The sequence below is a fragment of the Erythrolamprus reginae genome, chromosome 9 (genome assembly GCF_031021105.1).
Source record: "Erythrolamprus reginae isolate rEryReg1 chromosome 9, rEryReg1.hap1, whole genome shotgun sequence".
NCBI lineage: Eukaryota > Metazoa > Chordata > Lepidosauria > Squamata > Dipsadidae > Erythrolamprus > Erythrolamprus reginae.
This window is the reverse complement of record NC_091958.1, coordinates 53,023,529-53,094,477: the sequence shown is the minus strand read 5'-3', so window position 1 is coordinate 53,094,477 and position 70,949 is coordinate 53,023,529. Positions and strand designations below refer to the sequence as shown.

At 44.6% G+C, this 70,949-nt stretch overlaps 2 protein-coding genes across 5 annotated transcripts; both read right to left on the bottom strand.

The window, feature by feature from the left end:
• Positions 1-26,969: 26,969 nt before the first annotated feature.
• Positions 26,970-55,443, bottom strand: FBXL18 (F-box and leucine rich repeat protein 18). Of its 4 annotated transcripts, none has more exons than XM_070761276.1 (5): positions 55,272-55,443; positions 53,435-53,635; positions 50,662-52,217; positions 48,101-48,319; positions 26,970-28,932 (listed from the first exon to the last, which is right to left on the bottom strand). In XM_070761276.1, the coding sequence occupies exons 1-5, from the start codon at positions 55,440-55,442 to the stop codon at positions 28,776-28,778; spliced, it is 2,304 nt and encodes a 767-aa protein (XP_070617377.1). In that variant the 5' UTR covers position 55,443; the 3' UTR covers positions 26,970-28,775. The 4 variants fall into 4 exon arrangements, with proteins under 4 accessions (XP_070617377.1, XP_070617380.1, XP_070617378.1 ...); XM_070761279.1 differs by having other exon boundaries at positions 55,277-55,417; XM_070761277.1 differs by lacking the exon at positions 48,101-48,319 and having other exon boundaries at positions 55,272-55,391.
• Positions 55,444-57,520: 2,077 nt separating this feature from the next.
• On the bottom strand, positions 57,521-66,319 carry ACTB (actin beta). Its single transcript, XM_070761275.1, has 6 exons — positions 65,946-66,319; positions 63,886-64,015; positions 61,123-61,362; positions 60,070-60,508; positions 59,614-59,795; positions 57,521-58,621 (listed from the first exon to the last, which is right to left on the bottom strand). Exons 2-6 carry the CDS (start codon positions 64,006-64,008, stop codon positions 58,478-58,480), a joined length of 1,128 nt encoding a protein of 375 aa, XP_070617376.1. The 5' UTR covers positions 64,009-64,015; positions 65,946-66,319; the 3' UTR covers positions 57,521-58,477.
• Between the last annotated feature and the right edge of the window lie 4,630 nt (positions 66,320-70,949).

Below are 70,949 nucleotides of genomic sequence, written 5' to 3'. Positions count from 1 at the left end.
GGAATCTCCTGGAAGGAAACAGGACTGGAAAAGTCAGGGAGAAGCCTCTGTGGAGCCTCTAGGACAGTGATTTTCAACCTTTTTTGAGCCGCGGCACATTTTTTACATTTACAAAACCATGGGGCACATTGAGGGGGGGGTCGGCTAAAAAAGTTTGGACAAAAGAATTCTGTCTTGCTCCCTTTTCCTCTATTTCTCTTTCCCTCTTTCTCTCCCTCTTTTTTCTCTCTCTATACATCCCTCTTTCTTTCTCTCTTCCTTCTTTCCTCTTTTCTGCTCTTTCTCTCTCCCTCCCTACTTCCCTCTATGTCTTTCTCTCTCTCTCTTGCTTTCTTTCTCTCTCTTTCTCTCTCTTGCTTTCTTTCTCTCTTGTTCTCTTTCTCTCTCTCTTGCTTTCTTGCTTTCTCTCTCTTGCTTTCTTGCTTTCTCTCTCTTGCTTTCTTTCTCTCTTGTTTTCTTTCTCTCTCTCTTTCTCTTTCTTTCTCTTTCTTTCTCTTGTTTTCTTTCTCTCTCTGAGCTTCGCGGCACACCTGACCATGTCTCGTGGCACACTAGGGTGCCACGGCACACTGGTTGAAAAACACTGCTCTAGGAATCTCCTGGAAGGAAACAAAGCAGGAAAATGTGGGAAGAAGCCTCCGTGGGACCTCTCTTGGAATCTCCTGGGAGGAAACAGGGCTGGAAAAGGCAGGGAGAAGCCTCCATGGAGTCTCTAGGAATCTCGTGGAAGGAAACAGAGCCAGAAAAGGCAGGGAGAAGCCTCCTTGGAGCCTCTCTAGGAATCTCCTGGGAGGAAATGGGGCCAGAAAAGGCAGGGAGAAGCCTCCGTGGAGCCTTTCTAGGAATCTCCTGGGAAGAAACAGGGCCTCCACCCTCCCTATGGTTTCCCCAATCGCACGCATTATTTCATTTTACATTCATTCCTATGGGAAAAATTGTTCCTTCTTACAAACTTTTCTACTTAAGAACCTGGTCACGGAACAAATTAGCTTGGCTTCCCCAGATCCAGTTGTAATGGAAACAAACCACAGAGATTAAAAACCAAAGAGGAAAGTTACTTTGTTCAATTGCACCAAAGTAAAGTTTTGGGTGGGCTTACGCGGGACTTTCAGTGGGAAGACGGATGTTCCTCCTCTATTTCAGGGCGCTAATTTCCTACTGAAATAGAAGCAGGTTAGAGAGCCCGCACTAATCCCGGGCGGATGGGGAGGGGGGCGAAATGCAATGCGCACCATATGGCCAGAAATGATCCTTTCAAAAATCCACCAAGATTGTGGCTTTGCTCGTCTCCAGCTGGGATTAAGACATGATTCCTGTTGATCCGGGGAACATTGCAAAATATCCCTCAATGTTGCACTAGCCTGTCGCCTTCCGTCTCTCTTTCTTTTTCCTTTTCCTTTCCTTTTTTTAAAATAACTTTTATTCATTTATAACAGGGGTCCCCAAACTTTTTACACAGGGGGCCAGTTCACTGTCTCTCAGACTGTTGGAGGGCAGAGTATAAAAAAAACCCCTATGAACAAATCCCTATGCACACTGCACATACCTTATTTAAAGTAAAAAAACAAAATGGGAACCAATGCAATATTTAAAATAAAGAAGAAGTAATAAGTAATTAATAATTAAATAATAAAGTAATTTATACTTCTTTATTAACAAGTAAATGTAAACTTAAATCAACAAACTCCATTTCTCCTTCCTTCCTTCCCTCCTTCCTCTCCACTTCTCTCTTCCCTCTTCCTTTTCTCTCATTTGTTTCATTTTTCTCTCCCTCGTTCTTTCCCTCCATCATTTTATCATTTCTCTCTTTCTCTCTCTCTCTTTCCATCTCTCCCTCTTCCTTTCTCTCTCCCTCTCTATCTCTCTCTCTTTCTCTCTCTGTCCCTCTCTATTTCTCTTTCTTTCTCTCTCTCTTCTCTCTTTCTCTCACTCACTCTCTTTCTAACTCTCCCTCTTTGAATCTCTCACACTTTCTCTCTCTGCCCCTCTCTCTATTTCTCCCTTTCTCTCTCTCCCTTTCTATCTCTCCTCTTCATTTCTCTCTCCCTCTCTATTTCTCCCTCTTTCTCTCTCTTATTATATCGATCGGTAAAATCTCGTGTGCTGCCGTGGGCTGGTTAAAAGACCTCAGCGGGCCACATCCGGCCCGTGGACCGTAGTTTGGGGACCGCTGATTTATAATCTTTAGAAAATACAATCCCCCCAAAAAAAAGACATTATACAAACCAAAACCAAAATTGAAACATATATACATACATTTATACCTTTGAGTTTACTGCATTGTATGGTACATATATCGGCTAATATTTTATGCTTATTTACTATTTTTAACTATATCTTCTATCGTTATAATCAATATGCCTCTAAGGATCTTAATTATGACACCGTTACTTAATATATACATTTTTAAGAATGAATATAATGAAGCATTATATTCATTTATCCTTACAATCTTAATAACAATATCCTAATGATTAATATATTAGTTTATTTCCTTCCTGCTCCCTTTCATAGAAACATAGAAGATTGACAGCATAAAAAGACCTCCTGGTCCATCTAGTCTGCCCTTATACTATTTCCTGTATTTTATCTTAGGATGAATCTATATTTATCCCAGGCAGGTTTAAATTCAGTTCCTGTGGATTTACCAACCACGTCTTCTGGAAATTTGTTCCAAGCATCTACTACTCTTTCAGTCAAATAATATTTTCTCACATGGCTTCTGATCTTTCCCCCAACTAACCTCATGTGTACATACGTATTTATTGATTTATTGATTTATGTGTTTTCTCACATCCGTATTGGTGGTATACAAAGATATAATATTTATATACGTGATACTAGTAAAAGAGAAACATTAGGAGAGGGGACAGAAGGAACGCTGGTGCACTTATGCACGCCCCTTACTGACCTCTTAGGAATCTGGCGAAGTCAACAGTGGATAGTCTTAAAGGTAAAGTTTTGGGAGTTAGGTGACGATGCTACAGAGTCAGGTAGTGAGTTCCATACATCAGCTCCTCGGTTACTAAAGTCGTATTTCCTGCAGTCGAGTTTAGAGCGGTTTACTTTGAGTTTGTATCTATTGTGTGCTCGTGTGTTGTTCTGGTTGAATCTGAAATAGTCATTGACAGGAAGGACGTTGTAGCAGATGATTTTACGGGCTATGCTTAGGTGGTGTTTAAGGCGACGTAGTTCTAAGCTTTCTAAACCTAGGATTGTAAGTCCAGTTGCGTAGGGTATTCTGTTACGAGTGGAAGAGTGGAGGGCTCTTCTAGTAAAGTACCTCTGGACATTTTCTAGGGTGTTTATTTATTTTATTTTATTTATCTATTAAATTTGTATGCCGCCCCTCTCTGCAGACTTGGGGCGGCTCACAGCAACAACAGAAAACAATATATAATACAAATTCAAATAATTAGAAAGCTAAAAACCCAAATTTAAAAAACATGCACACAACATACCTTACATAAACAGTATAGGTCTGGGGAAGATATTTCAGTTCCCCCATGCCTGACGGCAGAGGTGGGTTTTAAGGAGTTTGCGGAAGGCAAGGAGGGTGGGGGCAGTTCTAATCTCAGTTGGGAGCTGGTTCCAGAGGGTCGGGGCCGCCCCAGAGAAGGCTCTTCCTTTGGGACCTGCCAAACGACAATGTTTAGTCGACGGGACCCGGAGAAGGCCAACTCTGTGGGACCAAATCGGTCGCTGGGATTCATGCGAAATGTCGTGCGGGTTCCAGACAGATGAGCTCTATTCAAGGATTACACACAGGCATACAAAAATATACATTATCTACTACCAAACTGTATGTGTATGTATACACACACACAGCTCTTCCAAAATTATACACCTTCAACTTTATTTACTGCAACAGGAAAAACATTCCCAGAGCCCCGAAGGAGAAAAAAAGAGAAAAAATTCAAATTTTTTTCTACCGGTTCTTGCGTAGCTGACCAAAATTTTTCTACTGGTTCTGCGCACCTGACCGTACCCGTAGGAGCCCATTACTAGAAACTACCTCTAGTCAGAATGCTTCAGAGGCAGGAATGGCCATAAAAATGCTCCCAGACGAAAGAGAAATATTACGTAAGATTTTAGATTGTGCTGAAACGAATAGACTTACTTTAAAACTTAAAGATAAAGAGGAGTGTGATTACTACAAGATTTGGGGAAAGTTTTATGAATGGTTGGAAACTAAAAATAATTGAGAAGTATTTTCTTTTAATTACTTTTGAAGAAATACAGTGTTCCCTCGATTTTCGCGGGTTCGAACTTCGCGAAAAGTCTATACCACGGTTTTTCAAAAATATTAATTATAAAATACTTTGTGGGTCTTTTCCCTATACCACGGTTTTTCCCACCTGATGACGTCACATGTCATCGCCAAACTTTCGTCTGCTTTTAATAAATATTTTTTTAAATAAACTTTAATAAATAAAAATGGTGAGTAATAATCTAAATGGTTGCTAAGGGAATGGAAAATTGCAATTTAGGGGTTTAAAGTGTTAAGGGAAGGCTTGGGATACTGTTCATAGCCAAAAATAGTGTATTTACTTCCGCATCTCTACTTCGCGGAAATTCGACTTTCGCGGGGAGTCTCAGAACGCACCCCCTGCAAAAATCGAGGGAACACTGTACATGATGATTTAATTTTAATCTATTAAAGACCCAGATGATGAAATAAGGGCTGGTGGCAGCATTGGATAAGGAGTTAACACAGAGATGAGAGGATTAAATTAGTTATTGAGTTAAGATGTTAAGATGTTAATGTTTTATTATAAATAGAAAAAGGGAATATAAGGGACTAGATTTCATAATATTGTTATTTGTAGATGAAATATATCTCGTGTGGTTAATTTTAATTAACTTAGCAAAGAAGAGGATAAAGAGTATATATTGAAAGTATTATTAGGGGGGTTTTCTCTATGAATGTTTAACGTATCTAAGAAATGTTATTAATTATTATTTTAAGCATTGATTCTGTGTTGTTTTATTGTACGTTGAAAGAAAAATAAAGAAAAATTTTATACCCCCCCCCAAAAAAATGCTCCCATCCCAGTGCAAGAATTCTCTTCCTTTCCACTCTCTCTCTCTCTCTCTCTATCTATCTCCTTCCCTCTCTCTCTGTTTTTAATGCCGTCTATTCAAATTAATCCCACTAATGGAGCCACTGGTCGCGTGCTGAGCATTTCAATTAAAGGCCTTGTAATATTTTATCAGCCAACTGCAAAAAAACCCACGGGGACCGAATGACAGGGAGAGAAAAATTGGAAAGGAAGTCTTGAATTTGGGGTAGGATGGAGGAAAGTTAACGGTAACAATGAGGAAAAAAGAATCTTACTTTAAAAAAAAAAGAAATTAGGAGAGGAGAGGCGGGGGGGAGAGAATTGGTGCCCCCTACGAAATTAATAATGCAGAGGTATGCAAGGGTTTTAATTTCTGTGTAAGGGGAAAGAGGCAATTAAGCAAAAAATAGCACTAGTTAGGAAAAGTCACTGCATATTTTAAAGGAAGGATTCTACACTATTAATATCCTTCTTCCCCACCCTCTATTATTGCATGTGTTTAAAACTGTATTATGGAGCCCAACAGCAACTTAGGATATATATATATATATATACAGCTCCCAAATGCCTCGGTCGTTTTTTTAATTCTTGCTCGGCTGCCCCAGACGCTGGTGGTCTTATTATCGGAGAGAATTAATTTAGCTCTCTGATGGATCGCTCGCGCTTATTTCCCTGGGAGCAGTTCTTACTGAAGTGATGTCTCTTTCTAGAGAACGAGGAAGGGGTGTGTGAGAGAGAGAGAGATAGAAAAAGGAGCGGTAGAGAAAAAAGGATGAAGAGAAAGAGGGGGAGAAAACGGTAGGGAAAAAGAGAGCAAAGGGATGGAGAAAAAGGAATGCGAAGGGAAGAGAAAGAGGGCAGGAAAGCGAGCGAGGAAAGGAAAAGAAAGAAATGGAGGGAAAGAATAACAAGATAAATGGAATAAATTCTGACTGGTAGATGGTGAATAGAGAGTAGAGATAGTGAGAAAGAGAGAGAGAGGCAGGTAGATTTATTCATTGGATTTCTAGGCTGCTAGATAGATAGATAGATGGGTGGATGGATGGACGGACAGACAGATAGAATTCTTTATTGGCCAAGTGTGATTGGACACACAAGGAATTTGTCTGGTGCATAGATAGATAGATAGATAGATAGATAGATAGATAGGTAGGTAGGTAGGTAGGTAGGTAGGTAGGTAGGTATTTCCAGTCAACAAAGCAGTGGAAGTGATGTGCCGGTGCCTGGAGGCTGTTGGGGTTTGGATGGGTGTCAACAGACTCAAACTCAACCTGGATAAGACGGAGTGGCTGTGGGTCCTGCCTCCCAAGGACAATTCAATCTGTCTGTCCATAACCCTGGGGGGGAATTATTGACCCCCTCAGAGAGGGTCCGCAACTTGGGTGTCCTCCTCGATCCACAGCTCACATTAGAGAAACATCTTTCAGCTGTGGCGAGGGGGACGTTTGCCCAGGTTCGCCTGGTGCACCAGTTGCGGCCCTATCTGGACCGGGACTCACTGCTCACAATCACTCATGCCCTCATCACCTCGAGGTTCGACTACTGTAATGCTCTCTACATGAGGCTACCTTTGAAAAGTGTTCGGAAACTTCAGATCGAGCAGAATGCAGCTGCGAGAGCAATCATGGGCTTTCCAAGGTATGCCCATGTTACACCAACACTCTGCAGTCTGCATTGGTTGCCGATCAATTTCCGGTCAAAATTCAAAGTGTTGATTATGACCTATAAAGCCCTTCATGGCACCGGACCAGAATATCTCTGGGACTTCTGCCGCACGAATCCCAGCGACCAGTTTGGTCCCACAGAGTTGGCCTTCTCCGGGTCCCGTTGACTAAACAATGTCGTCTGGCGGGCCCCAGGGGAAGAGCCTTCTCTGTGGCGGCCCCGACCCTCTGGAACCAGCTCCCCCCGGAGATCAGAACTGCCCCCACCCTCCTTGCCTTTCATAAAGTTCTTAAGACCCATCTGCCATCAGGCATGGGGGAACTAAGACATCTCCCCCGGGCCTATACAGTTTATACATGGTATGTTTGTGTGTATGCTTGCTTTTAATAATGGGGTTTTTAGCGTTTTTTAAATTATTAGATTTGTTCTTATATTGTCTTTGTTATTGTTGTGAGCCGCCCTGAGTCTATGGAGAGGGGCGGCATACAAATCTAATAAATAATAATAAATAATAATAGATGATAGATAGATAGATAGACAGACAGACAGATGATAGATAGACAGACATAAATGGATACATATAGACAGACAGTTAGACATGACAGACAGACAGATAGATAATCGGAAGTCTTTTATGTTCTCTGAGCTTTATTGTTTGCTTGCAGACATTTCATTACCTGACTAGCTAACACCATCCGTGCTTGTGTGTCCGTGGAGGGCATTTGCTCCTGGTTTATATATAGTACCTTGCCCTGCCATGGTTGGTTTGGGTCTGGTTTTCTCTTTGCTAGCTAGGTCTAGCATGTGCGTCCATGCGCATATGCACGCAGAGGAATGAATGAATGAGTGAATGAATGAATGAATGGTTTTTACATAACAATGGCAGTAAAAGTTGCCCATATTTCATTCACTCCTCCACGCTATTCTGCATCTGTAAGCAACTCATTTATAAGTCACAAGCGACAGTGGGGCCTTCAATCCACTGGGTAATTGGGGTCATAAATCTTTTCCCAATGTGGAAGGACCAGTTCCTGGTCATGAATAAAGGCGTGGGGGGGGGTTCCCCTGTCCAAGGGTCTCTGAGGATTTCTCTTCTGTAATACAGGAAGTCTCTGCGGCTGGTCAATTTCTTCTGTTTCCTCATATATGTATATGTATATACACTGCTCAAAAAAAAATAAAGGGAACACTAAACCAACCTTTTGTGAAATCAAACTGTCTATTTTGGAAGCAACACTGATTGATCATCAATTTTCACCTGCTGTTGTGCACATTCAACTTTGTACAGAACAAAGTATTCAAGGAGAATATTTCATTCATTCAGATCTAGGACGTGTTCCCTCTAATTTTTTTTGGGGGTGGGCGGAAAAGTATAGTGTCTGAGCGGCAGTCCCTTCGGGACTGGGCGGCACAGAAATAATTAATAAATAAACAAACAAACAAACAAACAAACAAATAAAAAACCCACCCTGTTTTGCCTCAGAGAATATCAAAATAAAATACTGTACTGTGTGTCTATAACAGTGAGCTCATAATAGGGCAACTCTATCAATATCAAAATGCCACTTAAATAGTTGAGCTAGTTTCAAACTAGATTTTGATTTTCTTTCTCTCTTCCTTACTCCCATTCTTTTTCTTTCCCTTTTCCTTCCTCTCTTTTTTCTATCTGTTTCTCTCTCTTCCTCTCTCTCTCCTTCCCTCTCACTCTTTCCCTCTCGGCTTCTGGGCAGGTTTGGAAAACTCTGAGTTGATGATGATTTTTAAGTGAGCGATTGCTCACTGCTCAGCTTAGAGGGAACTATGGATCTAGGACGTGTTATCTGAGTAATCCCTTTATTTTATAAGTGTGTGTGTGTGTGTGTGTGTGTCACATGTGTTTGCTAAATTAGAAAATTAAGGGAGACTAGGATCTATTTTGGCCTTATTCTGGCCTCATCAGCTAGCCTTACCCTCGCTGGGATTTGAACTTGCAGCTTTTGCCTTGTAAGGCAGAGAATTAACCTCTAGGCTACAGTATCCAATCCCTTCAGCTCTGTACCAGGGAAGGGTGCTCCCTAAGTGGACAGTTTGATTTCACAGAAGTTTGATTTACTTGGAGTTATATTCTGTTTTTTAAGTGTTCCCTTTATTTATTTGAGCAGAGTGTATGTATGTATGTATGTGTGTATGTATGTATGTATACATACACAAACACACACACTTTGTTAAAAATGTTTTTTTTTAAGAATAAATTTTATTGATTGATTGATTGATTGATTGATTGATTGATTGATTGATTGGATTTGTATGCTGCCCCTCTCCACAGACTCGGGGCGGCTAACAACAGCAATAAAACAGCATATAATAATAATACAATGCTAAAACAGTTAAAAACCCTTATTATAAAACCAAACATACGTACAGACATACCATGCATAAAATTATAAAGGCCTATGGGGAATGAGTATTTCAATTCCCCCATGCCTGGTGGCAGAGGTGGGTTTTAAGCAGCTTACGAAAGGCAAGGAGGGTGGGGGCAATTCTAATCTCTGGGGGGAGTTGGTTCCAGAGGGCCGGGCCGCCACAGAGAAGGCTCTTCCCCTGGGTCCCGCCAAGCGACATTGTTTAGTTGACGGGACCCGGAGAAGACCCACTCTGTGGGACCTAACTGGTCGCTGGGATTCATGCAGCAGATACTGTTGTTATAAAATGCTGTTGTTATAAAAAGTGCTACTTCATATTAAGTACGTACAAGTAAAAAAAAGAAGTTATAATGTGATAATGATTGATAATAATGATGATGATAATAATAATGATCATAAAAGTTATAATGTGAAATGGGGTTTTATTTCAAGAGCTGGAGTGGATCAAAGGTGCACACCTTGGCTTTAATGGAAGGACAGCTGACTCAGTTGGTCCTTTCGCCCACCTGATAAACATCAGGAACAGGCTACATCAGCAGTCCAGGTGTTATCACTGGAGGCGGAGGTGACTTACCAAAGGCCAATCTTCTCTTATGTCTGAAAAGCAATTATCCTTCTAATCCTTTTTTTTGTTTTGAAGGCGTTTACGGCAATCCAGCTTAATGTTTTTGAACCGAAATGGCAAATATGTACTAGGACAAGTCTAAAAATAGCTGTTATCCTTTAACTGATCAGGGTACAGTGGGCGAACTGCTCAGGTGAACTGCTCGACCGGCTGTTTAGTTGCTCACAACAGGTAAGTACCATATTTTTCGGAGTATAAGACACAACGGAGTATAAGAGACAGGTTACAAGCGGTGTACCACAAGGGTCTGTTCTGGGTCCTATTCTTTTTAATATGTTTGTGAGTGACATAGGGGAAGGTTTGGTAGGGAAGGTTTGCCTATTTGCCGATGACTCTAAAGTGTGCAATAGGGTTGATATTCCTGGAGGGGTCTGTAATATGGTAAATGATTTAGCTTTACTAGATAAATGGTCAAAGCAATGGAAACTGCAGTTTAATGTTTCCAAATGTAAAATAATGCACTTGGGGAAAAGGAATCCTCAATCTGAGTATTGCATTGGCAGTTCAGTGTTAGCAAAAACTTCAGAAGAGAAGGATTTAGAGGTAGTGATTTCTGACAGTCTCAAAATGGGTGAGCAGTGTGGTCGGGCAGTAGGAAAAGCAAGTAGGATGCTTGGCTGCATAGCTAGAGGTATAACAAGCAGGAAGAGGGAGATTGTGATCCCCTTATATAGAGCGCTGGTGAGACCACATTTGGAATACTGTGTTCAGTTCTGGAGACCTCACCTACAAAAAGAGATTGACAAAATTGAACGGGTCCAAAGACAGGCGACAAGAATGGTGGAAGGTCTTAAGCATAAAACGTATCAGGAAAGACTTAATGAACTCAATCTGTATAGTCTGGAGGACAGAAGGAAAGGGGGGACATGATCGAAACATTTAAATATGTTAAAGGGTTAAATAAGGTTCAGGAGGAAAGTGTTTTTAATAGGAAAGTGAACACAAGAACAAGGGGACACAATCTGAAGTTAGTTGGGGGAAAGATTAAAAGCAACGTGAGAAAATATTATTTTACTGAAAGAGTAGTAGATCCTTGGAACAAACTTCCAGCAGACGTGGTTGGTAAATCCACAGTAACTGAATTTAAACACGCCTGGGATAAACATATATCCATTGTAAGATGAAATACAGGAAATAGTATAAGGGCCGACTAGATGGACCATGAGGTCTTTTCCTGCTGTCAGTCTTCTATGTTTCTATGTTTCTAAGACGCACCTTTTGGGGGAGGAAAATAAAGAATCTACTTACCAGGTGTTGTGGTTGGCTCTGGCCCAGCTCCTGCCCCAGGGAATGGGGAGGTGGACGCAGGGGAAAATTCAACATGTCACAGGCCTGTGTTATTGCCGACAGAATCAGTTCAGAGTTTAGTTTCCTCGGACAAAGAAGAAGGTGGGAGTGACTCGGCAGAGGAGGGCTTGGCACACAGCCCAGGCAGTCAATCTCCCTTATCTTCCTTTGATTCGGATGAAGACGTTTTGGACCCACGCAAGCACAGAATTATGTGTAGAAGAGACCAAGTAAGAACATATTACAGGGAATAAGGGAGGCTACCTGTGTTTGGGTGGGGCTCCAGTGATTAGGGCTGCTGCTATAAATAGCAGCATGTGGGTTTGGCTGTTGTGGAAGAATATCGGATCGGAGTTCGTCAGGAATCCTGTGTTTTCTGGACTTTGTTGTTTTTTCATGCCTTGGAAAACAAAGCAGAGCAACGTGTGTGTGTGTGTGTGTGTCTCACTTCATTGGAAGAAGAAGGGGTGTGAAGTTTCTCCACAGCTGCTAGCTAAGTACTTAATGACTGCTTAAGGGAAATTGTACAGACTACCCGGTTGTTTTGGGAAGAGTGCTCTTTGCAATACAAAAAGAGTGCTTAGTTTATTTTGAATTTTGGGATAAAGAACATTGTTTTGAATTTTCAAACGTGTGTGTGTCTGAAATTTGTACCCTTGAACAGAACATCAGGTATTCATCTGGCTCGCGTCCTTAATCTGCTCAGCTTCAGTATTTAATCCCCTGGTTAGGGCTTTAAAAAAAACTTATTCAGAGAGAGTAACAATGAAAGAGCTTGCAAGCCAGTAAGAGCTGGGAACATCATTAGCACCTGGAAAGAAACCTATTCGGAGCAATTAGAGCAATGGGAAAAAAACCTGCTAAGACTTAGGGATTGGAAAACATTCTTTGGAGAGAGTAACAATGAAAGAGCCTGCATGGTAAGAGCTGGGAAGATCTTTAGAAGTTAGTTAGGGCTGGGGGGGGGGAAAGCTACATTCAGAGTATAAGACGCACCCGAATTTTAAGTCTCTTTTAGGAAGGAAAAAAGGTGCATCTTAGAAAAATATGGTAACTTCAGAGTACCTTCTATTTTATCTTTAAATTCGACTTGAATTAGACACACCCTAGAGATACCGTGAAATAGAAGAGGATGCTTTGTAAAGTAGGATCCATGAAGACAATCTCTATAAAAATAATGGCCCGTAAGTGTTGTGGTTAGCTCTGGCCCAGTTCCTGCCCCAAGGAATGTGCAGGTGGACGTGGGGGAAACATACATGCCGCAGGCCTGTTTTGCTCCCGATGGAATCTGCCGACGAAGCCTCTTCTGACCAAGGAAGCGTGAGTGACAGGGAAGAGGGGAGTTTGGCAGACAGCCCAGGAGGAGATCAATCATCTGTATCATCCCTGGATTCTGAACAAGAATTAATGACACATCCACGCATGCGTAGAATGATGCATAGGAGACAACAACTGAAGGATTATTACAAGAGAAAATGAGGCCACCTGTGGTTCGTTGGGGCTGCTGTAATTAGTGCTACAGATAAAAGTGCAGCCTGGTGTTTTAGCCTCATGGCAGTTTATCTGATTCATTGTTTCATCAACATCGTGGTTTTTGTGCTGTTCAAGATTGTGTGTGGACTCTCTGGACTTTAGAATTGGACTCAATTTCCCAGTTATTGGGTGAGCAATTGGACTGCATTTAACCTGTGCCTTGTGTGTACCAGAAAATCCCTTTGACATTTAAAAGGGGAGCTGTTTCTGTTTTTCTGTTTATAAAAACTTTTGGGTTTTCCTTTTATCGTCTGGTGTGTGTCTTCCTGGACTAATTACCCTGTAATTACGGGCAGTTGAAACACGCCGGCAGAACAGTAAGGAGCCAAGACTAGGTAAAGTTTTGGGGGTTAGGTGATAATACTACAGAGTCCAGTAGTGAGTTCCAGGCATCAACTACTTGGTGACTAAAGTCGTATTTCCTGCAGTCAAGTTTGGAGCGGTTTACTTTGAGTTTGTATCTATTGTGTGCTCGTGTGTTGTTGTGGTTGAAGCTGAAGCAGTCATTGACAGGAAGGACGTTGTGGCAGATTATTTTAAGGTCGTGTTTAAGGCGATGTAGTTCTCAGCTTTCTAAACCTAGGATTGTAAGTCTAGTTGCGTAGGGTAAAAAAAAACTTGTCCTCCTTCAATTTTTGTGAGCAAGAGGATGGGTAAGGATACCATTTGGTATCGCTCCAGGGAATCCCAAAAATAAAAAAAATTAAATCTTGAGATGGATCTGACTCAAGTGGCATTTCTCTACATCAGTGATTTTCAACCTTTTTTGAGCCACGACACATTTTTTACATTTACAAAACATTGAGTGGGGGGGGAGTGGCTCAAAAAATTTTGGACAATTTTTTTCTCTCTCTCTCTTCTTCCCTTTTGCTCTATTTCTCTTTCCCTCCCTCTTTCTCTCCCTTCTTCTTTTTTCTCTCTCTCCATCCCTCTTTCTTTCTCTATTTCTTCCTTCCTCTCTTTTTTGCTCTCTTTCTCCTTACCTCCCTCTATGTCTTTCTCTCTCCCACCTTCCCTCCTTCTCTTTCTCTCTCTTTCTTTCTCTCTCTCTCTCTTGCTTTCTTTCTCTCTCTCTCTCTTGCTTTCTCTCTCTGTCTCTCTCTCTCTTTCTTTCTTTCTCTCTCTCTTTCTCTCTCTCTCTCTCTTTCTTTCTCTCTTTACTTCTTTGTTTCTCTCTCTCTTGTTTTCTTTCTCTCTCTGAGCTTCGCGGCACACCTGACCATGTCTCACGGCACACTAGTGTGCCAAGGCACACTGGTTGAAAAACACTGCTCTACATAATTCATGGCTCTTAAAAGACAGGCGATCCATCAGCGATGCCGTCCATCCCTCCTCCAGAGGAGTAGGAAGGGTGGAGGAGGTCAGGAATCCAACCCACCACATTTTTGGCATAGTTGTGTTTGTGCAGAAGAGGCAAGTTACTCAAGATACTAAGCTTGGACGGCCCCGGACCTGTTGAGAATGTGGACTAGTCCGAGCAAGTTTTACAAGTCTTTTGTAGGCTTGGAGTTGTATGAGTTTATTTCCCGTAGGAGAGAAAGGGACATCATCAGAGGAATTTTTTTTTAGCTCGGAGCAAAAGCTGTCAAGACAGGAGACGTGACTGAGGTTGATGAAATCAGGTGCGAGGTGGAAAAAATGTGGACCAAGAGAAGGATGTTCACCTCTAGGGTTGAGGTTAGGATCCAGGGATGCGGTCAGGTGCAAATAACTAGGAGCATTCTTGAGTTCAAAGCACAGAGGAGAATATCGCTACCTCTCTACACAAGGGTCTAGATTGGTCAAGACTAAATTGGCGCTAGATTATTGTCTAGATAATAATCTAGAAAATAAATAATCTGTAGAAGGGTTTGGATGGGTGTCAACAGACTCAAACTCAACCTGGATAAGACAGAGTGGCTGTGGGTTTTGCCTCCCAGGGACAATTCCATCTGTCCGTCCATAACCCTGGGGGGCCAGTTATTGACCCCCTCAGAGAGGGTCTGCAACTTGGGCGTCCTCCTCGATCCATAGCTCACATTAGAGAACCATCTTTCAGCTGTGGCGAGGGGGGTGTTTGCCCAGGTTCGCCTGGTGCACCAGTTGCGGCCCTATCTGGACCGGGACTCACTGCTCACAGTCACTCATGCCCTCATCACCTCGAAGTTCGACTACTGTAACGCTCTCTACATGGGGCTACCTTTGAAAAGTGTTCGGAAACTTCAGATCGTGCAGAATGCAGCTGCGAGAGCAGTCATGGGCTTCCCTAGGTATGCCCATGTTACACCAATACTCCGCAGTCTGCATTGGTTGCCGATCAGTTTCCGATCACAATTCAAAGTGTTGGTTATGACCTATAAAGCCCTTTATGGCATCAGGCCAGAATATCTCTGGGACCGCCTTCTGCCGCACGAATCCCAGCGACCGATTAGGTCCCACAGAGTCGGCCTTCTCCGGGTCCCGTCAACTACACAATGTCGGTTGGCGGGCCCCAGGGGAAGAGCCTTCTCTGTGGCGGCCTCGACTCTCTGGAACCAGCTCCCCCCAGAGATTAGAACTACCCCTACCCTCCTTGCCTTTCGTAAACTCCTCAAAACCCACCTTTGTCATCAGGCATAGGGGAACTGAGATATTTCCCCCGGCCTATATAATTTATGTATGGTATGTTTGTATGTATGTCTGCTTAATAATGGGTTTTTTTAAATACTTTAAATTGTAAATTATTAGATTTGTCATGAACTGTTTTATTGTGGTGTGAGCTGCCCCGAGTCTACGGAGAGGGGCGGCATACAAATCTAATAAATAAGTAAGTAAGTAAGTAAGTAAGTAAGTAAGTAAGTAAGTAAGTAAGTAAGTAAGTAAGTAAGTAAGCAAGCAAGCAAGCAAGCAAGCAAGCAAATAAATAAATAAATAAATAAATAAACAAACAACAAACAAACAAGCAGGTCGTGAAGAGAACGGGTAGTGTAGAGGGATGGAAGGATAAATGAATGGATGGAGGGAATGAACTCTGTGGAACCTCCGAATAAATACAGATAGAATCTTCACCGGCCCGCAGAAAAACAAGGAGGGTTTTTATCACCTGCAGCTTTCCATGGGGTGGGACACAAAACACAGTGAGCAATTCTCCCAGGGCAGAGCAATTTGTCATCAGCCTTTGGAGAGAGGGGGGTTGAGGTGTCCCCAAATGAAAAACACCCCCCCCCCATCATTACCTTAATTGATCTCCAAGAGATGAAATGAATATTCCCAGTCACAGAGCTATTAGAGATATATTTACCTGGTTTGATAAATACACACAGAGAGAAAGGTATCCTGGGAGGGAAGAAGGGAGGAGAAAGGAAGCGGGGAAAGAAGGAAGGAAGGAGGGAGGGAGAAAGGAAGGAGAGAGGGAGGGAGGGAAGGAAGGAGGGAGGGAGAAAGGAAGGAGGGAGGGAGAAAGGAAGGAGAGAGGGGGGGAAGGAAGGAGAGAGGGAGGGAAGGAAGGAGAGAGGGAGGGAAGGAGGGAGGGAGGCAGGGATGGAGGGGGAGGGAGGAAAGGAAGGAGGGGAGGAAGGGAGAGAGGGAGGGAGAAAGGGAGAGAAGGAAGGAGGAGGAGGGAGGGAGGGAAGAAGGAGGAAGGAAGGAAGGAAGGAGGAGGGAGGGAGGGAGGAAGGAAGGAAGGAAGGTGCACCCCCGCAGCTCCAAGGAGAAGAAACCTGGATGAAACCTGGATTATCTCTCGCCCAACTCCAGCCCTGGGGCAAATTCTGAGGACATCTGTGGGGGGCTGTGAGATCCATTACCTGTAACTCTATGCCGAAAGCTAGCAAAGCATTTCTGCTCACACCTCCTAGCTGCCCCCCTGGGACTGGGTAGTGTTACGGTTTTCCAGTGATCCAGCACAGACCCCCAGAAGGATCTTGTCAGCCAGCCAAAGCTGATTTTTGGACTGGGATCAGCCAGCCCCCCCCCCAAATAAAATGCAATAAAATAGCAGCTGTCATTAATCACGGAACAGCAGCAGGAGGGGAAAAGCCAAGAAGGGAGGAGGAGGGGGGATAATGAGAAGGAGGAGAAGAGGAAGATGAGGAGGAGGAGAAAGAAGAGGAGGAGGAGGAGGAGTAGAGGAAGAGGAAGAGGAAGAGGAAGAAGAAGAAGAAGAAGAAGAAAGGAGGAGGAGGAGAAGAGGAAGAAGAAGGAGAAGAAGGAGGAGAAGAAGAAGAAGAAGAAGAAGAAAGGAGGAGGAGGGGGGATACTGAGAAGGAGGAGGAGGAAGAAGAAGAGGAGGAGGAGGAGGAGAGGAAGAGGAAGAAGAAGAAGAAAAAAGAAGAAGAAGAAGAAGAAAAAGAAGAAAGGAGGAGGAGGGGGATAATGAGAAGGAGGAGGAGGAGGAGAAGAGGAGGAGGAAGAAGAAGAGGAGGAGGAGGAGAAGTAGAGGAAGAGGAAGAAGAAGAAGAAGAAGAAGAAAAAGAAGAAAGGAGGAGGAGGGGGGATAATGAGAAGGAGGAGGAGGAGAAGAGGAGGAGGAAGAAGAAGAGGAGGAGGAGGAGAAGTAGAGGAAGAGGAAGAAGAAGAAGAAGAAGAAGAAAGGAGGAGGGGGGATAATGAGAAGGAGGAGGAGGAGAAGAGGAGGAGGAAGAAGAAGAGGAGGAGGAGAAGTAGAGGAAGAGGAAGAAGAAGAAGAAGGAGAAGAAAGGAGGAGGAGGGGGATAATGAGAAGGAGGAGGAGGAGGAGAAGAGGAGGAAGAAGAAGAAGAGGAGGAGGAGGAGAAGTAGAGGAAGAGGAAGAAGAAGAAGAAGAAGAAGAAAAAGAAGAAAGGAGGAGGAGGAGAGGAAGAAGAAGAAGGAGAAGAAGAAGAAACGATTGTGAGAGATGGTTCACATTTATGACTGTCGCAACCTCCCAGGTATCAGCGGAGAAGCCAGATTCACTTAACAACCGGCTCACTAACTTGACCAGCACAGTGACACAATTAACAACAGCGGCAAGACACATCATAAAATGTGGCAAAACCCGCTTAAGAACTCTCTGGTTTAGGAACGGATATTTTGGGCTCTGCTGGGGCCGTAAGCCAAGGACTGTCCATGCTGTATTAAACGATAGTCATTTTGAGGGGGTGGGGGATCCATTCTTTAAGAAAACAGTCCAGCCGTTTGGGAAATGGCCTTCTGCCGGAATTTATCTCCGAGAACATCCCAAGGTTTTGATAAGGATTTACAGCTTCCCACGCTTCTGTCTCGCGCCAACGTTCAGCCTCTACTGACCTCTACCGGCTTTGGCTTGGTCTGTAGTTTTGGCCCCAAAGCCCCAGAAAGAAAATCACTAAGCTTTTTTTTTCTTTAAGAATTTTGTAGCTTTTAAATCTCCTCTTTATTTATTTATTTAATTTATTTTTATAAAATAACTCAAGTGGGCCAGCACACCTAACTCGGAGAGGGGCGGCATACAATTGTAATAAATAATAATAATAATAATAATAATAATAATAATAATAATAATAATAATAATTATTATTATTATTATTATTATTATTATTAATAATAATAATAATAATAATAATAATATAATTTCCCCCCAAAGCACCAGAAGGCAGGACAAGAAACCATGCATGGAAATTAAATCAAGGAGAAACCCAAACCTGGAATGAAGGAGAAAGTTCCTAACAGGGAAGACAATTAACCAGTGGAACGGCTTGCCACCAGAAGTTGTTATCTTCCAGCTGCATTCCGATTGATAAGAGAGAGGACTCCAATGGCCCATTTCTGAAGCAAAGCAGAGGCAGGTTTACAAATCAGCAAGTTGGTCTTCAAACCCAGCTTGGAAGAGTTTTCCTTCCTCCACCCAGCTTCACCCGACTGTGAGGTTTTGTGGGCACGCACACACACAAACACACACACAAACAGCATGGTTCTCTCCGTCTGCGGGGGAAATTATTTACATGAATTTTTGGCTCTGCCTCTCAGAGCGTGACTCATAAAACTCTGGGCAAACCCCAGCGGAGAAAAATAAACAGTGTCTTTTGCAATCCAAACAGATCTGACCTCGGCGGATGGGGCCTTCCACCTACAGTGGTACCTCTACCCACAAATGCCTCTACTTATGAACTTTTCTAGATAAGAACCGGGTGTTCAAGAGGTTTTTTGCCTCTTCTTGAGAACCATTTTCCACTTACAAACCCGAGCCTCTGAAACTGTAACCTGAAAAGGCAGGGAGAAGCCTCCGTGGGGCCTCTCTAGGAATCTCCTGGGAGGAAACGGGGCCAGAAAAGACAGGGAGAAGCCTTTGTGGGGCCTCTCTAGGAATCTCCTGGGAGGAAAAAGGGCCGGAAAAGGCAGGGAGGAGCCCCTGTGGGGCCTCTCTAGGAATCTCCTGGGAGGAAACGGGGCTGGAAAAGGCGGGGAGAAGCCTCTGTGGGGCCTCTCTAGGAATCTCCTGGGAGGAAACGGGGCTGGAAAAGGCGGGGAGAAGCCTCTGTGGGGCCTCTCTAGGAATCTCCTGGGAGGAAATAGGGCAGGAAAAGGCAGGGAGGAGCCTACGTGGGGCCTCTCTAGGAATCTTCTGGGAGGAAACGGGGCCGTAAAAGACAGGGAGAAGCCTCTGTGGGGCCTCTCTAGGAATCTCCTGGGAGGAAAAAGGGCCGGAAAAGGCGGGGAGAAGCCTCCTGGGGCCTCTCTAGGAATCTCCTGGGAGGAAACAGGGCCGGCGGGGAGAAGCCTCCGTGGGGCCTCTCTAAGAGCGTTCTAATTCCGCCTTCCATATTGGCATCCATACTCATCCACCCCATGATTGCAGCAGGCAAGCTGATGGTTATCCTTCGCTCTTCTGGGCCAAGCAGAGGAGGGGGCAAAGCGCCGCAGCATGCAATACAAGGGAAAGCCGCCCTTTCCCCCCTCCCCTGTCCACCCGACACACACATTTATGATCTCTCTCCAGAGTCCCCTTTGAAAGCTACGATGGATCGTAAGTCAAACTGAAATGTGCCAGGCCAAGCAACCTTTACAGCTAGTAAGAAGGTGGAAGGAGGGGTGGGGAGAGATCTTTATTTTGCCTCCGAGAGTCATTTAACTCCTGGCATTAGCATTCTGCAAGGGTGTGTGCGTTTGATGTGCAATAAATAAATAAACAAACAAAATACATGACATCCATTGCCTGGTCACCCACTGATCCAATATTGGAAATCTTCAGTGTGTAGGGAGGGGGGAGGGATGAGAATCGATCGTGGGCTCCTAAATGGGAATAATAATCCCCATTTTAGATTGGGTCCCACTCTTTGGAGGCTCGCATCAGTCTTCGCGTCAAACGTGACCAAAAGTCCAGTTCCATGGAATCTTGACCAAAGCTCTATGGAGTCTTGGCTATAAGACCAACTCTATGGAATCTTGGCCGAAAGACCAACTCTATGAAATCTTGACCAAAAGATCAACTCTATGGAATCTTGACCATAAGACCAACTCTATGAAATTTTGACCATAAGTCCAATTCTATGGAATTTTGACCAACAATCAACTCTGGAATCTTGACCATAAGACCAACTCTTTGGAATCTTGACCAAAAGTCCAATTCTATGGAATTTTGACCAAACAATCGAATTGGACCAAAAGTCTAATTCTGTGGAATCTTGACCATAAGACCAACTCTTTGGAATCTTGACCAAAAGTCCAATTCTATGGAATCTTGACCAAAAGATTAACTCTATGGAATCTTGACCATAAGACCAACTCTATGGAAACCTGACCAAAAATCCAATTCTATGGAACCTGGGCCATAAAATCAACTCTACGGCATCTTGACCAAAACTCTACGAAATCTTGACCAAAAGATCAACTTTATGGAATCATAAATCATACGTAGGACACAAATACATGTGCTCCTATACACAGAGAAGGAATTGACAAGCAAGCAATTTTATACTCAGATAGAAACATAGATGTCTGACGGCAGAAAAAGACCTCATGGTCCATCTAGTCTGCCCTTATACTATTTTCTTAGGATGGATATATGTTTATCCCAGGCATGTTTAAATTCAGTTACTGTGGATTTATCTATCACGTGTGCTGGAAGTTTGTTCCGAGGATCTACTACTCTTTCAGTAAAATAATATTTTCTCATGTTGCTTTTGATCTTTCCCCCAACTAACTTCAGATTGTGTCCCCTTGTCCTTGTGTTCACTTTCCTATTAAAAACACTTCCCTCCTGGACCTTATTTAACCCTTTAATATATTTAAATGTTTCGATCATGTCCCCCCTTTCCCTTCTGCCCTCCAGACTATGGAGTTCATTAAGTCTTTCCTGATACGTTTTATGCTTAAGACCTCCCACCATTCTTGTAGCCCGTCTTTGGACCCGTTCAATTTTGTCAATATCTTTTTGTAGGCGAGGTCTCCAGAACTGGACACAGTATTATTCCAAATGGGGTCTCACCAGCGCTCTATATGAGGGGATCACAATCTCCCTCTTCCTGCTTGTTATACCTCTAGCTATGCAGCCAAGCATCCTACTTGCTTTCCCTAACGCCTGACTGCACTGTTCACCCATTTTGAGACTGCCAGAAATCACCACCCCTAAATCCTTTTCTTCTGAAGTTTTTGCTAACACAGAACTGCCAATGCAATACTCAGATTGTGGATTCCTGTTTTCTTGATATACCTTTTTACACATCTCAACAATTCAAGCCCTATTTTGTAGTTTGAACCCAATTTCTTACCGTTAAATCAGGCAGAACGAAGACAGCCCAGGTCTGCAGCTGCCATGAAACAACTACGCTGAGTGGACTCAGGTAGGAGTGACTGCCTAAAGGTGCCCTGTTCAAGGAAGGTCAATGTAGATGTTGCACCAGGAGAAACAGTGGAGTCTTTTCTGTTCTTACAAGAGAACCAGATTAAACATCTTGTGACACCTGCCTCCCTCAGGTGCTCTGCATTTGTCACAGCTGCTTTCAATGTTTAATACCCAAGTTAAAATTAAACTTAGTGGTTTCAAGATTGGAAAAGAAGGAAAAATATGGAGGGTGGGTAGATTTTTACCCTGGGAAATGTTCTGTGTGTGTTTGTGTGTGTTAGGACACACTCACTCCTTATTGACTGCAGTCTCTTCCCTTTGTGAACAGGGTGAGCCTGCAGAAATTACAGACGGGTTAATTTGTTTATCCATACAAGGCCGGCTGGGGAATTCTGGGCAGTTGGAAGAAACACAAAATTAACTCACGCACTCCTGACCATTCAAATAATGGTCAGACAGACAGACAGACAGACAGACAGATGGAGATAGAGAGAGAGGGATAGATAGATAGAGAGAGAGGGAGGGGATAGAGAGAGAGAGGGATAGAGAGATAGATAGAGAAGGGGTAGATAGAGAGAGGGGGAAATAGAGAGGGGGATAGAGAGATAGATAGAGAGATAGATAGATAGATAGATAGATAGATGGAGATAGAGAGAGAGGGATAGATAGATAGATAGATAGATAGATAGATAGATAGATAGATAGATAGATAGATAGATAGATAGGGAGGGAGGGGATAGAGAGAGAGAGGGATAGAGAGATAGATAGAGAAGGGGTAGATAGATAGAGAGAGGGGGGAATAGAGAGAGGGGGATAGAGAGAGGGAGGGAGAGAGAGGGGGGGATAGATAGATAGATAGATAGATAGATAGATAGATAGATAGATAGATAGATAGACAGACAGACAGATGGAGATAGAAAGAGAGAGGGATAGAGAGGGATAAAGAGAGTGGTACAGATAGATAGAAAGAGAGAGAGAGAGAGAGAGAGAGAGAGAGAGAGAGAGAGAGAGAGAGAGAGAGAGAAGGGCTACCAAAATTTTTACTACCACACTGTGGAGGTGGCTTATGCAGAGCGCCCTGCATTTCCTTTCAACATCTTTCAATGTAAATTGGGTGCTCTGGGGTGTAACTCCATTTTTGCTACCCCACTGTGTTCTCCCCCTCCAGTAGTAGCCCACCCCTGGATTTAGAGATAGATAAGATAGATAGGATAGATAAGATAGATAGATAGATAGATAGATAGATAGATAGATAGATAGATAGATAGATAGATAGATAGATAGATAGATAGATCGATTGATAGACAGAGAGAGAGAGAGAGAGAGAGAGAGAGAGAGAGAGATATTCAAAAATAATAATAAATAGGGTGGCATTACACCCGGGCAGGTAGGTGGGTGCAGTTGCTGTTACCGGTTCACCCAAACTGGCTAAATGCCACCTCTGGTCCTGCCTGTAGTTTCCAACCCCACATAAAATGGTAGAACTTAAAAGAAAAAAACCCTGCCACTGCATTCCAACATCTTTTACAAATGAACCCCAACGCTCTCCTCCTTTCAAGCATTTAGAAGAAGTAAAAATAGAAGGAGATAAAGCGCACCCAGCCTAGCTCTTTTATGCTTTTTTAATAAAAAATTCTCCCTCCATCAAATATCACGTTTTTGAAAGTTCGGCGCTCCAAAATAGAGCAGTATTTCTTTTTTTTCTTTTTTTGTTTCCTTTAATGTTTTCAGACAGCCGTTTTTCAAAGTTTTCGCAAGAGAGAAGAAAAAAAATCTTTATCTTGCATCTTTGGGGGGAAGCGTTGACTTCAAAGCATTACGGTAGGAGGAGAATTCGCAAATACATACAGAAAGCTCAAATCCGAAAGGCCCCAGTAGCTTCGCGCCCGTATTATTTAATTATCAAACAGCTAATTAGCAATGCTTAATTTAACATTCTCTGTATGTTCAGGAAGAAACTATCCTTATGGAAGGGAGCTATTTTAAGGCAAAAAGGAGACCAGCTGAAAATAAATAACTTAAAAAGGTGGCGGCTGAGCAGCTTGCCTCCATAGTTAACAGAGGGAAAAAATTGCTTTTGTGTGGTTTTTTTAATTGTACATTTAAAACGAAATTTCTTTGTCTAATGTCAGATCTATCGGTAATTCTCAATTATTTCCACTGAGCTTCAGCTAATCTTTGAAGGGTTGGGAAATGGTTTCTGTTTTGGTCTTTTTATTTTTTTGGCCTGGAAGAAGGATGGCAAATATTCTTTTCCAAAGCTGGGGATTCTGCCTTTACTTGGAGTTATATTGTGTTGTTTAAGTGTTCCCTTTCTTTTTTTTGAACAGTATACTGTATATTCTATACGTATTCCAATCTATATGTATTCTATTCTATTCCATTCTATTCTACTCTCTCGATATATTCTGTTCTCTATGTATTCTATTCTATTCTACTCTATTCTATATTCTATTCTATATATATATATTCTATATACAGTGTTCCCTCAATTTTCGCGGGTTCGAACTTCGCGAAAAATCTATACCACGGTTTTTCAAAAATATTAATTAAAAAATACTTTGCGGGTTTTCCCCCTATACCACAGTTTTTCCTGCCCGATGACGTCATATATCATCACCAAATTTTCATCCACCTTTAATAAATATTTTTTTAAATAAGCTTTAATAAAGAAACATGGTGAGTAATAATCTAAATGGTTGCTAAGGAAATGGGAAATTGCAATTTAGGGGTTTAAAGTGTTAAGGGAAGGCTTGTGATACTGTTCATAGCCAAAAATAGTGTATTTACTTCCGCATCTCTACTTTGCGGAAATTCAACTTTCACGGGCGGTCTCGGAACGCATCCCCTGCGAAAATCGAGGGAACACTGTACACTTAAACCACACAACCTAACTCCAAGTAAATCAAACTTCTGTGAAATCCAACTGTCCACTTAGGAAGCAACACTGATGGACAATCAATTTCATATAATGTCGGACACGTTCAACTTTGTACAGAACAAAGTATTCAATGAGAGTATTTCATACATTCAGATCTAGGATGTATTTCAGTGTTCTCTTTATTTTTTTGAGCAGTATATATTCTATCTATCTATATTCTATTCTATATGTACTATTCTACTCTGCTCTACTCTCTCTCTATTCTATTCTATATACTATTCTATTCTACTCTACTCCCTCTATATTCTATTCTATAGTATATATTCTCAGTGTTCTGGAGGGAAAATAGTCCAAAGGCTATTTGGAAGGGCTTGAGGGTCTTCCAATCCTTTGGGTGGGTTTAGGGGACGGGGGCAAAAAAAGCCATTGCAAATCTCATCACCACCACCCCCTCCAATCCTGTTAGCGACCCAGGGGCTGTGAAGATAATGCGGCCCTGGTGGCTCCAGAGCCAAATTAAGCCAGGAAGCAACGATGGAGAAAAGGAGCAAGGAAAAGTTGGCATCGTCTCCAACCTAGCCTGGTATCCTGGCATTCTCTTCTCGGCGTAGGGAACATATGGCCCCATGCTTTACAATCCTCACCCCATCGATCGGGAGGCCATTTGGGGCAGGGGGTCGGCGGGTCTCCCTGTTCCCTTCTCCCAGAGCCTATTTATTTATTTATTTATTTACTTACTTACTTACTTATTTACTTATTTATTTATTTAGTCCAATACACAATGAGGGTTTTAGTGGGTATATATCTATATACACATAGTAAAATACATGATGAAGGTTATAGAGGAGATACTCATAGTAAAATATATCTAAGAAAGAATAGAAAAGAAGATATAGTAATAGAACATATCAATGAAAGAGTAGAAGAAGAGATATAGGAATAGAAGAAAGGTATAGGAGATATAGGAGAGCAATAGGACAGGGGACGGAAGGCACTCTGGTGCACTTGTACTCGCCCCTTACTGACCTCTTAGGAATCTGGGTAGGTCAACCGTAGATAATCTAAAGGTAAAGTGTTGGGGGTTTGGGGATGACACTATGGAGTCCGGTAATGAGTTCCATGCTTCGACAACTCGGTTACTGGTCATATTTTTTACAGTCAAGTTTGGAGCGGTTAATATTAAGTTTAAATCTGTTGTGTGCTCTTGTGTTGTTGTGGCTGAAGCTGAAGTAGTTGCCGACAGGCAGGACGTTGCAGCATATGATCTTGTGGGCAATGCTTAGATCTTGTTTAAGGCGTCTTAGTTCTAAACTTTCTAGCCCGAATATAAATTGTAATTAACACCGATGCCAAAAATGCCACATAGGAGAAAATAAGAGGGGGATTAACATCTGCTGATGCCTGCCTGGAGAGACCCCCCCCAAGCCCCCTCCCCGGGTCTCCCAAACGCTCTTCTTGCATGCCGATGGCTTGTGATGGAGGGGCTCGAAGGCAGCAAAAGACTGGGCAGTGTGCCCACCCCAGTGGCGTTGTATACGGGCACAGGCAGTCCTCAACTTATGACGGTTCATTTAGCAACTGTTCGGAGTTACAACGGCGTTGTTGGGGCAGTGAAGGGCTACCAAATGTTTTACTACCACACTGTGTCCGTGGCTTAGGAAGGACGCCCTGCGTTTTCTTTCAACATCTTTCAGTGCAAATTGGGTGCTCCATTTTTGCTAACCCACTGTGTTCCACCCCATCTGGGCAGTAGCCCACCCCTGCGATGGGGAGGAAAAAGGGGGAACATTTTGACCATTTTTCACACAATTTACATCCCCTAGGACAGTGACAGCGAACCATTTTTCCCTCGGGTGCCGGATTTGTTACGATTTGTTGTATTTTGTTGTGAGCCGCCCCAAGTCCGCGGAGAGGGGCGGCATACAAATCTAAATAATAAATAAATGAATAAATAAATAAATAAATAAGAGTGTAGGCGCGCGCTATCGGGCATGCGCGAGTGCCCACAGTCATTACTGGACTCCATAGTGTCATCCCCAAACCCCCAACACTTTACCCTTAGATTATCTACGGTTGACCTATCCAGATTCCTAAGAGGTCAGTAAGGGGGCGAGTACAAGTGCACTAGAGTCCCTTCCGTCCCCTGTCCTATTGCTCTCCTATATCTCCTATACCTTTCCTCTATTCCTATATCTCTTCTTCTATTCTTTCATTGATATGTTCTATTACTATACCTTCTTTTCTATTATTTCTTAGATATATTTTACTATGAGTATCTCCTCTATAACCTTCACCATGTATTTTACTATGTGTATATAGATATATACCCACTAAAACCCTCATTGTGTATTGGACAAAATAAATAAATAAAATAAATAATTCAAGGCCAGGGGAGGGCAAAAACCGGAATCAGCTCCCCCCAGGGATTCGTACTGCCCCCACCCTCCTTACCTTTCGTAAGAACCTGAAATCCTATTTATGCCGTCAGGCTTGAGCGCATCAGATCCCAGCCTCTGGCCATTGAAGCTTTAGTATGTTTACAGTTGTAATTGTATGAATGATTTTAATATTTAGCTTTTTTTTAGAATGTTTTACATTATCTGTTTATATTAAATTGGATCTAGCTGTATTATTGTATGCTGTTTGGTCACTGATAGGTTGCGAGCCGCCCCGAGTCCACGGAGAGGGGTGGCCTACGACGAGTCAAATAAATAAAATAAATAAAATAAATAAAAACAGTTTCAATAAAACAATAAAAACACGCAAACACACATTTTTCTCCCAGAGAGGTTGTTTTTATTTTTTTATTTTTTTAAAAAGGAAGAATAGGACTGCCCCCAAAAATGTGTAAATAAATGTTTATATGCCATCTGGATAGGCAAACCCATGGTTAAAACCACTTAACACTGAGATGGGCATAACACCTGAAGGGGCACGCGGGTATATACATACACACACACACTATTACGGATACTCAAGCTGGCTGGTGATTTTGGGCACGGAGCAGCCCGAGTTGAGTCGTGAAGGATTGGGAGGCGGAGGGGGGGCGGGGAGGAAGAAAAAAATCTACAAAAAGCAAGGGGGGTGCCATAACATTCCTGGCCTCCACGGCGTCAGACCATTCTTTGGAAAAGCCACTTCCTTCCCAAAATGTCTTCTGCAGCCTGCCTGAGTGACACACACACAAACACACACCAGGACAAAGTTACTGGTGGAGCAGTTACAGGTGGAACACAGTCCCCCCCCTAAGGCAGGGGGAGGCAAAGTTGGCTCTTCTAGGACACGTGGACTCCAACTCCCAGAATTCCCGAGCCAATCATGCTAGCTGAGGAATGCTGGGAGTCGAAGTCCACAAGTCATAGAAGAGCCATCTTTGCCCACCCCTGCCCCTAAGGCAAGATCCTCTAAAACATGTGGGCTCCAATACCCAGAATTCCACCTGGCTGGGGAATTCTGGGAGTGGAAGTCCATAGGTCTTAAAGGGGCCACGTCTGAACGCCTCTTACTTTAAAACCTAGAAAAGCGGGACCTGAAGAACTTCCATCTCTGCTCTAGGCATGAGACAAGAGGGCTTCCACTCTCCACGATTATATTCTTGATTTTTAGAACTGCAAATGCTCCTGCATGGTGGGATTTAGTCCAGAGAAGCTTGGTTGCTCCTGCTAAAATAAACTTTTTTTAAAAAAGCGGAGGAGAAACAGGCGGAGTGATTAAGAGCCATCTGAACCATCTATTCTGCGCATTTAGCGTTGATGGGAACATTTATTGCCTCTCACTATTTAAACACCGCTTTTAAATCTCTTTTTGACTTTTTTTTCCCCCCAGGAAAGGGACATCCAAGAAAACAGAAGGAAGGACACACTTGTCAGATAAAGCAGATATGCAACCGGCATTAAAGCAATGGCTAAAAAATTCCAAATTCATCTGGATTCTCACAAGTTTGTCTTGTTTTGCAATCGTTTTTGGGGAGCGCCTTAAAGAGCGACGGGAAAGCAGGAATCCTGGAGCAGAGGTGCGACGTTTTCTCAACTCTGAGCAAGTGTGAGAGTTACGTGGACTTCGTCTCCACGCTGGCTGGGAGAAAATTCTGGGAATTGAAGTCCACAACAGCTTCAAGGGCCTCGGGCTGCGAGAAAAACCCACGCGAGGGACGAAGACGGGGAAAATCGGGTCGCCAGGGATGGATGCGACGGGGTAGCGGAAGAGTACATTCTGTCCAAGCTGAAATTTCTGCTTACCTTGAATCCCACCTCAAGTTAAAACGAGAATTTCAGACATTAAATAGCAAGGAAGAAAACAAACGGGAAAGGTCCCTTTTCTAGCCGCCGCCCATTCCCACGTTCTGCAGAAAACAAGGGCTAGAATTTCTTTTTTTAAACAGTGATAATAATAATAATAATAAGGGTGATGGTGGTTACAACTTTTCTCCAAGGGCAAATTCTGCCCAAGCGGGATTCTCGGAGCGGCATCGAGCGTTTCAAAGACAGCTGCGAGGCTCCAAAAGCAGCGACTCTCAACCACGGAGGAGAAGGGAAAGTGGCCGGCTTCCGGGTCCTGTTCTGGATGGGCCTCGCGCCCATCACCACCACAAATTCGGCGGCTCCTCGGCCACTCGGCTTTTGAACAAGGTGATCTCGTCCAGGTGCATCATGGGGACGTCGCGGATGACCTCAGTTAGGTCTTCGTGCAGGAGAGGGAAGACGACCACGTTCAGCGCTGGGCGCTCGGCCTGGAAACTAACCCAGAGACAAGAGGTGTTAAGATCGGATGGGGGTGGGGATGTCGGAATGGGGCGGTGGTTATGGTGACAAATTCAAACAGCTCCGATCGATTCCCAGCACAGGGAATCCTCGACTTAACATAGAAACATAGAAGATTGACGGCAGAAAAAGACCTCCTGGTCCATCTAGTCTGCCCTTATACTATTTCCTGTATTTTATCTTAGGATGGATATGTGTTTATCCCAGGCATGTTTAAATTCAGTTCCTGTGGATTTACCAACCACGTCTGCTGGAAGTTTGTTCCAAGGATCTACTACTCTTTCAGTAAAATAATATGTTCTCATGTTGCTTTTGATCTTTCCCCCAACTAACTTCAGATTGTGTCCCCTTGTTCTTGGGTTCACTTTCCTATTAAAAACACTTCCCTCCTGAAACTTATTTAACCCTTTGACATATTTAAATGTTTAGATCATGTCCCCCCTTTTCCTTCTGTCCTCCAGACTATACAGATTGAGTTCATGAAGTCTTTCCTGATACATTTTATGCTTAAGACCTTCCACCATTCTTGTAGCCCGTCTTTGGACCCGTTCAATTTTGTCAATATCTTTTTGTAGGTGAGGTCTCCAGAACAGGACACAGTATTATTCCAAATGTGGTCTCACCAGCCCTCTACATAAGGGTATCACAATCTCCCTCTTCCTGCTTGTTATACCTCTAGCTATGCAGCTAGAGGTATAACTTAACATAGAAACATAGAAGACTTAACATAGAAACATAGAAGATTGACAGCAGAAAAAGACCTCCTGGTCCATCTAGTCTGCCCTTATATTATTTCCTGTATTTTATCTTAGGATGGATCTATGTTTATCCCAGGCATGTTTAAATTCAGTTTCTGTGGAAGCTTGTTCCAAGCATCTACTACTCGTTCAGTCAAATATTTTCTCACATTGCTTCTGATCTTTCCCCCAACTAACCTCAGATTGTGCCCCTTTGTTCTTGTGTTCACTTTCCTATTAAAAACACTTCCCTCCTGGACCTTATTTAACCCTTCAACATATTTAAATGTTTCGATCAGGTCCCCCCTTTCCCTTCTGTCCTCCAGACTAGACAGATTGAGTTCATGAAGTCTTTCCTGATACGTTTTATGCTCAAGACCTTCCACCATTCTTGTAGAAGGGGTGACATATAAATCCAATAAATCTAATCTAATCTAATCTAGTCCGTCTTTGGAGGAAAAAAAATGTGGTGCATTACTTTCTGGACGACCCTCGTATTTATCCTTGGTAATTCCCCAAAAGGGGATAGATAGCCTGTATTTATTCTCCTTTTTCTAGCTCTTTTAGGCATTGTTAAATCTGCCTTCTTCCCATAACTCGAGAACCCGCTGTCTTAAATTTTCTGCCTCTGCCGTTAATTTTCCCTTATTAAAAAGAAAGAAAGTGACCGCCGTAAATTTCTCTCTCGTATCCACGCACACCCAGAGCTGCAGGCATGTTAATTAATGCAACAGGAAAAGGCACTGCAGCAAAAGTGTGCTTGTACACACTGCCGCAGCAAGGAGAGAGAGAGAGAGAGAGGCTGCGGCAACTTAAAATCCATCCAGAGTTTTTTTTTTCTCAAGGAAAATGTCCGTGAAGGTGCAGGAGGGGGAACATTTATATACTGTATTCCAAAAGCCGGGGCGAGCAGCCGTCTCACAGGATAACGACAGTTAAATAGGACAGGGCGTGAAAGGTGAAGGGGAGGTGAGCCAAGAAGGAAGCAGATGTTGGATATATTATACCCTGCAAATGCACGGGCGGAGTAAATCGCAATGTTTGGCCTTGGATGCCAGTGGAGTAAATGCAGGTTACATCTCTTTTTTGGGGAGGAGGGGAGAAAGGAGGCCGTTTGTCACACACACACACACTGGACACAATCCTGGGCCTAGAAAGCTTAGAACTAAGACGCCTTAAACAAGATGTAAGTATTGCCCACAAGATCATATGCTGCAACGTCCTGCCTGTCAGCGACTACTTCAGCTTCAACCACAACAACACAAGAGCACACAACAGATTTAAACTTAATATTAACCGCTCCAAACTTGACTGTAAAAAATATGACTTCAGTAACCGAGTGGTCGAAGCGTGGAACTCATTACCGGACTCCGTAGTGTCATCCCCAAACCCTCAACACTTTACCCTTAGATTATACATGGTTGACCTATCCAGATTCCTAAGAGGTCAGTAAGGGGCGAGTACAAGTGCACTAGAGTGCCTTCCGTCCCCTGTCCTATTGCTCTCCTATATCTCCTATACCTTTCCTCTATTCCTATATCTCTTCTTTTATTCTTTCATTGATATGTTCTATTACTATATCTTCTTTTCTATTCTTTCATAGATATATTTTACTATGAGTATCTCCTCTATAACCTTCATCATGTATTTTACTATGTGTATATAGATATATACCTACTAAAACCCTCATTGTGTATTGGACAAAATAAAAAAATAAATAACTGCAGTGTTGCTTTCTGTCTCTGTTGCCTCTTGCTCAAACGTTATGCCATCCCTGTGGCAGAGAGTAGGATGCAATCTTCTCCCCCACCCCACACTGTGAAATGGACACTAAAATCCGTGCAATTACACAGTGTAAATTTATTTCTTTCTTTCTTTCTTTCTTTTTCTCTCTTTCTCTCTCTTTCTTTCTTACCTCCGGAACCGCCTGTTGCCGCACAAATCCCAGTGACCGATTAGGTCCCACAGAGTTGGCTTTCTCCGGGTCCCATCGACTAAACAATGTCGTTTGGCGGGCCCCAGGGGAAGAGCCTTCTCTGTGGCGGTCCCAGCCCTCTGGAATCAACTCCCCCCGGAGATTAGAACAGCCCCCACCCTCCTTGTCTTTCGCAAATTACTTAAGACCCACCTTTATCGCCAGGCAATTGGGCCAAAAACACCCAGATGGCTTTTGTTCTTAAGACAGAACTAGAACTCACAGTTCTCCTAGTGATTGGTCCAAAGTCACCCATCTGGCTTTCATGCCTAAGGCGGGACTAGAACTTTCAGTCTCCTAGTGATTCAAAGTCACTCAAACAACTTTCGTACATAAGACAGAACTAGAACTCGCATTGCTCCCAGCGATTAATCCAGTCACTCAGATAGCTTTAATGCCTAAGGCAGGACTAGAACTTTCAGTCTCCTAGTGATTGGTCCAAAGTCACCCAGACTGCTTTTGTGCCTAAGATGGAACTAGAACTCTGAGTGTCCTGGCAATTGGGCCAAAGTCATCCAGATGGCTATCGTGCCTAAGGCGGGACTAGAACTTTCAGTCTCCTAGTGATTGGTCCAAAGTCACTCAGACAACTTTCATGTCTAAGACAACACTAGAACTCACAGTTCTCCTAGTGTTTGGCCCAAAGTCACCCAGATGGCTTTCGGGCCTAAGACGGGACTAGAACTCCCATCTCCTGCTTAACTTCCAGCTGTGTGGACCAACTCCCATCCTTTCAGCAATGGCCATGCAACCTGGGGAAGTCTGGGAATTACTGTCCCGACTGCATTTGGAAGCTGCTGGGAATTGCAGGCTTGTATTGTTTTCATACCAACCAGCTGCAGCTTTTGAGAAAAGGTTGGGGGGGGGGGGGGGAGAGAACTGGCCCAGCTTTACTCCCAGCTCCACATTAATTGAAATTAAAGGTAGCTGTTGGAATCTATTTCCATAAATCAGCAAAAAGTGCACGGAAACAATTGCCCGGTTTATCTCATCAGGTTAAACAGCGCCAAAGCAAAAAAAAACAACCCCAACAACCTCGTTCCAGTGATGCCTTCTTTCCAACTGCTTAATCAATGAAATTGAAATAAAATAAAATACATATGAATCCCTGCCAATCTTAAGGGATGAACGTCCAGGAGCTGATTGCTCAAACATGCAAATTCCACCTCTGTGGTCATTGCTGGCTTGTTGCTTCAGCCGCTGAACTTCTCAAGGAAAAAACAACAACAGGGAAGTGGGAATTGGGATGCAGATGCCAAGTCCTGATGCCAGGAAGATGCCACCTGGAAGAAGACCTGTAAAGCCCTACATGGCATTGGGACCAGACTACTTATGGGACCGTCTTCTGTCTCATGTATCCCAGTGGCCGGTCAGGTCCCAGAGATTTGGCCTTCTCCGGGTTCCATCAGCTAGACAAGGTCACCTGGCGGGACCTAGGGGAAGAGCCTTCTCTGTGGTGGCCCCGGCCCTTTGGAATCAGCTCCCCCCCCCCCCGGAGATCCGTACTGCCCCCACCCTCCCTGCCTTCCGCAAAGCTCTAAAGACACTTCCCTGCCGACAGGCCTGAGGCCATTTAACATCTAGCCCCAGTTGAAGAATGAGCTATATGTTTGTTGGTTTGAATGAGTGAGTGTGAGCAACTGATTTTAGAAATTAGGGTTTTAGAATGTTTTCGGACTTAGAATTCTACATGCTTTGTATGTACCTATTTCTATGGTGAGCCGCCCTGAGTGTGAGGAAAAGGGCAGCATAGAAATCAATCAAATTAATTGATTGATCAATTAAATAAATAAATAAATAGAGTGAGTAAATAAATAAATAAATAAGTGAGTGAGTGAGTGAGTAAATATATAAATGAGCAAGTAAGTAAATAAATAAATGAGTGAGTGAGTAAATAAATAAATAAGCAAGCAAGCAGGTGGATTAGTGAGTGAGTAAATAAATAAATAAGTGAGTGGGTAAATAAATAAATAAATGAGTGAGTGAGTAAATAAATAAATAAGCAAGCAAGCAGGTGGATTAGTGAGTGAGTAAATAAATAAATAAGTGAGTGGGTAAATAAATAAATAAATGAGTGAGTGAGTAAGTAAATAAATAAATAAATAAATGAGTGAGTGAGTAAATAAGTAAGTAAGCAAGCAAGCAAGCAAGCAAGCAAGCAAGCAAGCAAGCAAGCAAGCAAGCAAGCAAGCAAATAAATAAATAAGCAGATGGGCGAGTGAGTGAATGAATAAATAAATAAATAAATGAGTGAGTGAGTAAATAAGTAAGTAAGTAAGTAAGTAAGTAAGCAAGCAAGCAAGCAAGCAAGCAAGCAAGCAAGCAAGCAAATAAATAAATAAGCAGATGGGCGAGTGAGTGAATGAATAAATAAATAAATAAATGAGTGAGTGAGTAAATAAGTAAGTAAGTAAGTAAGTAAGTAAGTAAGTAAGTAAGTAAGTAAGCAAGCAAGCAAGCAAGCAAGCAAATAAATAAATAAGCAGATGGGCGAGTGAGTGAATGAATAAATAAATAAATAAATGAGTGAGCGAGCGAGCGAGCGAGTAAATAAGTAAGTAAATTAATAAGTGGGTGGGTGGGTGAGTAAAAGAAATAAATGAATGAATTAGTGAGTGAGTGAGTGAGTAAATGAGTGAGTGAGTGAGCCAGTAAGCAAGTAATAGGTAGGTAGGTAGATAGGTAGGTAGGTAGGTAGGTAGGTAGATGATAGAGATAGATAGTGATGGATAGATTAGAGAGAGAGAGAGAGAGAGAGAGAGAGAGAGAGAGAGAGAGATCAGTATTTCTCTTCCCTTTGGCTTGGCTACCCTGCCGTGACCTGCAGTAAATTCATACCGAGCGCTTTGAAGCCCCAGAATATATGGCAGCTGGCTAAGCGCCAACCATCCCGTGGAGTTGAAGGGGAAGAGTTGGCACCAGAGGGCAAGGATGGGAAGAGGCAGGACGGCCCCTCGGAGGCTGGAGGCTCAGGGATCCCTATGGCAGGCAGGGGAAAAAATGCCCTGAGAAGCTGCTTTTCCCCTACAACATCTCTGCAAATTAAGAAGTTATTTCAATAATTGGCCAATTAAGCCTAATTTAGACATGGGAAACACGTTAATGGTTTAAGCCTCTTGTTCTGCCCCCCCCCCCACCTCTTCCTCTTGCCACCCATCCGTGCATCAAGTGGTACATGTTGGCACAAACAAAGCGTGACAACTAGGCTTTCGATGGGGAGAAAACATTTGGGAAGAGAGGAGAAAGGAAGGAAGGAGGAAGGAAGGAAGGAAGGAAGGAGAAAGGAAGGAAGGAAGGAAGGAGAAAGGAAGGAAGGAAGGAAGGAGAAAGGAAGGAAGGAAGGAGAAAGGAAGGAAGGAGAGTGAGAGAGAAGATGGATGGATGGATAGATATAAGATGGATGGATGGATAGATCGATATAAGATTTTTATATCTCTCTCCTTCCCTCTTTCTCTCTCATCTCTCTTCCCTTTTCTCTGCCTTTCTCCTCTCTCTTCCTTTTTCTCCCTCCCTTTCTCCCCCTCCCTCTCTTAATCTCCCTCCCTCCCTCCCTCTCTCTTTCTCTCCCTCCGTCTTTCTCTCCTTCCCTTTCTCCCTCCCTTTCTCTAACCTTCTTTCTCTCTCAATCTCTCTCCCTCTCTCCTCTCCTCCTTGTCCTCCCTCACTTTCTCACTTTCTCTCTTAACCTCCCTCCCTCTCTTTCTTTCTCTCTCTCTGTCTCTCCCTCCCTCCCTCTTTCTCTCCCTTCCTCTCTTTCTCTAACCTTCTTTCTCTCTCAATCTCTCTCCCTCTCCTCTCCTCCTGTTTCTGTCCTCCCTCACTTTCTCCCCCTCTCTCCCTCCCCCCTCCTCTCCCCAGAGCAGAATCCAAAGCCAACAAGTGCTTCCTCCACCCTCCAGGAACGCAGCACACCAAGAAAGCAGCCTGGCCATTTATTATTCATTCCAGCTGACAGGCGGAGGATTCGAGGGTTCCAAGCGAGCAGGAAGCCAAACAGACAATGAACGCTGGAACGAGATCTTAAATGATTCACTGCATTAAGCCCTCCGCCAGCAATTGGAGGTGGGGAGCCGGCCCAGCAAACGTGCTTAGGCAAGCAAAGAGGGCTTGGCAGCCCATGTACCAACAACGGGCTCGTCACCAGCCATCGCTGGAGAGTGGCAGAGCCTTTTCAAGGTCAGCAGGAGGGGCAGAGGAGGAGAAAAGGAGGAGGAGGAGGAATAAGAAGGAGTAGGAAAGGAAAGGAGACCAGAGGAGGCAAAATAGAAGGAAGGAGAGAGGAGGAGGAGGAATAAGAAAGGGGGTGAAAGGAAAGAAGAGAAGAAAAAAGGAGAAGGGGGCAAAATAGAAGGAAGGAGAGAGGAGGAGGAGGAATAGGAAAGGGAGGGAAGAGAGGAAAAAAGGAGAAGGAGGCAAAATAGAAGGAAGGAGAGAGGAGGAGGAGGAATAGGAAAGGGGGGAAAGGAAAGAAGAGAGGAAAAAAGGAGAAGGAGGCAAAATAGAAGGAAGAAGAGAGGAGGAGGAGGAGGAATAGGAAAGGGGAGGAAAAGAAAGGAGAAAAGAAAGGAGGAGAAGGAGGCAAAATAGAAGAAAGAGAAGGAGGGGTAGAAAAGAGGAAAGGAGCTAAAAGGAGGAGAAGGCAAAATAGAAAGAGAGGAAAAGAGAAGGAATAGGAAACAGGAGGAGAGAAAAGGGGAAGTAAAAATAAAAGAAAGAAGAAAGAGAAGAATGGGAAACAGGAGGAGGAGGAGGGCTGAAGAAGAGTAAAATTTGCAAAATTTGCAGCCTTTACCTGTAGCCCTGAGTAAAAATTCCTTACGGCACCTGTGGACGTTGCAGGTTTCTGCAAATTCAGAATCTGCTCAGTTCTAACATTTACTTCATTCATCTAGCTAACTACGGCCACTGGCAGAAGGTCCTCTACTCTTTGGGCTTGGGAAGAATGCTAAGGGTCCCGGATGTTATTTTATTGCTTGTATGCACCTGAACGATCATTAAGTGTTGTACCTCATGATTCTTGACAAATGTCTCTTTTCTTTTGTGTACACTGAGAGCATCTGCACCAAAGACAAATCCCTTGTGTGTCCAATCACACTTGGCCAATAAAGAATTCTATTCTATTCTATTCTATTCTATTCTATTCTACTCTGATTCTTGACAAATGCATTTTAGAAACATAGAAACATAGAAGACTGATGGCAGAAAAAGACCTCATGGTCCATCTAGTCTGCCCTTTTACTATTTCCTGTATTTTATCTTAGGATGGATATATGTTTATCCCAGGCATGTTTAAATTCAGTTACTGTGGATTTCCCAACCACGTCTGCTGGAAGTTTGTTCCAAGGATCTACTACTCTTTCAGTAAAATAATATTTTCTCATGTTGCCTTTGATCTTTCCCCCAACTAACTTCAGATTTTTATGTACACTGAGAGCATCTGCACCAAAGACAAATTTCTTGTGTGTCCAATCACACTTGGCCAATAAAGAATTCTATTCTATTCTATTCCATTCCATTCCATTCTAAATTCTACTCTATTACACACACACACACAGACACACACAGAGTCAAAAAAAAGAACAATGGAGATTCTCAGACAGCTTCTTGGATGAGAAGCGAAAGGGGGAAAAGGGGAAGGGGGGAAAAACCCTCCAAGAAGGTCCAGTCCTCTTTTGGAAAACAACACCTTTGGGACCAAGCAGCTGATGGTAAAGGCTGCTGAGGAAACTGGTCTTCCCGCCTCCCAGGGACCCATTAAAAGTCACCCACCCCCTCTCTTCTTAAAGGCCTGCAAAACATCTAGTTCTTGCTGTCCAGTGATTTTTTTTTTAATGGTTTATATAGAATGTAGTAGAACCGAATAGAACGGAGTAGAGAGGAGAGGAATGGAATAGAATAATGGAATAAAGAATAGAGTAGAGATGGGTAGGGTATAGTAGAGTATACTGTACTAGAATAGAGTAGAATAATAGAATGAAGAGTATAGAGTAGAGTAGAGTAGATTAGATTAGATTAGATTTATTGGATTTATATGCCGCCCCTCTCCGCAGACTCGGGGCGGCTCACAACAATGGTAAAAACAGTACATAGTGACACATCCAATACCCACCAATCCAATTACAAATTTAAGTTAAGAAATTCATAAAACAACCCCAATATATATATAAAAACAAGCACACAATCAATCAAACACCAAAACAACATGGGCAAGGGGGAGATGTTTCAGTTCCCCCATGCCTGACGACAGAGGTGAGTTTTAAGGAGTTTACGAAAGGCAAGGAGGGTGGGGGCAATCCTAATCTCATGGGGGGAGCTGGTTCCAGAGGGTCGGAGCCACCACAGAGAAGGCTCTTCCCCTGGGTCCCGCCAGACGACATTGTTTAGTCGACGGGACCCGAAGAAGGCCGACTCTGTGGGACCTAACCGGTTGCTGGGATTCGTGCGGCAGAAGGCGGTCCCGAAGGTATTCTGGTCCGGTGCCATGAAGGGCTTTATAGGTCTTTATAGAGTAGAATAATAGAGTGAAGACTAGAGTAGAATAGAATGGAATAGAACAGAACAGAAAATGGAACAGGAAGAGGACTAGGAATAGAACAAATGAGTTGGAAGAGACCTTGGGTTTTTGGGGTACAAAAAAGACACCCAGTCCAGACAATTAGCTTCCTTTTTCAACAACAATTCATAAAGAAGAGGTCTCGTCTCACATGCATTTGTCACCAAACCGACAAGGATTTTTTTTTAAAAAAAAAACCGATCCTATTAATAAAAACCTAAAAATAACCCTGCTCCTATTCCCAATTTCACTTCGGTTCTGGAGCCAAGCAGGTTCGGTCATTGATACCTTAGCTTGTCCCCAGAGGTGGGAGTCCTGCCTGTGACCTAGGATTTGAGGCTGAAATCCCCCCCACCCCACCCCAAGGATTTAAAAACCCAAGTGTGTTACTCGAGTGAGTCTCGCTGGCTGGAAAGAGATTGTCAAACCAGAAGGAGGCCGTTTCGGAGAAGAGGCATCGATGGTGATTAATGAGCTGGAGGGACCGACTCTAAGTAGAAAAGGGGGGGTGGGGGTTGAGGAGAGGGAAGAACAGAATTAAATATTTAAGCTTGACTAAACGACAATTAAAGGGAGTGGGTGGGGGGTGCGGTAGGGGAAGAAGGAAGATGAATATTTCAGGGGTGGGATGGCTACTCTGGGCACGAATGTGTTTGGAGGGGCGGGGGGAATAACCAGATAAGGAAAAATTCCTCTGATACATATCAATTGGGGAAAAATAAAACAGTAGAAAAGACCAACTATAGTTTTTAAAACTAATGGGCTTCAAGAAGAGACTGAACAGCCACTTCAGCAGGGGGCTGCATTAGAAGACCTCTAAGGCAGTGTTTCCCAACCTTGAGAACTTGAAGATATCTGGACTTCAACTCCCAGAATTCCCCAGCCAGCGAATGCTGGCTGGGGAATTCTGGGAGTTGAAGTCCAAATATCTTCAAGTTGCAAAGGTTGGGAAACACTGCTTTAAGGCCCCTTCAACATGAGAGAGAGGGAGGGGAGAGAAAACAGATAGATAGATAGATAGATAGATAGATAGATAGATAGATAGATAGATAGATAGATAGATAGATAGATAGATAGATAGATAGTGTTGTGCTTAGCTCTGCCCCAGCTCCTGCCCCAAGGAATGTGCAGGTGGATGTGGGGAAAACATCCACACGTCGCAGGCCTGTTTTGCTCCCGATGGAATCTGCCGACGAAGCCTCCTCTGACCAAGGAAGCGTGAGTGACAGGGAAGAGGGGAGTTTGGCAGGCAGCCCAGGAGGAGATCAGTCATCTGTGTCATCCTTGGATTCTGAACAAGAATTAATGACACATCCACGCATGCGTAGAGTGACGCAAAGGAGACAACAACTGAAGGATTATTACAAGAGAAAATGAGGCCACCTGTGGTTGAGTGGGGCTGCTGTAATTAGTGCTACAGATAAAAAGAACAGCGTGCTGGTTTAGCCTCATGGCAGTTTATCTGATTCATTGTTTCGTCAAGATTATGGTTTTTGTGCTGTTCAAGATTGTGTGTGGACTCTCTGGATTTTAGAATTGGACTCAATTTCCCAGTTATTGGGTGAGCAATTGGATTGTATTTAACTTGTGCCTTGTGTGTACCAGAAAATCCCTTTGACATTTTTAAAGGGAGCTGTATCTGTTTTTCTGTTTATAAAAACTTTTGGGCTTTCCTTTTATCGTGTGGTGTGTGTCTTCCTGGACTAATTACCCTGTAATTACGGGCGGTTGAAACACGCTGGCAGAATAGATAGATAGATAGATAGATAGATAGATAGATAGATAGATAGATAGATAGATGATAGATAGATGATAGATAGATAGATAGATAAGATAGATAGATAGATAGATAGATAGATAGATAGATAGATAGATAGATAGATATTTTATTGTTTTATTTTATTATTTGGATTTATAGATATAGATAGGTAGGCAGGCAGACAGACAGATATGAGATGCTAGTCTTTCCAAGGGTTGGTGTATAAGAGAATGAATAGAGGATTTTGAGAAGCAATGGAAACACTGATGCTTGATAAAAAATTTATTTATTTACAAGGGTAGGGAGGAGAAATGCACCACAAGAGTCCAAAGAGAGCTAAACATTTCTTTTAACATTGCCTCGTTTCCCCTAGCTCCTTCTGTAATGAGTAGAAAGCTGATTTTTCTTAAGCCTGGGCACCCAGGGGTAGTAGCTCCACTGTGGAAATTCTTCTGCAAGGTGGGGAGGGGGGAGAGGGAGAGGACCCAAGGTGATAACAACTTTTCCTGCAGAATGGGAAGGGAGGGAGGATGATTCGTACAGACAACATGGTGCGGATGTTTTAAGGCAGTGTTTTTCAACCAGTGTGCTGCAGCACACTAGTGTGCCGTGGAACATGGTCAGGTGTGCCGCAAGAGGGGAGAGAGAAAGAGAGAGAGAAAGAAAGCAAGAGAGAGAGAAAGAGTGAGAAAAAGAAACAAAAAAGAGAAAGAAAGAAAAAGAGAGACAGAGAGAGATAAAGCAAGAGAGAACGGGGGAGAAAGAGAGAAAGAAAGCAAGAGAGAAAGAAAGCAAGAGAGAGAGAAAGAGTGAGAAAAAGAAACAAAAAAGTGAAAGAAAGAAAGAGAGAGAGAGATAGAGATATAAAGAAAGAAAACGAGAGAGAAAGCAAGAGAGAGCGGGGGAGAGAGGAAGAGAGAAAGAAAGCAAGAGAGAAAGAAAGCAAGAGAAAGAGGGAGAGAGAAAGAAAGAAAGAAATAGAGAGAAGGAGAGGGAGATAGAAATGTGGGGAAAAAGGGGAGAAAAAAGAGAAATGAGAAAATAATTGAGGCAGAGAATGAGAGGAAAAAGAGAGAAACAAAAGAGAGAAGTGACTCTTGATTTAAAGCATATGATAAAAAACACCCAAAGAATAAGAGAGAAAAAAACCCCAGTCCTCACCTGTTTTTGGAAATGGTTCAAGAATGTGTATACACACACACACACACACAGGGGGGGGGGGCAAAATGTATAATATGTACTGTCTTAGAGTGTCATTTTGGTTGGTGGTGTGCCCCAGGATTTTGTAAATGTAAAAAATGTGCCGCAGCTCAAAAAAGGTTGAAAATCACTGTTTTAAGGAACAGCCACAGCTCCACCTAATGGGAAACTCAACACAGACTTCTTTTCTCATGAAAAGGAAGATGACCTGGGGATGGAGCTACAGGTGTGGCCTAGAAACAGGATGGGACAGGAGTCCTCACCTGCCTGGAGATGCCACATGTAGGGATTTGCGAAAGCCTTACTTTCGAATCAGAAAGGGGGGAAGCAAGTTAAAACCTTAGCGGCGGGCTGGAAACCTCGACTTGCTTCGTACATGATGCCACACAAGATTCTTTCTTAGATAAGCTAAGGAAACTCTCCTTTCCTCCCTGAAAAGATATTACAGTGTTCCCTCGATTTTCGCGGGTTCGAACTTCGCGAATAGCCTATGCCACGCTTTTTCAAAAAATATTAATTAAAAAATACTTCGTGGTTTTTTTTCTATACCACGGTTTTTCCCGCCCGACGACATCATACGTCATCGCCAAACTAATAATTTTTTGCAAATAAGTAACAAAAAAAATAATTATTGTTAATAAATAATTATGTTTATAAATATCAGGATCACTAAGTGTCTTGTTCAATGGTGAGTACCAGTAATAATGGTGAGTAAATGGTTGCTAAGGGAATGGGAAATGGTAATTTAGGGGTTTAAGGTCTTAAGGGAAGGCTTGTGATACTGTCCATAGCCAAAAATGGTGTATTTACTTCCGTATCTCTACTTCACGGAAATTCGACTTTCGCGGGCAGTCTTGGAACACATCCCCCGCGGAAATCGAGGGAACACTGTATTTATTTATTTATTTATTGGATTTGTATGCCGCCCCTCTCCGGAGACTCGGGGCAGCTAACAGCAACAATAAAGCAGTGTACAATAGTAGTCTGATGTTAGAAATAATTAAAAGCCCATTAATATAAAAAACCAGTCATACATATATACAGTGATCCTCCGATTATCGCGAGGGTTCCATTCCAAGACCCCTCGCAATAATCAATATTTCGGGATGTAGTGGTGCGGAAGTAAAAACACCATCTGCGCATGCGCGCCCCTTTTTCCATGGCCGCACATGCGCAGATGGTGGAGTTTGCGTGTGGGCGGCGGGGAAGACCGGGGAAGGTTCCTTCGGCCGCCCAACAGCTGATCTGCTCCGCAGCGCGGCGGCAGCGAGGAGCTGAAGATGGGGTTTCCCCGTTGCCCAGGCAACGGGGAAACCCCATCTTCGGCTCCTCACTGCTGCCGCGCTGCGGAGCAGATCAACTGTTGGGCGGCCGAAGGAACCTTCCCTGGGTCTTCCCGCCGCCCAGGCAAAGGGGAAACCCCAAGATCGCTTGCCGCTTGCCCGTCACCCACTCGCCCGGCCGCTCGCTTGCCGCTTGCCCGTTCACCCGCCCGCCTGCTCGCTTGCCGCTTGCCCGGCACCCGCTTGCCCGGCCGCTCGCTTGCCGCTTGCCCGTTCGCCCGCCCGCCCGGCTGCTCGCTTGCCGCTCGAGAGCAAGAGGGGGAGAGATAGAGAAAGAGAGAGAAGGAAAGAAAGAGATGAGAGAGGGAGGAAGAGAGTGTGAGAGAGGAAGAAGCAAGATAGAGAAAGAGAGAGAGAAAGAAAGATGAGAAAGGAAGGGAGTGACATCATCGGGTGGAAAAATCGCGATATAGCCTTTCGCAATGATCGGGATCGCGAAACTCGGGGGATCACTGTACATACCATGCATAGAATTGTAAAGGCCTAGAGAGAAAGAGGATCTCAATTCCCCCCTGCCTGACGGCAGAGGTGGGTTTTAACCAGCTTACGAAAGGCAAGGAGGGTGGGGGCAATTCTAATCTTTGGGGGGAGTTGGTTCCCGAGGGCCGGGGCCGCCACAGAGAAGGCTCTTCCCCTGGGTCCCGCCAAGCGACATTCTTTAGTTGACGGGACCCGAAGAAGATCCACTCTGTGGGACCTAACTGGTCGCTGGGATTCGTGCATCAGAAGGCGGTCCCTGAGATAATCTGGTCCGGTGCCATGAAGGGCTTTATAAGTCATAACCAACACTTTGAATTGTGACGGTGTCATGCAGCCAATATAGCTGGCTACAGTTTTCTGGGAGTTGAAGTCTTTAAATCTTAAAGTTGCCAAGATTGGAGATCCTTGATGTAATCCCTGTTTAAGCAAATCGCGGCCGTTGTTAAGTTAGCAACAGGGTTGTTAAGTGAATTGGGTCGTCCGCCCCCCCCCCCGACTTTGCTCATCCAAAGGTGGCAAAAGAGGATCATGTGACCCTGGGAGACTGCAACTGGCATAAGTACATGTCAGTTGCTAAGCCTCTGAAGTTGGATAGAAACATAGATTGACGGCAGAAAAAGACCTCCTGGTCCATCTAGTCTGCCCTTATCCTGTATTTTATCTTAGGATGGATCTATGTTTATCCCAGGCAGGTTTAAATCCAGTGACTGTGGATTTACCTGTTAGCAACAGCACTGCTTAACAGAGCCAGCCTATTGCCCCCACAATCCGGGTCCTCATTTTACCCACCTTGGAAGGATGGAAGGCTGAGTCAACCTTGAGCCGGTGATGAGATTTGAACCGCTGACCTGCAGATCTTAGGAGTTAGCATTAGTGTAATTTCATTGTAATATTGTTTTATTGTTTGTTGTGAGCCACCCCGAGTCTTCGGAGAGGGGCGGCATACAAATCTAATATATTATTATTATTATTATTATTATTATTATTATTATTATTATTATTATTATTATTATGATGTCAATACATCACAGCAAACAAGATCACTGTGCTGGATTTCGTCTTTCATCACCAGTCGGGCGCTTCCCAAGCACCTAGGACTGCGTGATGTAGCGGCGAATTATGTGTGCGGATCCCAGTAAAGCGGCCTTTTGCAATTGACCGATGGAGATTTTGTCAATTCCGAGGGTTTTCAAATGTCCACTGAGACATCTCCCCCAGGCTTTTATAGTTTTATGTATGGAATGCGCGTGTTGCATGGTTTTTAAATGAGGGGTTTTTAGATGCTTTTTTAATATTAGATTTGTTGACATTGTCACATTGTTTTATTATTGTTGTGAGCCGCCCGGAGTCTTCGGAGAGGGGCAGCATACAAATCTAATAAATTATTATTATTATTATTATTATTATTATTATTATTATTATTATATTATTAGTAGTAGTAGTAGTAGTGTTGTTGTTGTTATTATTATTATTATTATTATTTATTATTATTATTATTATTATTATTATTATTATTATTATTATTATTATGTCAATACAACACAGCAAACGAGATCACTATGCTGGATTTCGTATTTCATCACCAGTCGGGCGCTTCCCAAGCACCTAGGACTGCGTGATGTAGCGGCGAATTATGTGTGCGGATCCCAGTGAAGTGGCCTTTTGCAATTGACAGATGGAAATTTTGTCAGTTTCGATGGTTTTCAAATGTCTGCTGAGACATTTTTTATATTATTATTATTATTATTATTATTATTATTATTATTATTATTATTATTATTACCTGAAACCTTGACACCGGCAATCAGTCCAAGAGGCCACAATGACCTGTAAGGCTGGGAAAGACCCTCGCGGGAATGCCTGAGGTCCACTGGCAGGTCACATCAAGCACAGCTATGGAGATGAACCAGGGGCTAGCGAAAGACAGTTTCTCTTGGGCCCGGCTGCCGATGCTGAATATATAGTCGTGAGGATTAGCCGTCTCTTTTGACAGCCTCTTTCCTAATCTCCCTTCTTTACGCCACCTAAATTAACAGCCGCACAAAAGACCCACAGGAAGGCTCCCCTCCCGTGGAGGTTTTCATTAACTCCAGCCCCCTTCACTCTCCTGGCTGAGAAAGTGGAAAGACCACATTCTGCCCCCTTTGTGCTTTTTGAATCAGGCGTCAGGGGAGCAAAAAAAATGGTCCGGGTGGCTGTTTTAAGACACAGGATAAGCCGCCGTGAATGTTATTTCTGGCAGGAGCACCACATGTAATATCTCCCGTATTGTTCCAGCTGTCATCTGCCACCCCATTTAAAGCACTTAGCCGCATGCAATTTTATTTTATTTTTTATTTTTTTTTGCTCTAAAAAGCTCCTCTATATATACGCTTAGAGACAAGTACGGTCTATTGAATTCTACTCTCCGGTGTAGTGATGACAACCAGAATAAGCTTAGAAAATACAGGAGGATGGGTGAGGAATGTGGAGCTGTCACAATCAGGCCGGCCCACCTCAAAAAAGTTATTATTAGGCTTAAACGGACATCGTCACGAAGGACAAAGGGGCTCTAAGTGTTGGTTATGACCTAAAAAGCCCTACATGGCATCGGACCAGATTACTTGCGGGAGCGCCTCCTTCCGCATGAATCCCAGCAACCAATTAGGTCCCACAGAGTCGGCCTTCTCCAGGTCCCGTCAAGTAGACAATGTCGCTTGGCAGAACCTTCTCTGTGGGGGGCCCGGCCCTCTGGAATCAGCTCCCCCTGGAGATTCGAACTGCCCCCACCCTCGTCGCCTTCCATAAGAGTTTTAAGACCCATTTATGTCACCAATTAGGCCTTAGCCCCTGACCAACGAATGATTGTATGGTTGCTGTATAAATGGGTGAAATTGATTTTTCATATAACTAGGGATTTTATCTGTAGACAGTTATGTAATTTTTAATTTAATTGGATTTAGTTTTATTGCAATCTACTGTTTTTTATATGTTGCAAGTTGACCCAAGTCCCAAGTTTACCGGTTCTCTGAACTATTCAAAATTTCCACAACCGGTTCTCCGAATTACTCAATACCTGTTCTCTGAGCTACTCAAAATTTCTACTACCAGTTCTCCGAACTATTCAAAATTTCCATAACCAGTTCTCCGAATTACTCAATATCTGTTGTCTGAGCTACTCAAAATTTCCACTACCAGTTCTGTGAACTACTCAAAATTTCCATAACCGGTTCTACAGACTACTCAATATTCCCGCTACCTGTTCTCTGAGCTACTCAAAATTTCTACTACCAGTTCTCCGAACTATTCAAAATTTCCACAACCGGTTCTCCGAATTACTCAATACCTGTTCTCTGAGCTACTCAAAATTTCTACTACCAGTTCTCCGAACTAGTCAAAATTTCCTGTACCGAATTCTCCGGACTAATCAAAATTCCTGCTGCCGGGCTAAACTGGAATCTCCTTCAAGTGTTTTGCCAATGCTCTCCGTAGCCACCAGCTCTTCAGCAGTTCTCTTCCACGTTCCTAACTCTGATCCCTTAAAAAACAATAACAATCCGTGCAAGCTGTGAACATTATTCTTTGCATCTGATTCTTTGCCGTGGTCCTTTGTGCTATTATGTGAGATTAAAAATTAATAGCATCTTGGTTAGCTCTGACTCCTCAATGAATCAGGAGTTGCCGTCCTTAATGGACATCTACTTTCTCCCTCGTAATATCTAAAGGTGTTTGGCTTCCGCAGCTGCGTCAAGGCTTTGGGCATTGATAAAGGTTCAGACGTAACAGGCACCGTATTTTTCGGAGTATAAGACGCACCTCAGTTTTTGAAGAGGAAAATAGGGGCGGGGGGGGGGGGCATTTGCCGACCACGTATTCATCCGACTAGCATCCTTAGTAAGGTCAGCTTCACCACATTATTTTATCCCCTGGTTAGAAACATAGAAACATAGAAGACTGACAGCAGAAAAAGACCTCATGGTCCATCTAGTCTGCCCTTATCCTATTTTATCTTACAATGGATCTATGTTTATCCCAGGCATGTTTAAATTCAGTTCCTGTGGATTTACCAACCACGTCTGCTGGAAGTTTGTTCCAAGGATCTACTACTCTTTCAGTGAAATAATATTTTCTCATGTTGCTTTTGATCTTTCCCCCAACTAACTTCAGATTGTGTCCCCTTGTTCTTGTGTTCCCTTTCCTATTAAAAACACTTCCCTCCTGGACCTTATTTAACCCTTTAACATATTTAAATGTTTCAATCATGTCTCCACTTTCCCTTCTGTCCTCCAGACTATACAGATGGAGTTCATTAAGTCTTTCCTGATACGTTTTATGCTTAAGACCTTCCACCATTCTTGTAGCTCGTCTTTGGACCGCTTCAATTTTGTCAATATCTTTTTGTAGGTGAGGTCTCCAGAACTGAACACAGTATTATTCCAAATGGGGTCTCACCAGCGCTCTATGTAAGGGGATCACAATCTCCCTCTTCCTGCTTGTTATACCTCTAGCTATGCAGCCAAGCATCCTACTTGCTTTTCCTACCGCCCGACCACACTGCTCACCCATTTTGAGACTGTCAGAAATCACTACCCCTAATGCCACTCACTGGGCATGGCCGATTAAATGGGTGTGGCCAGCTTGAAACCACTCACTTGGCATTGCCGACAAAGTAGGTGTGGCCAGCTTGAAACCACTTACTGGGCGGAGCAAATTGGGTGGGCGTGGCCAGCTTGATGTCACTCACTGATACTACTCATTGGACATGGCTGACAGGGTGGGTGTGTCCACACCATTTACTTGGCATGGCCGACAGAGTGGGCGTGTCCAGATTGACACCACTCACTGGGCGGGACTGACTGGGTGGGCGGGGCTTGCTGGCATGCTTCCTCTTTGCATTGGGTACACTGGCCCGAAGTGACGTGGGACGACCCCTTATATTTCTCAGGACGGCCCTGCAGGCTTTGAGTTTGACACCCCGGAGTTCAAGCAACGAAGAAGGACCTGTTCAGAAAGTAGCCGAACGGTCATGTTTGCCCTTCCCAAAAAATGCCCTCTCCAGATTAACGGCGCAACGGGGATGAGCCGAAAGGAGAACCGGGTGCGGTTTCTGGCACTCACCTCCGTATCAGGGTCTGCTGCAGGCTTTTGCAAAGGGTGAGCGACTCCCCCGTGAACATGTGGCACATGATCACCTCGCGGCAGGCAGCCATGAACGACATCACCGCGTCTGACTGCAGCGTCCCGCTCCGGGAGATGATGCAGAGGCGCTGCAGGGAGGGGCAGCAGCTGAGGGCGTGGAAGAACTGGGCGTTGGCGTGGAAGTAGGGCTGCTCGAGCCTGGCAGGGAGGAGGAGGAAGAAGAAGGTTGGACAAAGAGCTGGACCAGATTTTCAGAGAAATAAGTACAGATACAGTGGTACCTCTACCTATAAACGCCTCTACTTACGAACTTTTCTAGATAAGAAACGGGTGTTCAAGATTTTTTTGCCTCTTCACAAGAACCATTTTCCATTTACAAACCTGAGTCTCTGAAACTGTAAGCGAAAAGGCAGGGAGAAGCCTCCCTGGGGCCTCTCTAGGAATCTCCTGGGAGGAAAGAGGGCCAGAAAACGCAGGGAGAAGCCTCTGTGGGGCCTCTCTCCTGGGAGGAAACAGGGCCAGAAAAGGCAGGGAGAAGCCTCTGTGGGGCTTCTCTAGGAATCTCGACAGGAAACAGGGCCAGAAAACGCGGAGAGAAGCCTCCGTGGGGCCTCTCTAGGAATCTCTTGGGAGGAAACAGGGCCTTCACCCTCCCTGTGATTTTCCCAATCGCACGCATTATTTGCTTTTACACTGATTCCTATGGGAAAAATTGCTTCTTCTCACAAACTTTTCTACTTAAGAACCTGGTCAAGGAATGAATTAAGTTCGTACGTAGAGGTATCACTGTATGTGGAAATTGGGGGTGGTGGTGGTATTTATTTATTTTAAAGACTGAAAAATCCCATCTTGTAATTGGCTGTTTGATCCACTAGATGGCAATGTTGCTCTATCTTCTTCTGAAGAGTCCTGATTAAAATTGGATTTTTTTCCCCCTAAGTCTTCCTCCAAATAAGGTTCAGGATGTAGGTGTTTTTAATAGGAAAGTGAACCCGAGAACAAGAGGGCACAATCTGAGGTTAGTTGGGGGAAGGATCAGAAGCAACGTGAGAAAATATGATTTTACTGAAAGAGTAGTAGATGCTTGGAACAAACTTCCAGCAGACGTGGTTGGTAAAATCCACAGGAACTGAATTTAAACATTCCTGGGATAAACATAGATCCATCCTAAGATAGAACACAGGAAATAGTATAAGGGCAGACTAGATGGACCAGGAGGTCTTTTTCTGCCGTCAATCTTGGTTTTACCAACCACGTCTGCTGGAAGTTTGCTCCAAGCATCTACTCCTCTTTCAGTAAAATCATATTTTCTCATGTAGCCTTTGATCTTTCCCCCAACTAACCTCAGATTGTGCCCCCTTGTTCTTGTGTTCACTTTCCTATTAAAAACACTTCCCTCCTGGACCTTATTTAACCCTTTAATATATTTAAATGTTTCGATCATGTCCCCCCTTTTCCTTCTGTCCTCCAGACTATACAGGTTGAGTTCATTAAGTCTTTCCTGATACGTTTTATGCTTAAGACCTTCCACCATTCTTGTAGCCCGTCTTTGGACCCGTTCAATTTTGTCAATATCTTTTTGTAGGTGAGGTCTCCAGAACTGGACACAGTCCTCCAAATGGGGTCTCACCAGCGCTCTATAGAAGGGGATCACAATCTCCCTCTTCCTGCTTGTTATACCTCTAGTTATGCAGCCAAGCATTCTACTTGCTTTCCCTTCCACCTGACAGCATTGTCCACCCATTTTGAGACTGTCAGAAATCACTACCCCATAATCCTTCTCTTCTGAAGTTTTTGCTAACACAGAGCTCCCAATACAACATTGTGGGGTATGAATATTGTGGGGTTTTTTATAATGTCTTTTTTTTTTAATCCTGTACGCCCACCAGAGTCCACTGAAGAAGGCCGGCCTATAAATGTGATTAAATTAAATTCAATTCAATTCAATTTATTAGATTTGTATGCCGCCCCTCTCCGAAGACTCGGGATGGCTCACAACAATAATAAAAACAATATTCCAGCGAAAACAAATCTAAAATTAAAAAGCACATAAAACCCTATCATATTTAAAAAAGCAAACACATACATACCCAAACATAAATATAAAAAAGCCTGGGGGAAAGGTGTCTCAACTCCCCCGTGCCTGGCGGTTTAGATGGGTCTTGAGTTAGTTAGTTAGTTAGTTAGTTAGTTAGTTAGTTAGTTAGTTTCAGTTCCCCCATGCCTGATGACAAAGGCGGGTTTTAAGAACTTTACGGAAGGCAGGGAGAGTAGGGGCAGTTCTAATCTCCGGGGGGAGTTGGTTCCAGAGAGTCGGGGCCGCCACAGAGAAGGCTCTTCCCCTGGGCCCCGCCAAATGACATTGTTTGGTCGACGGGACCCGGAGAAGGCCAACTCTGTGGGACCTTATCGGTTGCTGGGATTCGTGCGGTAGCAGGCGGTTCCGGAGGTACTCTGGTCCAATAAAAATGACCCAGAAGGATTCCCAGGTGACAGGAAAAGCAAAGGGGGGGGGGGGAAACCTGCTGGGCTTCTCTCACCTGAGATCCTGCAGGCACCTGCAATGCTTCAGCATTTCCACCAGAGCTGACACGTACATCACTTTCCCCATCAGGCCCAGGTTGGCCAAAGAGAGAGCCCGCAGCCGCTGGCACTGCACCCCGATGTTGACCAGCCCGTAGCCCGTGAGAATATTGGGCAGCTGCGCCAAGGTGAGGTTCTGCAGGAAGGCCAGCTGCCCAATGGCGGCCACTTCAACGTCCCCGATGTGCTGGGCCCGGCTGCAGGGGGGCAGAGAGTTCCGGATGGCTGGTTCGTTCCGCGGCATGGCCGAGGAAAAACTGGACCCGATCAGCTCCAACTTCTCCAGGAACGGGAGGTTCTCCAGAAGAGTCCAGAAGACGGAGGAAGGTGGCCTGGCGTGGCCCTGCTCCAAGCAGTTCCTGGGGTACGCCTGCACCCCGATCCGGATCTTCTTCCCGAAACCTTGAGAGACCGAATGAGCCACCGGCTGCACCGAAGGCTTGTCGGCCGTCAGCAAGGCGGCGGCGACGTCAGCCACGGCGCAAACCGGCAGCGCCAGGGACAGGAGGCCTTTCAGGCGAGCCAGGACCTGGCAAAGGTGCTTCCCCAGGCCCCCGGGACTGTGGTGGTGGGCGGCGGAGAGGTTGAGGTGCTTCAGGTTCCCGCAGGAGCCCACCAGGGCCTCGGCGATCCCGCTGTCGATGTCGTCCTCCGCTTTCCGCAGCAGGGAATCGGGTGAGAGGCAGTGGATGCAGCCGCTCAGGTTCAAGCCCACCAAAGTGCCCAAGTCTTTGCCGCTGTTCAACACCCGCTGGACCAGCTGCCCGCCGGACAGACTGCAGCGGCTGAAGCTGAAGTAAAAAGGGTTGCGGAACCTCAAGTGCTGCAACAGGCTGGAGCCGTTCATCCAGGAACGCGGCAGCTGAAGGGCGTCTAACGTCACGTTCCGGGCCATGGAATCCAGGAGGTTTCTAACGGCGCAGCTCTGAGCGAAACCGCCCGGGGCGGAGATGAGGAAAGCGTGAAGTTTCTCCGGCGTCCGGTCGCTCAGCACCGCTAAGTACAGCCTCACCACTTCCTGGTTGACCGGGCCTGGCGCCAACCTGGCATAAAAAACCCGTAGGTTCTGGTAATGGGGCACGTTGCTCTCCCCTACCATGAGCTGCCCGGAGATGATGAGTCCCTCCCGGGATCGGTCGAGGATCTCGAAGTACAAGAGCAGCTTCTCCAGGCTGGTGCAGCAGGGGACCACCCCGTAGGAAGGCGTGTAGAGGGTCTGCTTCAGTTCCAGCACCCGGCTGAGGGTGGCTTTGCACTCGCTGCTCAGGTGGGAGGCGTCGAAGCCGGGGTTCACGTCGATGGCCAGCGAGCGGAGGTGCTGCAGGGCTGAGAGCATCTTCGAAAGGCGGAGGGAGGTGAGGTGGCAGCCGGAGAGGTTCAGCTTCACCAAATTCTTGCAGCGGGTCACCTGGTCGACGGTCAAGCCCGGCAACCAATAACAGCCAGTCATGTCCAGCTCGTGGATCTCTTTCCCGATCTCCTTCATCAGCTGTTTCACCTTGTCTTTGTCCACCTGGGTAGAAACATAGAAACATAGTCTACGGAGAGGGGTGGCATACAAATCTAAATAATAATAATAATAATAATAATAATAATAATAATAATAATAATAGAAGATTGACGGCAGAAAAAGACCTCATGGTCCATCTAGTCTGCCCTTACACTATATCCTGTATTTTATCTTAGGATGGATCTCTGTTTATTATCCCAGGCATGTTTAAATTCAGTCACTGTGGATTTAGCAACCACATCTGCTGGAAGTTTGTTCCAAGCATCTACGACTCTTTCAGTAAAATAATATTTTCTCATGTTGCTTCTGATCTTTCCCCCAACTAACCTCAGATTGTGCCCCCTTGCTCTTGGGTTCACTTTCCTATTAAAAACACTCCTCTCCTGAACCTTATTTAACCCTTTTAGATATTTAAATGTTTTGATCATGTCCTCCCCCCCACCTTCCCTTCTGTCCTCCAGACTAGACAGATTGAGTTCATTAAGAAAGTTTGGGAGATGAAAGGTTCCCACTTACGGCAGGCCTAGATTTATTGATAAAGCTTAAGGACAACACAAAAAATGTCTATTCAGGGACTGAAGACTGAAACACCAAAATTTATGATCACGGGAAAGTTCTGGAGAAGCAATATGGAAGGGGATGCGAAAGTTACAACCGCTGATTCTGGTGAAAACACACCCTAAACATCCCTACTCAAAGGCCATCTGGGATGTTAACAGGCCTCTTAAAGCGAAGATGTGTGTTTATTCTATGTACTGTATTTTTCCAAGTATAAGGCACACCTTCCCCACCCTAAAAGACATATTTGGTGCTTCTTATCCAAAGGCAGCTTTTTTGAAGGTTTTATTTCCTAGCCCTAACGAGGTGCTAACAGTCATCCCGGCTTGCAGGATTTTTTCATTGCTACTCCATCTGAAGTTTTTTTTCCCCAGCCCAAAGTCTTTGCAGGCTTGTTTTCATTGCTACTCCCGCCAAAGATGATTTTTTTTCCCCAACCTTAACCAGGGGATAAAAGGGAAGGGCGGCATAGAAATCTAATAAATAAATAAATAAATAAATAATAAAGCTCAAAGGAAGAGCGTTTTAGGGTGATGTCTTCAGTCTCCCCTTGCTGCAGAGTCCTGGTCTGAGCCAGATACTCACTGACTAAAACTCAAGATTTTTAAACACCCCATTTTCATCCCACTCATTCTGGATCGTCTCTGGCAGCCCCTGCTCACCTGGTAATCTTTATGCAGGATCACAGTGTGAGTGAGGCTTTTGTCAAGACTGAGGGTGGAAAGTTTCCGACAGACGCTTCGGACGTTCAAGACAAGATCCGACACGGGAGTATATCGCAAGATGTGTAAGAGGATTTCATCTGAAAACTCCATTAAGTTCATGCCGATATTCTCCTCCCGGTTCTCCTCGCTGGTTATGTCCTGCAGGAGAGAAACAAGGACTCAGAAAAGGCACAGTAGAAATGAAAAGCTGGGGAAGGAATTGGTCCGATTTCTGAAGGGATTCAATCAATGTTTATCCGTCTTTGGAACCCTGCTCTAAAAAGACAGTTTGGTGTCAATATAATACAATGTATCTTAAGAAGGTTCTTGGTTGATACACAGGACCCTGGCAGCAACCCTGTTTCAGAAAGGGCCGCAACTGGTATACCAGAAAAACCTGGGCAAATGTCCCCTAGCTACAACCGAGAAGTGGTGATCAAGGCTCAACTGTGGACATACTGGCCAGGCAGGCTCTGGATGATGGGAGATACAGTCCCCCAAAAGTAGAGGGTCTCCAAACTCAGCAAATTTAAGACTTGTGGATTTCAACTCCCAGAGTTTAAATCCCAAAATTCTGGGAGTTGTCAAGGTTGGGGACAAAAGAACATAAAAAGAGCCATGATAAATCAGGCCAAAGCCCATCGAGTCCAGAAAGAGAAGGCAAAACCCTCCTTTTCCCTTGACCCCCAACAAATGGTACAAATGGTACTCAAGGGAACCCTGCCTGCCTCAGCCAACAGAGAGGCGGCACTTGGACATCTCTTTCAATAACCACGGATACACTTGCCATCCATGAACCTGTCTAATCCTGCCTTGAAGCTATCCAGCCCTCCTTTTCCCTTGACCCTCTGGATGAAGAAATATTTCCCTTTATTTGTCCTCACTTTCTTACCTCTGAGCTTTAGGGAGGGCCCCCTCGTCCTAGTATTGTGTGATAGAGAAAAGAATTGTTCTCTATCCACCTTTTTTATCCATGCATGATTTTATACACTTCACCTCTTAAACGCTTTCGAGGCTGAAGAGACCAAGGCATTGTAACCTGGTTTCAAAAGGGAGGTGCTCCATTTCCTTGATCATTCCTGTTGCACCTTTTCTAGTTCCATTCTATCCTCCTTGAGGTGCAGTGACCAGAACTGTACATTGTACTCCAAGTGTGGTCTCACCATCGATTTGTACAGAGGCAATACAACACTTGCCGACCTGTTTTCGATTCCCTTCCTAATCATGCCAAGCATGGAATTTGCTTTTTTTACACCTGCTGCACACTGAGTTGACATCTTCATTGAGCTGTCCACCAAAACCCCAAGATCCCCATCAGTTGGTTGGTATAATTGGGGTTCTTTGCCCCGATATGCATAACTTTGCACTTGGGTTGGGGACCCCTGCCCTAAAAGCTGCCTTGAAAGCCCTTCTCGTTAAAGTGCAAGCTTTCCAAACAGGGGCGTCCAGCACATCTGGAAAGGGGGGAGGGACAGAATGTCATTCAACATTCATTGATCTGCAAAAAAAGCCACAAGCCCCCGAAGGGACAACCCACCCACCCATAATTTAATGGCCGTCCAATACCACAGGCCCCCTTGCCAGAAATAAAAACTCCTCCCCGCCCGACTCAGGCCCAGTCAAAATCGCCTCTGCCAAACGAAGACACCCCCACCCAGCCCTGACACGCGGCCTCCCGGGTTCAGACGTGCCCTGCGAGTCAGGGGTTGCCATGGAAACGCCGAGGCTGGCGGGGAAGGCGAGGTCCTTGGTTCGAAAGGAGGCGGCCGAGGACTCTTCGGCGTGCTGGGCTTACCTCACCGGAGGAGGACGCCATGGTCCGGCAAAGACCCCCGTCCGAGCCAGCTGAGACACTCGCCCTCCGTCTCCTCGCCTCATAGGGCTTTCCCTTCAGCCGGCACACAACGGAGCGACGCGGGACTTCCGGCGCCTTCGCGACGTCACTTCCGCTCCTGGCGGCCACCATCTTAGATGAGGCGCTGCGAGCGGCAGCGCCGTGTTGGGCGTGGCCTCCGATGCAGCTGGGATGTTCCAATTATGCAGCGCAGCACGGGGGTGGGACAAAACTGCCCCTGGTTTTTCCAACGCGCCCAAACTCCTGGTTTTGAATTTGGGGGGCTCCCCTACAGTTGCACGTGGGTCGAAATGGGTCTGTGGGTTATCTGCAAATCCTGAGCTCAAATGTGAGCTCAATTTCCATTTTAAAGCCTTTTGGGTTGCTCCCACATTTGTCTATGGAGATTTGTCAAGTCATCCATAGACTGCATAGAATTAACATGAGTTGGAAGGGACCTCGGAGGTCATCTAGTCCAACCCCCGCCCCCCAAAAGCAGGACACCCTACACCATTTCTGACAGAGCAATCCAGTCTCTTCTTGAAAGCTTGCAGGCATAAAGCTCCCAGTTTCTAAAAGCAGGGTTTTCCCAATTTTTTAAAAAAATAGTTCCTAGTGTCAGAAAATGTCTTTATTTCCAGCTTCAATCTCTCCTTGATACTTACCAGCATCGTATATATCTGTAGACTGTTGTGAGTTCGGTTTTTTCCCCCCGTGTAATATTTTCAGTGTCTGCGACATTTTGGCAAAATCATATTTCCCATCATCAGGCTGAAGTTATTGGCTTCGTGCTGCTTTGAATATGGATACTGTTATATCTTTGTATACTACTGATATGTACTTGAATGAATAAATGAATGAATGAATGATTAGTTTCCATCCATTATTTGTTCTCTAACCTCCAGGTGCTTTGGAAAAAAGCTTGACCCCTTCCTCTCTAGGACAACTGAGCTCCTCAAATACTGGAACACTGCTGGTCAATTTTCTTCACTAGATTAGCCATGCCCACTCCTTGCAACTGTTCACCGTAGGTTTTAGCCTCCGGTCCCCTAATCCAGTGTTTCCCAATCTTGGCAACCTGAAGATATCTGGACTTCAACTCCCAGAATTCCCCAGCCAGCATTCTGGGGAATTCTGGGAGTTGAAGTCCAAATATCTTCAAGTTGCCAAGGTTGGGAGACACTGCCTTAATCATCTTGGTTGCTCTTCTCTGCACTCTTTCTAGAGTCCAAACTGTCCCACTGATTAATTGTTGTCAGGAAATTTCTCCTTAATTCTAAGTTGCTTCTCTCCTTGTTTAGTTTCCACCCATTGCTTCTTGTTCTGCCTTCAGGTGCTTTGAAGACTCCCATCTCCTTTGTGGCAACCCCTGAGATATTGGAAGGCTGCTATCATATCTCCCCTGGTCCTTTTTTTCATTAAACTAGCCATGTCCAGCAGTGTTCTCTCTAAATTTTTTTTGGGGTGGGCGGAAAAGTATAGTGTCTGAGCGACAGTCCCTTCGGGACTGGGCGACACAGAAATAATAATAAAATTTCCCTCTCGGCTTCTGGGCAGGTTTGGAAAACTCTTGAGTTGATGATTTTTAAGTGAGCGATTGCTCACTGCTCAGCTTAAAGGGAACTATGATGTCCAGTTGCTGCAACCATTCAGGTGTTTTAGCCTCCGGTCCCCTAATCATCTTGGTTGCTCTTCTCTGCACTCGTTCTAGAGTCTCAACATCCTTTTTATAGTGTGGGGACCAAAATCCAGGTCATAGTTTGCATTAACATAACGAAGTATAAACAAGTGATAAAAAGAATAGGACAGAAAGGACGGTAGGCACAATAGTGCACTTGTGCACGCCCTTATAATACAGTGTAATAAAATAAAAATAATACTAAATTAGACTTGTATGCTGCCCCTTTCCAAAGACTGGGAGCTGACCTTTTAGAAAAGGGGAGAGGTCAACAGTAGATAATTTAAGGTTGAAGATCTTGAGGTTAGGTGAAGAAACTTAGTCAGGTAGTGAGTTCCAGGTATTAATCACTCTGTTGCTGAAGTCATATTTTCTTTTTAAAGTAATTTAGACTTCTTTGTATCTGTTGTTGCATTTATAATATACGCCGAGTCAAATAAACAAACTAACTTGTAACCAACTTTCTAACTTGCCTGCCCACCAATTCAAATGTTGCAATGATATAAAATTAACAAACCAAAGCAATCCAGAGTTATGGTTGTGCATCTTTATTTGAAACTGGGGAGGGGGGGGGGGTTGGTTTACTTTTCCGAGAGTCAGTGTATACAGTTTTGCCTGCCCCTCCCCACCGCCCTGGTTACCTCCCCCCCTTACACATACTGGCATCAAAAGGGGTGCAAATGGCCCTTCCCCACTGGGAACTGGGGAGGGGGATACAAGAGGAGAGAGACTGAAAAACCCTTCAGGCGGTGCAAAAAACACGAGCAGCCCATTCATCTTTGTGTTTTATTATTATTATTATTCTGGACTTGACCCAAAATAATCTTTAAAAAAAATAGATGGACGATCAAGTGTGGCTATTTTTTTTTAAAAGTTTTGTTTTAAGGCGCAAGAAGACAAGAGAGACACTTGAATCATGATTCATAGGCAAAGCTAATACTTATTTTCCGATAAAAAAAACAGAATAAACAACCTTGGGACTCTGTTTTTTTGTGTGTGTGCTCTTGAGAAAGAGCCGGGCTGCTGCCTTCACAGAGGCTGGTTTTCACTTCCCCTCAATGAGTTTTGCTTTGCTTTTTTACAATTATTTGGAATGACTATTTTTTTGTTTTCAAAAAAAAAGAAGAAACAACACACATACAATCGAAGTCCTCAGATGCACTGCAGAACTGGGGAGGGGGGGGTGATCGATGGGGAGGGGGGGTCGGTGTTCGCTCCAACACTTTTTTTTTTGCATTTTTTTCTTTTTAAACAAAGGCTTCCGCCGTTCAAAACCTTTTTCTCTCACCGTTCCAGTTTTGATATCCTGAGTCAAGCGCCAAATAAACAAATAAGCCATGCCAAATTTCAAAAAAACGTGTTTTTTTTTCACTTATGCGCAAGTTAGGGGGGGAGGAAGGGGGGGGAGGAATTATTATTTTTTTGGTCAAAAAAAGAGGAAAAAAAATTGCTATCGTGGTAAATTTTGAGTCCTGGTTTGTTTGTTTTTTTAGAAGCATTTGCGGTGGACGATGGATGGGCCAGATTCATCATATTCCTGCTTGCTGATCCACATTTGCTGGAAGGTAGACAGAGAAGCCAGAATGGACCCACCGATCCAGACGGAGTATTTACGCTCAGGTGGGGCAATGATCTGGAAGAAGGAAAAAAGAGGAAGCAATTAGAACCAAAGCCAAATCAAGTTACTAGTCCTTAAAGATCCAAGGCATCGCATTTTTTTAAATGACCCCATAATCCCTTGCGGGGTGGAATCTGGGCCGCTGAATGGAGCTAGCAGAATGTTTTACTGGCCCATTGCCTTTCCTGTTGCCAATGTGGAGTTTTGTTCAGTAGATATTATTCTTATTGTGCCCAGGGAGAGAAATATCTGCCTAGTACTACCCAGGATTGAACTCACAGCCTCCTGCTTGTGAGAGCTTCACCTCTAGGCCACGGCATCACTTCATCCAATGTACCAGTTTCTGCTAGTTAAAGGACAGGTGGGGCCAAACTATTGGTCTGCTCCCAATTCTTGACCCAAACCTACATAATCTACCAACCAGCTTGGACATACTGTATAATGTATGTGACTGCTGTATAATTAATGGGGGGGGGGGGGTTTAATACGGGGTTTTATAGTTATAGATTATATTCAACTTCTTTTCATTTTTCTATATCTATTTGTATTTCTATTTATATTATTGTAAGCCGCCCTGAGTCCTTCGGGACTGGGCAGCAAAGAAGTCGAATGAATGAATGAATGAATGAATGAATGAATGAATGAATGAATGAATAAAGTATAATGTTTAATGAGTTTGTATGAATGGATGTGTGTATATTTTAATAGTTTTTTTCTAGTTTTTAAATGTAACTTACTAAATGTAACTTTTAATTCAAATTAACTGTATCTCGATGTATACTATCTTTTTTATATGTTGCAAGCCGCCTCATGTAATTAATTAATTAATAATAAGAAGAAGAAGAACAACAACAACAACAATAATTACAATAGGGACAAGCAAAAGTTGTGGTTGCTAACCCAAAGCTTGCTGCTTGGGGGGCATCACAATGTTCCAAGCTTTCAGAAGGAACCACAACTCAACCTGGTCCCTCTGTTGCCAAGTTGTTCAAGGCTCCAAGCCTCACCTTGATTTTCATTGTGCTGGGTGCCAGGGCAGTGATTTCCTTCTGCATCCGGTCAGCGATGCCAGGGTACATGGTGGTGCCACCAGAGAGGACGGTGTTGGCATACAGGTCCTTACGGATATCAACGTCGCACTTCATGATGGAGTTAAAGGTGGTTTCGTGGATGCCACAGGATTCCATGCCTGCCGAGAGAAGATGCCCCCTCTATGAAGACAACTGGACACCAAAATCCCACCCTCATTTCCGTTCCACATGGCCTTCAACCAAAGTTCAAAGATTCTACTAGAACAGGGGTAGGCAAAGTTGGCTCTACTATAACTTGTGGACTTCAACTCCCAGAATTCCTGAGCCAATCATCCTAGCTCAGGAATTCTGGGTGTTGAAGTCCACATGTCATAGAAGAGCCAACTTCGCCTAACCCTACACTAGAAGAATCGTGGTCCTTCAAGGACTTACCCAAGAAAGATGGCTGGAACAGAGCTTCTGGGCACCTGAACCGCTCATTGCCGATGGTGATGACTTGCCCATCGGGCAGTTCGTAGCTTTTCTCCAGAGAAGAACTGGACGCGGCGGTAGCCATCTCCTGCTCAAAGTCTAGGGCGACGTAGCACAGCTTCTCCTTGATGTCGCGGACAATTTCTCGCTCAGCTGTGGTGGTGAAGCTGTAACCTCTCTCAGTCAAGATCTTCATGAGGTAGTCGGTCAAGTCGCGGCCCGCCAGGTCCAGACGGAGGATGGCGTGGGGCAAGGCGTAACCTTCGTAGATGGGCACAGTGTGGGTGACACCATCACCAGAGTCCATCACAATACCGGTGGTACGGCCAGAGGCATAGAGAGAGAGCACAGCCTGGATGGCGACGTACATGGCTGGGGTGTTGAAGGTCTCAAACATGATCTAGAGATTGGAGACAAAGAGACAAACGTGAAGATCTGGGCCCAACAGAGGTCCCCATCAACGTCATGCGCAGGACACTCTCCCGGAAAGAAAACCAAAATCAAACACATGCTAGACACATACAAACCTTCATCGCCCCACATGTTAAAGCAAACCACCCCTCTTCCTCCTCCGTATTTGTGTTATTTCAATTTTGCAATTTTACCCGGTGAGAGAACACGACAGAAATCACTCAAGAACAAAGTTAGTTTAGATGGAGGGGGGAAATGAGACCAAGAAAGAGAGCGAGCGGGTGAGTGAGTGAGAAGAAGAAGCGGTGAAGCCGAGTAGACAAACAGGAGAGAGAAAACTTATTTTTGTTTTGAAAAAAGCAGATAAAAACCTTTCCACGTCCAGCATGAGAGACTCAGAGATCAGAAAAAGTTAAAATCCTGCAGAGCTGGGAGGATAAAAAAAGAAGAAGAAGAGAAGGAAAAGGTGAACGAAGAAGGATGAAAAGATTGCAAAGGATTCTTTCTTGTAGGCAGGAGAAAATAAATGAAATTACAGAAGGGAAATGATATATAGGCAGGTTTGCAAAAAGGGCCCGACAGTGTGTAGACAAATACACATACCTGAGTCATTTTCTCTCTGTTGGCCTTGGGGTTCAGGGGAGCTTCTGTCAACAAGACAGGATGTTCTTCGGGGGCGACCCTGAGCTCGTTGTAGAAGGTGTGATGCCAAATCTTCTCCATGTCATCCCAGTTGGTGACAATGCCATGTTCGATGGGGTATTTGAGTGTCAGGATTCCTCTCTTGCTCTGGGCCTCGTCTCCAACGTAGCTGTCTTTCTGGCCCATACCGACCATCACACCCTGGGAAACGGAGGAAAGGAAGACTTCGTGTTTTTTTTAATGTTGCATTTATTGATTTTTTTCATTCATAGAACTGTTAGTATGTTTAAGGTATGAAACCTTCAGCACACATTGAACAAGAGTTTTTGGTGTAGGAAATGTGGGTTAGTCAGGCAATGATTCATTAATGTATATATAATAATATTATTATTTACAAATATACAGAATAAGCAATACACATATAATACTACTAATAGTTTACAAGCCACAGACACAGCAAGAATATAGCCCATGGCAAAAATATCTCTAAGAAAGTAACTCCTCCCCAAAGGGAACCATTTTGGCGCCCTCTTATGGACAACCAGTAAAAGTTCCTTAAAGGTAGTCTTCACATTATACAAGCTGACATTGTTAGCAACACCCAAGCAGGTTACGTTCAATATACTAACAAGAACACAAGAACATCACAATAATTCAACACCGATCCAGGCCCATTTTCTTACATTATATCTACTTAATTATACACATTAAATTTTATATTTACGTGGTTCTTATTTTTCATCAGTCAGTTCACACTGTCTCACAATCCTTTCTCTCCCCACCACCTAATCCAGGGGTAGGCAAAGTTGGCTCTTCTATGACTTGTGGACTTCAACTCCCAGAATTCCTGAGCCAATCATGCTAGCTCAGAAATTCTGGGAGTTGAAGTCCACATGTCATAGAAGAGCCAACTTTGCCAACCCTTGCCTTAATCCAATCGTACCATTTATTCCGTGTTTGAAAAGCAAGACTTTGAACCACACAGCCATTGACGAAAGAAAGCCCTTGGCAGATGGACCAGCTCAAGCCAACATGCTCAAAAGCTGGCTTCGATTTCGAGACAATCATTTGGATGGATAAGCAGAAGGCACCTTTGTCTATCATTGGCAGGAGTCTCCAAATTTGGGCAACTTTTAAGACTTGTGGACTCCAACTCTCAGAATTCTCCAGCCAGTATAGCTCCACAAGACTTAAAAGTTGGCCAAGTTTGAAGACCTCTGATTCTACGGAGATTCAAATCATGGCTGTCTGGAAGGTGCTTTTATTAAAAAAAATAAAATTAAAAAGGCAACTGAACTTTCTTTTTTTTTTTCTGTGCAAATCGCTAAAACCGAGCAGCTTTTCGGACTTGAAGCAAAACATATTTTGGGGGGGAAAATCAAGGAAGTCCAGTTGTTGGGGGGGGTGTGTGAGAGAGAGAGACAAACACCTTTGGAACACAAGGCCCTTGTAGCCATCCAGGTTTAAGAAACCTGGATGCCTTGAAGATCTGTGGATTCTGAACTCTCAGAATTCCCTTGCCGACCATTCCTGGATTTCAACTCCCAAATATTTTGACAGGAAGAATCTTTCAATTTAGGTAGAGAAGATCTCTAGTCTCTAGTATCACAGGAGTAGCCCACCAAGTAGTTTGTTCAAAGTTTGGCTCTGAAGCCTGCCCGTTATCAATTGCAAATCATGGTTTAGAGTGGGGGTCCTCCAACCTCGGCAAAGCTGGCTGAGCAACTCTGGGAGTTGTAAGTCCACAAGTCTAAAAGGTTGCTAAGGTTGGAGACTCCTGGTTTAGAGGGTGGCCATGCCATACCAATCATGGCTTGATCAAGAAAACCTCGATTTGGTTAGTTAAGCCCGGTTTGATTTTCCTTAACATTTCTTTCCTGGATTTCAAGCTCAAGGTTGACTCAACCTTCCATCCTTCCAAGGTGGGTCAAATGAGGGCCCAGATTGTTGGGGGCAAGAGGCTGACTCTGTAAACCAGTTAGAGGGCTAAAAAGCAGTGAAGCGGTAGATAAATCTAAATGCTATTGCTATGCTATTACTATTTCTCTCTCTCTTTCTCTTTCCTTCCTTCCTCACTAAGAGCCTCGGTGGTGCAGTGGTTAGAGTGCAGTACTGCAGGCTACTTCTACTGACCACCACTGGCTGCCCGCAGTTTGGCAGATCGAATCTCAGCAGGCTCAAGGTTGACTCAGCCTTCCTTCCGAGGTGGGTAAAATGAGGACCCAGATTGCTGGGGACAATATGCTAACTCTGTAAACCGTTTAAAGAGGGCTGTAAAATCACTAGGAAGCGGTATATAAATCTAAATGCTATTTCTAAGCTGGTCAAGAAAAGACCAAAGGGAGATGTATTAAGAATGAGCAGAAGCTCAAGTAGGGTTAAACTCATGGACCAAACTAGGATAAAACCTCGGTTCCACCTGCAAGGCCATGAACAGAGGCTAGAAAGATGACCTTGAGATCTAGCAACTTGCCGAAATCTTACTTCCACATTCCCCAGACTTGGAAGGAGCGGCCAACCCTTCCTGGACTTCCAACTCCCCAAAATTTGGACAGGAGGAATTCCGCAGAGTCATCTTTCAATTTTAGGCGGAGAAGATTTAGTCTTGTTTGCGGTATCACTGGAGGAAACCCACAGGTTTGTTCAAAGTTTGGCTCCGAAGCCTGCCTGTTATCGATTGCAAACCACAGATTTATAGAAGGTGGTAAGGGGGGCAGTGTTTACCTGATGCCTGGGACGACCCACAATGGAGGGGAAGACGGCTCGGGGCGCATCATCTCCCGCGAAACCGGCTTTGCACATACCGGAGCCATTGTCGACCACGAGCGCAGCAATATCATCATCCATGACGAATCTGAGGATATGAAGAGTGGGGAAGAGAGAGGAAGACCATTGAAGGCACAGCAGTAGCAATATTTTTGTGTTTTTGTATTTGTATTTGTTGTTGAAAGAGTCCTCTTTCAACTGGGTGGCATAGAAGTCGAATTAAATAAACTAAACCAAACAACCAACAAACGCAGCCGGCACCGCCCCACCTACTTCCTCTTTGCCTTCTTATCAGTACCACCCGCGGCCACTAGGTGGCGATCTCAGGCAGCCTTCGAAGCCAAGCGGCGGCGCGGCTCCCACTTTTACCATAAAAGGCAATCGCGAAGATGCAGCCGGCAGCCAGCTTTCTCTCCCCGGCGCTTGGCCACGCCCTGCCCATTTCCTCCCCCCCCTCCCAACAAGGAGGGGGCCCTGGCCACGCCCAAAAGGCCAGCTCTCCTCATCCTCCCCCCTCCTGCCAGACAAGACCCACCAAGGGGAAGGCCCCTCCCCAAATGGCCTGGCCACAAGTTTTGGGGTGGGTGGGGGGCTCCTAAGGCATTGCTACTCGCCCACCCACCCATTCAGGCTTTGCAAAAGCTTTACACCAGGGCGAGGCACGCCCACGCCCAAGCGCACGAGGCTGCCCCACTCAAAGACCCTTCTGTATTTTTTTTCTCCCCCCCCCTCTCCCCAACCCAGAAAGATACGATCTGGATTAGCTCCGGATCAACAGGCTACGTGCAAGGTCCGGGTAAACCACCCCAAGAAGGAACCTGAACCCCAGGCCCAAAACGGGGGAACGGGGGTGGGGGGCAAGGGGGAGAGAGAAAACGACAGCAGGGTCCACACCAAGCCAAAAGGACGCTTAAATTGAATTGAATTTTTATTTTATTTTTTTTAAAAGGAAACGACAACAGAATTATCTCCCCCGACACGAGGGGGTTTTGGAAGCCATGGGATCCTTCTTGCATTCTCCCCCTTCCTCCCGTTTCATGAGGACTAGCCGCCTGCTGGTTTTCCCAACGCTCCAGAGAAGAGGGAAATTCTGCAGCGGTTTCTCCCTTAAGGGAGTGCGACCCCCACCCCCTCTGTACCCCCCCTCTCCGGCCAACAGACCCAGGAAACAAAGAGACCCTCCTCGAGACTTTTGATTGATCGCTGCCTCACCCCTCCTCTTCTCGCCACCCACGTGCTGATCCTTACAATGGAAAAACCGGCTTTGCAACTCCCCCCCCCAGAAAAAAGACCCTTTTCCGTCCCGTTGGAAGAAGCCCTCCGCGGCGACTTCCAACCCATCCCCCACTTTCGTATGTCCCCCCCCTCCCCACCTTAAGCCGTTAAGCCCCGCCAAGCCGGGAGCGCCCAACCGCCTCGCCCTTCGCCTTTCAATTTGAACTCAGCACCTGGCTAAATTCCACCCCCGCCGCCGCCGCCCTACTCTTCCAAACGCATAACCCCCCCCCCTTCCTTCTTTCCTAGGGGCTAACATTGCGAGGCCGCTTTGCCCCAAGCCCCGGGGGTCCCGCTCGAGGCCGGCCGGCGCGCCCCCCACCCACCCACCCAAACCCCAAAAGCATTTAAAGGGAGGGTCTCTGCAAACCCCCCCTTCCCACCTATACACCTTTTCCCCCGCCGGGTCCCTTCTGCCCCCCCAGAGCATGGGCCCCACCCCACCAGGACAGGGGGGCGCCTCCCCAAATTCCATCCGCGGGCTCTCCAAATCTTTGCGCAAAGACTTGGCGTCTCCAAAAAGGTCCTGGAGAGCCGAGCGTCTCCCCCCCAAAACTGGGGGAACCCGAGAAGGGAAGGGGGACCGTCCTCCATGAAAAGGCGCATCCGCACCCCCCTCCAACCTTTCAGTCCCCCCCATTCCCCAGTATTGCCCGCGCCCCCGCCACCCCTTTACAACCCAAACGCTGCGCCCACTTTTCTCGCCTTTCTGCGCCCGCGACCACCCGGTGCCGCGCTCTTACCTTTTTTTGGGTTAGCGGCTGTTGGAAAAAGAGGCTCGGCGGTGGCTTTCCGGAGACCCTTCAAGGCTCGGGGCGGGAGAGGGGGGCAAGCGAGGCGGCTGAGCGATCCACCGGCGGAGGGCGGAGGGAAAAAAAGAGAAAACCCGAGGACCGTGGGGGCGCCTTGACGACTGCGCGCTCGGCCGCCGCGCGTCGGGTTTTATACCGGCCGGCCGCCGCGGCTCTCGCCATAAAAGGCAAACTTCGGAACGGCCCGTCCGGATTGGCTGCGCCTCTCGGCTCGCTCGCCTTGACTCGCTCGCCGCCGTCTGGCTGCTGCAGTTTCTTTCTGCCCGATTCCTTCCTCCTTTCTCGCCTTTGAAAAAGAGAGAGAGAAAGAGAGAGGCGGAGGAGCATGGATGGATGGATAGATGGGTGGGTAGGAGGGAAGGAACGGATCCCCTTTTCAGAGGGGCTTCTCTGGGTCCTGCAGACTGGTACCCAAAGTAGGAGAGAGGGAGGGAGGGAGACAGAGAGAGAGAGAGAGAGAGAAGCTGAGGAGCATACATACATGGATAGATGGATGGGTGGGTGAGAAAGAACAGATCCCCTTTTCAGAGGGGTTTCACTGGGTCCTGCAAATTGGTACCCAAAGTCGGGTGTGTGTGTAGAGGAAGGGAGGGAGGAGAGGAGCTTGGATGGATAGATGGGGGAGAGGAAAGGAACGGGTTCCCTTTTCAGAGGGGCTTCTCTGGGCCCTGCAAACTGCTATCCAAAGTAGGAGCGAAAGAGAGGCAGACAGGAAGAGTAGCGTGGATGGATGGATAGATGGATGGGTGAGAAATAAAAGATCCCCTTTTCAGAGGGGCTTCTCTGGGTCCTGCAAACTGGTACCCAAAGTAGGAGAGAGGGAGAGGCAGAAGAGAGGAGCATGGATGGATAGATGGGTGAGAAAGAAAAGATCCCCTTTTCAGAGGGGCTTCTCTGGGTCCTGCAAATTGGTACCCAAAGTAGGAAAGAGAGAGAGAGGCAGAAGAGAGGAGCATGGATGGATAGATAGATGGATGGGTGAGAAAGAAAAGATCCCCTTTTCAGAGGGGCTTCTCTGGGTCCTGCAAACTGGTACCCAAAGTAGGAGAGAGAGTGAGAGGCAGAAGAGAGGAGCATGGATGGATGGAGAGATGGATGGGTGAGAAAGAAAAGATCCCCTTTTCAGAGGGGCTTCTCTGGGTCCTGCAAACTGGTACCCAAAGTAGGGGAGAGAAAGAGAGGGACGGAGAAGAGGAGCATGGATAGATGGATGAGTGAGAAAGAAAAGATCCCCTTTTTAGAGGGGCTTCTCTGGGTCCTGCAAACTGGTACCCAAAGTAGGAGAGAGAAGGAGAGGCCGAGGAGCATGGATGGATAAATGGGTGGGAGAGAAGGAAGGGGAATTCGGAGTTGACGTGAGGGGTCTTCGGTGGCCTCCTTTTCTGGCAGTTTTGTGACCCAAACTAGGGAACATTATCAGTGCTAGGTTGGGTTTGGGAGAGGAGGAAGAGGAGGAGGAAGAACTTTGGGGTCCTTGGTAGTCTCTGAGCTTGGGTGCTTTCCTGCAGATGTTTCACGGCCCAAAATTGGTACTGATGATGTTATCTAGTCTGGGTATGGAGACGTTTGAAAGAAAACAGGCAAGACTCAGAGAGCAGCAAGGGCTCCACAGTTCTCCCGCACACCACCTCCTCTTCCTCACTCCCAAACTCCACTCCCTTCTAGCCCTGATGATGTTTCCTAGTTGGGTCATGAAACATCTGCAAGAAAACAAAACAGCTCAAGGAGCCTTTACCTGGGTTTGTTGCAGAGTAACTGGCAGCGGTTAGAAACATAGCAGATTGACAGCAGAAAAAGGCCTCCTGGTCCATCTAATCTGCCCTGATACTATTTCCTGTATTTTATCTTAGGATGGATCTAGGTTTATCCCAGGCATGTTTAAATTCAGCCTTCTCCAGGTCCCGTCGACTAAACAATGTTGTCTGGCGGGACCTAGGGGAAGAGCCTTCTCTGTGGTGGCCCCGACCATCTGGAATCAAGTGATGGGTTCCTACGGGTACAGTCAGGTGTGCAGAACCGGTAGAAAATATTTGAATTTTTCTCTTTTTTTCCCCTTCTGGGCTCTGGGTATGTTTTTCCTATTGCAGTCAATGAGGTTGAATGTGTATAATTTTAGAAGAGCGGTTCGTGCGTGTGTACATACACATACAGTTTATATAGCATATATTTTTGTGTGCCTGTGTGTCATATGTATGTACACGTATGGCATATATACATAGAAACATAGAAACATAGAAGACTGACGGCAGAAAAAGACCTCATGGTCCATCTAGTCTGCCCTTATACTATTTCCTGTATTTTATCTTACAATGGATATACTGTATGTTTATCCCAGGCATGTTTAAATTCAGTTACTGTGGATTTACCAACCATGTCTGCTGGAAGTTTGTTCCAAGGATCTACTACTCTTTCAGTAAAATAATATTTTCTCATGTTGCCTTTGACCTTTCCCACAACTAACCTCAGATTGTGTCCCCTTGTTCTTGTGTTCACTTTCCTATTAAAAACACTTCCCTCCTGAACCTTATTTAACTCTTTAACATATTTAAATGTTTCGATCATGTCCCCCCTTTTCCTTCTGTCCTCCAGACTATACAGATTGAGTTCATTAAGTCTTTCCTGATACGTTTTACGCTGAAGACCTTCCACCATTCTTGTAGCCCGTCTTTGGACCCCTTCAATTTTGTCAATATCTTTTTGTAGGTGAGGTCTCCAGAACTGAACACAGTATTCCAAATGTGGTCTCACTAGCGCTCTATATAAGGGGATCACAATCTCCCTCTTCCTGCTTGTTATACCTCTAGCTATGCAGCCAAGCATCCTACTTGCTTTTCCTACCACCTGACCACACTGCTCACCCATTTTGAGACTGTCCGAAATCACTACCCCTAAATCCTTCTCTTCTGAAGGATTTAGGGGTAGATACAATTAAATAATATATTTTGGATGTTTAGTCATAGTAAATAAATGGGGAAATTGTCTCTCTTTGAGGTGAGGAGAGGCCAGGTACCCTAACTCTAATTCCTGATGTGAGTGACGTCAGGTTGGCCACCTTTAAGCCAGTCACATGACCTTTAAGCCACCCAATGGTCACATGATCACAAAGCCACTCCCACCTGGTCACATGGCCGGCAAGCCACACCCACAAAATAAGCCTCACCCTCAGTGTGGTAGTAAAAAAGTTTTTGCAGCCCTTCACTGCCCGGAGGTCAAGGATCCCTCCTTTGAACTCTATTCAAATGACCTCTCCTGAAAATAGTTAAATTGTAGGACACATCTAAGGATGTTAAAATCGGCGGTGGACCTCAAAGTTTTTAAATCTTTCGTGCACACGGGCCCGTCCCAGCAAGATTTCGCTTCTGCACAGGCAAAAGAAGCAAAATCTCGCGAGAAGATGCGTCCAGGCAAGAGAGATTTCGGTTTAAAAAAATCACCAATTTGCAGGAGGCAAAATCTTGCAAGAGGACATGCGTGCAAGAGAAATTGATTTTAATTTTTTTTGCAAATAACTCCTTGAGTTATTTGTAAAAACAAGGCAGGTGATAGCAATAGCATTTAGATTTATATACCGCTTCACGGTGCTTTTGCAGCCCTCTCTAAGCGGTTTGCAGAGAGTCAGCCTGTTGCCTCCAACAATCTAGGTCCTCATTTTACCCACCTTAGAAGGATGGAAGGCTGAGTCAACTTTGAGCTGGTCACCATTGAACTCCTGGCAGTGGGCAGAGATAGCCTGCCATGCTGCATTATAACAACTGCATCACTGTGGCTTCCTTCCTTCCTTCCTTCCTTCCTTTCTTCCTTCCTTCTTTCCTTCCTCCCTTCCTCCGAGTCTTTGGAGAGAGGCGGCATACCAATCTAATAAATTATTATTATTATTATTATTATTATTATTATTATTATTATTATCTTCCTTCCTTCCTTCCTCCCAGTCTTCGGAGAGGGGTGGCATACAAATTATTATTATTATTATTATTATTATTATTATTATTATTATTATTATTATTATCCTTCCTTCCTTCCTTCCTTCCTTCCTCCAACTCTTTGGAGAGGGGCGGCATACAAATCTAATATATTATTATTATCATAATTATCATTCCTTCCTTCCTTCCTTCCTCCGAGTCTTCGGAGAGGGGCAGCATACAAATCTCATATATTATTATTATCATAATTATCATTCCTTCCTTCCTTCCTCCGAGTCTTCAGAGAGGGGCGGCATACAAATCTAATTTATTATTATTATTATTATTATTATTATTATTATTATTATTATCCTTCCTTCTTTCCTTCCTTCCTACCTTCCTTCCTTCCTCCGAGTCTTTGGAGAGGGGCGGCATACAAATCTAATATATTATTATTATTATTATTATTATTATTATTATTATTATTATTATCCTTCCTTCCTTCCTTCCTCCCTCCGAGTCTTCAGAGAGGGGCAGCATACAAATCTAATTTTTTTTAAAATTATTATTATTATTATTATTATTATTATTATTATTATTATTATTATCCTTCCTTCCTTCCTTCCTTCCTTCCTTCCTTCCTTCCTTCCTTCCTCCGAGTCTTTGGAGAGGGGCGGCATACAAATCTAATTTTTTATTATTATTATTATTATTATTATTATCATCATCATCATCATCATCATCCTCTCCCTCCCTCCCTCCCTCCCTCCCTCCCTTCCTTCCTTCGTCCCTCCGCAAGCCATAGCAGGCTTATATACTGCTTCACAGTGCTTGTACAGTCCTCTCTAAGGCATTTACAGAGTCAACCTGTTGCCTCCAGCAATCTGGAGTCTCATTTTACCCACTTCGGAAGTGGCATAGAAATATGAATGAATGAATGAATGAATGAATGAATGAATGAATGAATGAATGAACGAATGAACGAACGCACGGACAAACAAACAAACCAGCAGGCTCAGTCAGGAATTGTGGAAGC

Excerpts from the sequence above, each read along its gene's own strand:
- FBXL18 (XM_070761276.1), bottom strand. The coding sequence starts at position 55,442 with ATGGTGGCCGCCAGGAGCGGAAGTGACGTCGCGAAGGCGCCGGAAGTC. Across the intron at positions 52,218-53,434 it reads TCCTGCATAAAGATTACCAG|GTGGACAAAGACAAGGTGAA; the intron begins GTGAGCAGGGGC and ends GTTTCTACCCAG. Across the intron at positions 28,933-48,100 it reads CAGCAGACCCTGATACGGAG|TTTCCAGGCCGAGCGCCCAG; the intron begins GTGAGTGCCAGA and ends TCTCTGGGTTAG.
- ACTB (XM_070761275.1), bottom strand. The coding sequence starts at position 64,008 with ATGGATGATGATATTGCTGCGCTCGTGGTCGACAATGGCTCCGGTATG. Across the intron at positions 61,363-63,885 it reads TGGGTCGTCCCAGGCATCAG|GGTGTGATGGTCGGTATGGG; the intron begins GTAAACACTGCC and ends TCCGTTTCCCAG. Across the intron at positions 59,796-60,069 it reads GTTCCAGCCATCTTTCTTGG|GCATGGAATCCTGTGGCATC; the intron begins GTAAGTCCTTGA and ends TTCTCTCGGCAG.